This window comes from Gossypium arboreum, chromosome 1, assembly GCF_025698485.1.
Source record: "Gossypium arboreum isolate Shixiya-1 chromosome 1, ASM2569848v2, whole genome shotgun sequence".
Classification (NCBI taxonomy): domain Eukaryota; kingdom Viridiplantae; phylum Streptophyta; class Magnoliopsida; order Malvales; family Malvaceae; genus Gossypium; species Gossypium arboreum.
In genome coordinates, this window is record NC_069070.1 from 7827757 (window position 1) to 7899845 (window position 72089).

General features: G+C 34.2%; 5 protein-coding genes, 3 long non-coding RNA genes and 1 other non-coding gene across 10 annotated transcripts; 4 read left to right on the top strand and 5 right to left on the bottom strand.

Annotated features, from left to right (window-relative positions):
- Positions 1–3520: 3520 nt before the first annotated feature.
- On the bottom strand, positions 3521–4558 carry LOC108482009 (osmotin-like protein). Its single transcript, XM_017785115.2, has one exon. It carries the CDS (start codon positions 4517–4519, stop codon positions 3767–3769), a length of 753 nt encoding a protein of 250 aa, XP_017640604.1. The 5' UTR covers positions 4520–4558; the 3' UTR covers positions 3521–3766.
- A 4966-nt stretch (positions 4559–9524) lies between these two features.
- On the top strand, positions 9525–10361 carry LOC108482524 (CLAVATA3/ESR (CLE)-related protein 46-like). 2 transcript variants are annotated; one of them, XM_053027042.1, is made up of 3 exons: positions 9525–9726; positions 9858–9937; positions 10025–10361. In XM_053027042.1, exons 1-3 carry the CDS (start codon positions 9597–9599, stop codon positions 10106–10108), a joined length of 294 nt encoding a protein of 97 aa, XP_052883002.1. In that variant the 5' UTR covers positions 9525–9596; the 3' UTR covers positions 10109–10361. The 2 variants fall into 2 exon arrangements, with proteins under 2 accessions (XP_052883002.1, XP_052883019.1); XM_053027059.1 differs by having other exon boundaries at positions 9540–9726; positions 10031–10361.
- A 449-nt stretch (positions 10362–10810) lies between these two features.
- Positions 10811–12705, bottom strand: LOC108482523 (uncharacterized). Its single transcript, XR_001870892.2, has 3 exons — positions 12443–12705; positions 12272–12349; positions 10811–11065 (listed from the first exon to the last, which is right to left on the bottom strand). It is a non-coding gene; the product is annotated as an uncharacterized LOC108482523 (long non-coding RNA).
- Positions 12706–14532: 1827 nt separating this feature from the next.
- Positions 14533–14635, bottom strand: LOC128281743 (small nucleolar RNA Z279/snoR105/snoR108). The gene has a single exon (XR_008272006.1). It is a non-coding gene; the product is annotated as a small nucleolar RNA Z279/snoR105/snoR108 (small nucleolar RNA).
- Positions 14636–17624: 2989 nt separating this feature from the next.
- On the top strand, positions 17625–18545 carry LOC108482842 (chitinase 2-like). Its single transcript, XM_017785926.1, has one exon. The coding sequence runs from the start codon at positions 17625–17627 to the stop codon at positions 18543–18545; it is 921 nt and encodes a 306-aa protein (XP_017641415.1).
- A 19871-nt stretch (positions 18546–38416) lies between these two features.
- Positions 38417–38929, top strand: LOC128290173 (uncharacterized). The gene is made up of 3 exons (XR_008279816.1): positions 38417–38465; positions 38553–38643; positions 38813–38929. It is a non-coding gene; the product is annotated as an uncharacterized LOC128290173 (long non-coding RNA).
- A 6471-nt stretch (positions 38930–45400) lies between these two features.
- Positions 45401–46222, top strand: LOC108483613 (CLAVATA3/ESR (CLE)-related protein 46-like). The gene is made up of 3 exons (XM_053026942.1): positions 45401–45646; positions 45779–45858; positions 45950–46222. The coding sequence occupies exons 1-3, from the start codon at positions 45517–45519 to the stop codon at positions 46025–46027; spliced, it is 288 nt and encodes a 95-aa protein (XP_052882902.1). The 5' UTR covers positions 45401–45516; the 3' UTR covers positions 46028–46222.
- A 523-nt stretch (positions 46223–46745) lies between these two features.
- On the bottom strand, positions 46746–51454 carry LOC108483612 (inner membrane protein PPF-1, chloroplastic). The gene is made up of 11 exons (XM_017787102.2): positions 50950–51454; positions 50736–50846; positions 50561–50635; positions 50395–50455; positions 49857–49930; positions 49641–49745; positions 49000–49107; positions 48803–48906; positions 48005–48154; positions 47792–47918; positions 46746–46978 (listed from the first exon to the last, which is right to left on the bottom strand). Exons 1-11 carry the CDS (start codon positions 51289–51291, stop codon positions 46871–46873), a joined length of 1365 nt encoding a protein of 454 aa, XP_017642591.1. The 5' UTR covers positions 51292–51454; the 3' UTR covers positions 46746–46870.
- Positions 51455–65527: 14073 nt separating this feature from the next.
- On the bottom strand, positions 65528–67050 carry LOC128291774 (uncharacterized). The gene is made up of 3 exons (XR_008281650.1): positions 66970–67050; positions 66430–66511; positions 65528–65743 (listed from the first exon to the last, which is right to left on the bottom strand). It is a non-coding gene; the product is annotated as an uncharacterized LOC128291774 (long non-coding RNA).
- Between the last annotated feature and the right edge of the window lie 5039 nt (positions 67051–72089).

Below are 72089 nucleotides of genomic sequence, written 5' to 3' on the forward strand. Positions count from 1 at the left end.
GGGCGGCAATAGCTAAGAAAAATAAGGAAAAGGGTGAAATGAGGGCAAAATTAGAAAATTGCCAAAATAAGCTAAATAAAAATGGGACCAAATTGGAATATCTAGAATTCTCTTCATTTTTCTTTATTTTAATCAGCTGAAAAACAGCCATGGAAGAGGGTTCAGGCTGGTGTTCATTCTCTAGCTACATGTAAGTTTAATTCTTGCTTTCTCCTTGAAATTTCTATGTTTTTGGACTTTTACAATTGGGTCCAACTTACTATTTCATTAGTTTTTGATTTCATGGCTAGTTTTTAAAGTTATTATGGATGATTTCTGGAATAATATGATGAATAAACATAGAATTTAAGCTTTAATTTTGATATATGATAATTTTATCAAGTAAAATTGATGGAAATTGATTTTAGGACCTAATTGTGAAAATGTTTGGAATTAAAGTCTAGTGCTGAAATTATGATTCCAAAAAGTTGTAAAGTAGTTTAAAGTGATAGAATAAAGTGTTAATTGAGAAAAATCAGCTCAATTGAGAGGCTAATTGAGTAGGGACAAAATTGTTATTTATCAAAAGCTTAGGGAAAAATGGTAATAAACAGCTTGCACTAAAATAATATTGGACAGCAGCAGTAGACTAAATTTGAAAAATCACCATAAATTTTAGAAATCGAATTAGAAGATTAGAAAAATATGAAATTAAAGCTTATTAAGTCTAGTTTTTCATAGAAGGAACAATGTAAGCAATGGATTTGTAAATCATGAGATATAATGAATTTTGTGAGACAAGGTCAGAATGAATAAAGGTTCCCCTGTTCTGAATTTGGAAAATCATCAAAAATTGGAGAAAAATAATTAGGGAATTAAACTTATATGATTAGAATTTTGAATGAGTCTATTTTCAAGAGAAATAAACAAGAACATTATTTGAATTCTGTACAAGGAGATAATTAATTCTTGGTAAAGAAGGGTTGGAACTATCAGACAACAGAATAAGGGTGACTTTAATGAATAAACTATACTAATTGGCTAAACCAAAAATTTTGAAATTTTATGGTAAAAATATGAGTCTAGTTTCAGGTAAAATTAACAGATCTTAATTTCGAGTTCTGTATCTCAAGATATAAATAATTTAGTGACTATGACTCAAATGGACAGCTTTGAATATATATATAAGTAAATAGTGAAATTATTGATAATGTTACTTATAAGCATATTATATAAATTCAAGGATGTGGAATGGAGAGGAGGATGAGGAAAATATGTATGAATATTCATCTAGCATGGCTAATTTGCATGTTTTAAACTCAGGGACTAAATTGAATAAAAGTAAAACTTTATGGACAATTTTATAAAAATGTCAAAAATGACAAATTGCATGAAATTAATTATTTTATTATTTAAATTAAGAAATTGAATAAAATTATTAATTTAGTTCAAGATCAGGGAAAAACATGTTTTAGGGATTAAATTGAAAAGTGTTGAAATTATGGAAAATTCTGATATTTTATAGAATTCATGGGCTGTTATCGATATGTATGAGAATAATAGATGGAAATAAGGATTAAATTGCAAGAATTTTATTTTCCTGACCCTAAGGATGCAATCGTCATTAAATAAAAGTTTAGGGGCAAAATGGTAATTTTGCCTAGAGCATTAATTAAATGCATTAGAATATGAAATGAATGAAAATGATGATCAAATTTATTTATAAAGATCCGGACGACTTAAATGAGAGACTTGATCGTGGAAAAGAAAAGATATCGGATTAATGAAATTATAAACACAAACAAGCAATGAGATAAGTTTGTGTAACTTGAATTGTATTTTTAAATACTTGAAATATGTGGTTATATGATGAAAATATGATTTGAATGTTGAATTCATGATAATTGATGAAATATTGATAATACTCGATATAAATTGAAAATAAATCCTGGTTGAATGGAATGGAATTCGATGGCCCATTGGAAAAGGAATTGATGGTAAAAAGATCAAGCCCCGACGGGTGATCCTAGTTTGATATAGCCCTCCCGAATAATATGTGAAAAATAGATTTAGCCAGGACGGGTAATCCGAATTAGGGTCTGAAATTAGCCTGGACTGGTAATTCAGATCCAAGCTCATTAGAGTAATTGTAGTTGCAGGGGATTTAGCCTGGACTGGTAATCCCGCTATAAGAATGAGGTTCGCAGGAGTGTGCTTTCTGACATAAAATGTGTAAGACCATGGTTGAAAGATACCATGGCAACATGATATGAAATGTGTAAGACCATGGTTGAAAGATACCATGACAACATGATATAAAATGTGTAAGACCATGGTTGAAAGATTCCATGGCAACATGATATAAAATGTGTAAGACCATGGTTGAAAGATACCATGGCAATGTGACATGAAAAGAATAAGACCATGGTTGAAAGATACCAATATGGCAATGTAACATGAAATGAACAAGACCATGGTTGAAAGATACCATGGCAACATGATAGAAAATGAGTAAGACCATAGTTGAAAGACACTATGGCATCATGTCGAAGATAAATAAGACCGTGGATGGGAGATGCTATGACATCAGTTGAACAATTGATATTCAGGTAATATGTATCAGATGATGAATGGTTATATGAAATGGTTCTGTGAAATGTTTACAAGAATTGGTCATATGGAAATATATGTACAAAATAGTTGAATGAAATAATTAAGAAGATAGATAAATGAAATAAGTAAAGGTACATGAAATTTAATTTATGTTAATTTTAATATGAACTATTACCAAAATAAATATACATAAGATATATGGAAATTATGGTGCATGAAATATTGATATAACGAAATGAATGATATATGCTTATGAAGAAACAAGAAGAGAATAATATGTCTCGTGACATGTACATATATGATTATCTTTGATATGTTGATACAAGGAAATTATGTAAGTAAAAACAATTATTAAACTCAAGTGTGACATGTCGAGAAAATAAGTATATCAATGTTGAATTTATATGAAATATGTACTAGTATACTAACAATGTTGTTGTTTGATGCTTATACAAGGCCAAACTGATGATTGAATAGTAATATATTTATTTATATGATGCATTGAATCGGTAAGTATTTAATTGAATTTTTTTTAGGTGATCTACAAATTCTAATAATGCTCAAATCTGCTTTGACGATTTAATACGGGTTAGGGGTGTTACACAATTTTTTGAAGTTAAACCTTAGGGAAAAAAACTTGGAATCAAATGCGATTTAAATTTTATATAATCTAATGTATTCTATGTAATATTTATAGTCAGTATACATATACTTTTTATTGAAATTTATTTTAAATATATGTCATTATATATTTAAATTTATAATGGTTATAAATATATCAAATATATTCAAATTAAATTTTATAAAAAATATTTAAAAATATTTAAATTTTATATATCAAAATATTACTAAAGAGTTACAATAAAATATTTTTATATTTTTACTAAAATTTAAACATTATTTATTTTTTCCTTTATAATATCATATATTCATGCTAATCTTTTGAGCCTGTATTACTTAAAAAGACACAAATACAATGAACCGAAACTAGAAAAGAAGAAACCCAACAAAGCTACATGTATTTCATTTCAAACCTAAGCATACCTTAACTATTACAGTTCAACACCAGTGATTCTTCAAACCAACGTACAAACATACAACACCAGACATTTATATGTGTGTATAACTAGAAATTAACGTAAGTTGGTTCCTTCATCTTTTGTTTGCTTTGTAGTTAATGGCAGAATATAACCTTAAGTTCACGTGGCGAAGAACAGTCGTGCATGAGCGAAGGGCTGTCATGGGCATACGTAAACGTCGCGGGGCAAGCCTGCTTGAAAAACTGGGAATAACCCGAAGGCTTACACGTTTGAGGACTATTGTAATTGTTCCTGCAACAAAGCTCGTCCGTACCAAAGGCTTCGCACCCACTCTTACAACCCACCACCGGACCCTGTCCCGGCTCCGGCCTCAGCTTCAACACCTCCGGACACGTCTCCAGCAGATTGACCCTGCACCCGACCACGGGACAAACGCCTTTGCCCTCGTGCGGTGTCAACGTCATGGGAACGTTGAAACCGTCCACGAGGCTGACCTCGTAGGAAGACAGGTCCTTTTCGCCTCCGTGGTGGAAGCTGAACTGCGCCAGCGTCACTGGGGAGGCGCCGCCAAGCCCGTTGCACTCTAAACGGTGGCCGCAGTCTCCCGTGGCACAAGAGAAACGGCCGTTGTCGTAGGTACAGCCTGTTCGAGCCCAGATGCGGCCGGACCAGTGGGCCGTGGGTGCGGGGAAGGAGCGGTGGGTCAGTGTTGGAAGGGCAAAGCCGCCGCGTTCGAGGACCGGATAGCCGGCGTTGGGTTGGATAGCTGGGTAAATGGTGAAAGGACAGTTGTTAACGATTGTTAAAGTAAGAGCAGGTGGCTGAGCATTAGCAAAGCTGCATAAAAGGAAAAGAGTAGCACAAAAGAACAAAGGAGAAGAAGCCATTGTTTGAGCTCATGAACAAGACATGGAATTTTGAGGTTCTTATATACAAGTAAAAATTCAAAAGGCCTAAAATATTTTATATTAAAAAAATTAATTGAATTATTAATTTATAGAAAAGATAAAAAAAATACAAAATTTTCATTAAATTAGAAGAAGTATAAACTTCAGAAGTTTTCTTTTAATAAGTTATTTTTTATTATATTTAATTTTGTTTAAGGAAATATGAAATGCTTTAAAGAAATTTAAATAATATTTCCCCACCACAGCTTTAAAGCCCACTTATATGACCCAAGTTTAACGTGAAGAAGAAGTGAGTGTATAAATTTGTTGTTAGTGGCATTGGGCGTTTTAACTTATTTAATAAAGATCGCATTGCATGCAGGTGGCGGCTGAGGATTGAGACCTGCAAAAAAATGGGCAGACTCCAGAGAATAAAGCTGATTTCAGACTTTTATGATGCTTAAGGGCTAAGTTAGGCTAAACATTGCTTTTTCATCCTCTTTTTCCCTTTTTTTTCCGACTACTTAAGAATCTTTAACTTCAATCTAATCAGATCTTATCAGCCGGATTTTAACTTTGGCTTTATCCATATACTATATTAAGGTAAGATGAGTTGTTATCATTAATTAATTAATTGGATATTAGCTAAAATACTATTGTGGTTTAAACTTACAAATAGAAAATTAAATATTAAGGCGGATGTTTTTGTTTTTATTTTTAAAATCATTTCTATAACAATAGAAAATTATACCCACCTAATGAAATTTAAACTTAAAACACAATCTTTTTTAACACCTTTATTTTGTTTTTTAGCTTCAATTCCTTTTTTATATTATATTTGTTTTCATTCACAGCAAGTGGCAATAATCTAATTTTCTTTTAAGATGTTTCTTTTAGGAATATAATTGCAAATATTACATTTGAATACTTTACTTTTTCTTTTTTTTTTTTTAAAAACACAACATAAAATGGTTACATCAATTAGCACATACTAAGCTAAATTAGAGTCATTACAATCACTAGACAACAACTGTTATATTGAAATCGGTGGAGCTTCAAATAATTGGAGCAAGGAGTTTTAATTGTATATATATTTAACCATGTAATCCGTCATACTATTTTTTTCTCAAAATATGATGTACTCTTACTTCTCAATTCCTATGTAGCAACTAAATTCTACCAAACTACTTTATAATTATATCTAAAAAACATACAACATAATTGCATTTGTCAAAAGAAAACATATTAACATGATTCCATGTGTGTTAATAATATAATGGAAGATAAAACATAATTCTCCCAACATCAAACAAATAAATGTGAAAAAGGAAAAAATAAAATAAAATAAAGGAGAAGATTACTTGTAGCTCATAATTGATTAATTTTATATGTTATGTGCTTGCTATTTTGAGAGGTAAGTCGATTTTTCATAAGACAATTAAAATAATAATTCAAGAGAAATCGATTTTAAAAGTTTATACTAAAGACCTAATTCCATTAAAACGTCTATAACTTCAATGTAAAATTTCAATGAAAAATTATATATTTTTAATCTAAACTCGATACCATATGAAAAAATTTTAGATTTAAAATTATGCAAATAAAATCCTTAAAATTACATAATCAATTATTTTAAAATCTTTAGAATAATATGATTTTACAATTGCAAGAAATACTTGATGTAAAATTGGAGTTGACCATTAAACTTGATGAAGAACACGAGCACACGATAAATTGATTTCATCTTTTGACTTTTTCCTTTAATTATACAAACCTTAAGTAATGACAACTATAATTTTTATGTGTATTTGTGTGTGTATGTGTGGAACTCTATAGGTAGATAGAAGATCAATTTATAATGATCAATTTTCAATCTGGTATGTCCATCAAATAACCAAATGAACGAATAAGATTCAACTTATATTAAAAGTAAAACTCCTATCCCTTTTAAATTGGGCCACATAATTTTAAACTTAATTAGGTCTACAGTAACGGGCTAAAAAATTTTACAATTATAACTTGCAATAGTAAAACAAGAAGTCCTTGAACTTTTTTCGAAAAAGAAAGAAAGAGTAATTAAGCTATTTTTTTATATTCAATTGGATATTTGAACTATCAAAATATATAAAAAATAAAAATATTTGTTAAAGTTAACAAGTACCCTTTTTGAGGTTAACACAAAGCGGTGAAAATAATAAAAGTTCATTAAAATCAATAAAAATTATGAAAAAATCTAAAGAAAAATTATTAGAAATTATAAAATTATTAAAAATAAATTTTTTAGAACATATTAGAAAATTATAAAAATATATAGAAAATTATAAAAATATAAACACTTATAAAGATATTAAAAATTCTAAAAATATAGAATGAAATCTAATTTTTTATAAAATTATATAGTTTTTTAAATAACAAAATAGAACTTATAAAAAGATATAAAATTATTAAAAATATAAAAACTAATAAAAAATGTATAAAATTAAAATTTAACCAACGACGGCAGTTGCTCTATCATCAAGCTGGTCAGCTTATTCTACTTAAATCACAACCGCATTTTAGCTCCACCTTCAGTTGCTCTATCATCAAGCTGGTCAAGCTGTTGGGATGCCATGGCACCAATAAGAAGTTAAAAAAAGACATAAAATCGTGAATGTTAGAGAAGAAGTTGGAAACAAGCACTATGAGATCTAGGTTAAAGCTTATCAAGTTTGCCTCATCGTTGAATAATCCTATAAAAAATCATCACGGTGGAAGAGAATTATAGGCCGTTTAGACGTCGTCACTGTTTTTGACAATTGAAATGATTAAATCATAATTTTTATGTGTTATAAATTTTATTTTTAAGTATTTTTAATGTTGTTAGTTTTAAAAAATTATATTTTTATATATATTTTTATTTTAAGGATTTTTCTGATTTTTTATAAAATTTTATTTTATAACTTTTCTACTATTTTATAATTTCTATTTTTTATGATTTTTATTGTTGTTATTTTATAATTTTAATAGTTTTCTATAAAATTTGGGGAACCTTTGTTATCTCTCTCAATTTTGATATCGAGAAATTTGCTTAGCTTTTTAAATTCATATATTTTTATTTGTATAATAATAAATTTAGTCTTTAAAGTTCACACATTTCCTTAATTTAGTCTTAATTTAATAAATTTAACCCATAACGTTTACACAAAATATATAAATATTATTATTAGAATTGAAAATAAATACTATGCTTATCCATCAATTTAAAACCAAGGAAATAGCTAAAAGTTCCAGAATTCTTGCATTTAATTTGAAGGGTCATTTGTTTGGTTCATATTTAATCAATTATTTATATACTTCCTGTAGGAATACTCTGTTGTTCCAATAGGGTCGGAAGCGTGTAAATTATTGTACTAAAAAATCACACAAAGTTCAATTCCCAGGGAAGAGAGGTGGATCACAAGGATCTCTTAAATACCAAGTCTTTCCTTAGTCAGAATATTCCTTCTAACGTAATTTAATAGCACAATTAAATACTACTATTATACCCTCAAATATTGAAAGAAAAATAGGACAAAAAGAACACAAGAGTTTTAACGAGGTTCGGTAAATTATACCTACGTCCTCGGGTGCTAACACCAGATGATAACTTTACTATCTTCAAAATATTACAAACAAATAGAATTCCTTAAGAATTCTCAAATGGGAGAAGAGAGAAAACTAAGAGAGAAAGATTGGTTGGGATGGTTGAAATGAGAAATGATTAGGCCTATTTATAGTTGAGGTTCAGGGACTAACTTGCAAATGGCCTAAAAAATTAGGAACCAAAATTGCAATTATCCCATTCAACTTTAAACAACTTGCCTATCACTTTTTTCTTTCGGTGCCAGTTTGCACCTCCCAATTTTGACTTTTCAACACCCATTTTTTTTTCTTTTTTAATTTGACTTTTCAACATACTCCATGTTCGTAATTTATTCATATGTATTCTTCCTAATTTCCCTTATTTTGTTAATAAATAGATATAAATGGAAGCCTTTGAGGAGGCAAAGCTGAATTGAATTAGACAGAAGCATATAATTCTGCAACAACAAATGATTGAGATTCGATTCTATAATACAAAAATTATTATAGAATAATTTTAGTTCTGATTTTAAACAGATTTATTCCCCTATCTCATGACAAATGGAAAACATGCAATACGATTCACCACCTACGTTAGGAATAAAGAATAGACCCCAAAGCCAGACTATGTTAAGGGAAGGCTACAATAAATGGCAATGGCATCTTACATTTGTTGAACCCAACTGGAATCTCACTCATGATTATTTTTGCCCAAAGGATAAAATTAATTTTTTTGAAATACGTAATTAATAATAAAGCTTCTTAAAATGCTTTAGATTGAACATATTTTATTTTAAAATTTATTTAATAAAAATATAGTTAAAGTGATAATAAATTTGTATTATAATATCATATTAAACCCATGTTTAATCTTTATTTCTGTAATTTTAATCATTTTAAACAAAAATATCATCGTAATAATATTAATTATAATTTAAAATAAAGATATTTTTATAATTTTATAATCGAATTAATAATAAAGTGCTTAAATAATAGTATAAAGAATGTTAAAATTACCTTTTGATTCTCCAAGAATTTATAATATAATTCTAATTCCCTTCAAATTTTTTCTCCATTTGCCCCTAATCCTAATCCATATATCAAGTTTTTAAGTCTTAAAATATTTTCAGTGCCATTGCGCGACTAACATAACATACACTACATCAACTCGAGATCTGAAAATTCACTGGCGCGTCCCCACACCCGCGCCGACAGCAAGATTTAAAGCACTCAACAAAAATTAATACCATCTAACTATTTATATCATGGATGCAATGATAGATGAGAAATGATAACTTAGAGGAAAGTCAAATCCACAATAACCATAAACACAGATTTTGTCAAACTTGTTCATAATGCCATATGATTCTCCAGCACCTTTAACAAACATTCTTAAATCTATTTTCAAGTTTGGTTATGATTACAAAAAAAAATGCATCAATAAAATGCTCCTTCATTCTTGTAAGATAATCAAAGCATGCAGCATATGTCACTAACTATACATAAGATGAGAGACCATGTTCTGATCTACCTTCTACTAGCATGGCTCCTGCTTATACATTATCAACTCCAGGGATCCGATATCAGTGTTCAAGCTATTGACTCAGGCAATCTTCATCCCCTATCCCTCCCTGCCCCTTCTTGGTTTTAGCAATCAATGAATCGCATACAACTACATGAAAAAGGCTTTACTTGTAGCTTCTAAATTCTAATGCATTTGTGTTTTTTTTTTCTATAGTGCCAACAGTTCACTTCAAGTTCAGCACACGTAGAAGCCTAATGCCAAGGTCACGTGTTAGAAATGCATTACCTACCTGGGTAACCTCTATGTAATCTCTTTTTATCGTAGCTAGTATAACAAAATCCATTCACTAAACAACTACTTGCTACTATATAATGATGAAGAAACAGGTTGAAATGAAGAAGATTCATAAATCCCCATCCAGCCCCAACCCAGTCAAAAATCTCCGGTCACCATCTAAACACTAAGGTGATACAAAACAGAGTGGAAGTCAGATGTCTCTATGTAGGTTTTTGTGCTTGTACAAAAGTGAATTTTACTTCGAAGGTTCATGTGAGAAAGCAAGTATTGATGTACTCGTATATGCTTCTATTATGTATTAAACGTTCTACACGAGTTTGTTCTGGTTCTCTCACCTAGTAAAGGGTAGTTTTGTTTGTGATGGTATGTTCGGTTTTCTTCAGTCAGAAGGTAATCCTATCTCGATACAATATTCTACAATATAGTGCTTCTAGTCATTGCAGCTACCCAAAATGCATGTTTGACTATCCAATGTTTGCAGAAATAAACACTCATCTTTCACACATGAAAGGAAATGCGGGCTTTCAAACCTTGACTGTGACTGTAAGTAAATATGTCAACAAGTGGCTCCTCAGGTGACTGAAACAATTTTAAACAAAGAACTGCTGACAAATCTTCATGAGTGAGGAAATCAATTATTAGAAGAAAAATCATGCTACAGAGGTTCAGATCAGATAAAAGGAAGCGATGAAGGTGTAACTATTAGCACTACAAGACCAGATCCCTATCACAAAACCTTCTAGGAATGAGGCTTGACATGCTTAACAGCTAGCTCAACATGCCACAAGAGAAAAAATGTCAGGTTAGTAGTTACTCAGCTTAATCAAATTTTCTCAACCAAGCAATTACCATTTGAAAAATATGGGCCTTTCGGAGCAAGGATGTGGAGCATTTCACGATTTTGCAATATATCTTGAATGAGCCAGCATAAGAAATGCCACTATATTAAAAATAATAAAATTCCTTTAAATATACAAGACTCACCATAATCTAAAATAATTCAGTGTAAAATCTTCTTATACAGCATGCTTCCGCTTAGATCTCTTGCTTCGTCTTGGCTGAGAACTATTAGGAACTTGTTTGCTTGCACTTAAAGAATAAGCTTCTCCTCGAGACTCATCACCCTGTTGCAATCTTGAAATTAGTCATTGCTTTTGAAAATTAACAGTGTAAAATTAATAATTTGCACTAATTCACCAGCTGTAGTTGGCACAATTTCAAACGGTAACATACTAGGATCACCAGTCCTGTTTTAAAGTTAACTACAGTCATCTGCAGTAAAACTCAGTTATGCATATAAGAAGAGTCATGTCTGTTAGCTAATGTCCCCTCATGTTACCAATTAAGCCTTCCCCATGTTAATAGCATACCATGTTTGCACTCACGCACCACATGAACTGTTTGATTTCATTACATAGTTCAAACAATATTGGATCTTGCAGCAGTCGAACCCACCTACAGATTACCATAATATCAAAACTTTGTGCATGTAATCATGCTGCCATAACATGCAGAGGCAGATTAATTTCATCTCTGCCTAAAGATGACTAGCTTTCAATGTTATTATTTGCTTCTTTTTCACTGTCCTAAATGACTATTTTAGAAGATCCTTACATGACAGTTAAAAGTAGTACTATCGTCACAAATGACTTCATGGAATTCAACTTGCAAGGGAAACTAAATCCTTGCAAAGGGTACACCTGAGAATTGGTACACCTCAGAAACAACAAACTATACCACTTAATGTAAGCTGAGTTTTTAACAGCAAGTTTGGGTGTAACACTACTTAGACTAAGGGGGAAAAATACCTAGTGCTCAAGTAACCAATTTCATCTAGAAGGCTAGAACAAGCAACATGTTTATACTACATTCAACAGGGAAGACAAAGAACAGAGATTCATGCATATTTTGCAGCATAGTATGAAAACAAATGAAGATAAAAGTTATATGTGGAGATATTAGGGCGGGCGCTCAAAGTAAAGATCCAGAAGGAATCAAATGCTCTGAAGCTGGGTCAATTATTCTCACGTATGCAAGTTCAGTTACGTATTTTATGCTAATATATACAAATTCCAATCGGATATCTACATCCAACCTCAAAGAGCATTATTAACAGCAGAAAATAGCCAAAAATGAAGTTTGGAAGTTCTAGTCCCTCTGGCACATATACATCATAAATTAATGATAGCACAAGTCATGCTTCAGAATTATGACCACTTAAAAACCACTGCATGTAGTATATATTAGTAACACAACCAGAAACTAAACTAAAAACAAAGTGCAATTTGCTAAACCTATAGGTTTCAATAAAATTGCTAAAAGAGACCAACCAGTAAATCGGTAATCCTGACAGAACGGATAATGAAAAGTAACCAATCAAGTGTGTTCTTTTGGGCTGGATCATCTGTCTGTCAAAAGAAAATTTGAAAGATTCAAACTACTTAACAAATTAATATGCAAAATAGGAATGAAATGGAAGTAATGAGACGAGTTCTTCTTACCTGGGGTGGCATCATCAACTCCGCTGAAACATATTGACCGTCAACAAGAAGCACAGGTAAAACAAGGTATGACGCAGTGTCATGCCAACCTAATGGCGGTGGCTATTCTGCACGACCATTGCTCCTCATATTTGATAACAAAACTAGATATATGAATCAAAGACAACATGGTCTCCATGCCTGGTTAACAGAAGCTAGATCTGAAATCTCTAATTTGCTGTTCTTAATTTAATTTCAGCTACATTTTTTCAATCCTTCTCATCAAAGGTGAAGATGCTACAAAGTATGAGGGTAATTATAAAGGTTAAACCAATACTATCAATCTTCAAAAAATAGCAGTCGGGGCTCTCACAACTGCTAATAAATATATCAATGCCAAAGAGGCTAAAATAAGTAAAAACAGAAAGTCTCTTTAACAACTCCGTACAATCTTGAAAAAAGAAGGAAAGTTGTCACAGACAAGTAAAAGATACAAGAAAAAAGCCAGTAATCTTAAAACATTGGGATATACAAAAATAACAAAGAGATTTATTAACCTTATAAGTTTAGGGGGTAAGTTTATTACCACAAATGAATTAAGCCAAGAAATTCCAGACCCGCTCTGTCGAGCAGCAATTGTAGTTGGTCCACCCAAAGAAGGGATCCAAAAGAAACCTTCTGTCAACAGAACCTTTGAGTAAAAATTGCATCAATCAGTGATGAAAGTTATTTAACATGTGAAAGAGTTTCCCAACATCATGCAGAAATCAGAATGCAATGCAAAGCCAACCACTTTATTACTTCATTAGTCACAGTTGAAAGAGCTTGATACAGGCCTATCCAGACTGGAACAGTGGCAAAGTAGGGAAGCAACGTGCAGAGAAGAAGACTTGAGATACTGATGAGCATTGTCCCGTTAAGGTAACAACTATAAGACCTAACGTTTCAGTATAAAAGAAGAGAGGCAAAAGGCCTGAAGTGAAAGAATGGCACAAGAAACCTTTGCGTCATAAGTTCATTATTCATTCTATTTTATAAAATAATTCTAGCGTTTAAGTTCAAGTAAATTGATTTGATCCTGAAAATGACCCAAATATTTTAAAACCCTATTTTACCCGACCAAATAGGTCCAACCCTCCGAATTGACAGGTCTACATAAAATCTATGGAACTTCTCGGAGACTTTAACCCAAGATGCTTGGATGTGCTTCCCAGAAGTTCTGCACAATTTATATTACATTTTTCTGTAATTATTTTAGCTTAACAGAAGAAGCATCATTCTCTAAGATTGGGGTGTTCTCTGTCTGCACAAAAGCCAAATAACTCAGTATAACGTATGCAGTGAGCATTTGGAATAAAGTCCAAATGGTGGAGAAGCAATCTTAACCCGGAAAACGGAAGAACCCAGCCGGAACATGGCTGGCAATGTATTGTAGTTGATACCAAACTCTTTAAGCAACAATTCGTTTTTCTCGCGTGCTTGAGTGCCCTGCAATTGCAGAACAGATGTGGCTGAGATACCAAGGACATGACATTATTCACCATACCCTACAATGATTTTATGTATGACAAACAGCATTGTCACTGTAGGATAACACAAACATAAATATATGAACAGTCTTGCAGCAAACAAAATTCAATAGAGACTGTCAATAAACTGAAGAATAATCTTTAGCAAAATATGACGGAATTTAAATAAGTGGAAAGCTACTATGCAAAATTGTCAAGCAAGTGAGCTAGAACTGAATGACATATTGTGACCACAAAGAGACCTTGAGGTAATTTTGAGCTTCGCTTTTGCTTTTTCCCAACATTATACAGAATTTCAGACAAAAGAATTTGCAATACTATAAGGTTTTGTTTTAAGAGGTATAATGTCTCGAGCTAACAGCTTCCTGTTGTTGATCGATATCTCAAAATGCTATTGAAAAAAAGTCAAATATCAACAATTATTTTTTAATTTACTTATTTATTTTGGTTTAAATATTTTTAACCAAGAAATTAATATCTCATTCTAAGGATTCTAATGATTTCGAAGCTCCTCCAACTCCACACTAGACGCTGACAGCGATCTCATATCTCCCAACAACAATTTAGGATCTATTTTGCATAGGGATCAGATGGTAAAAATGGGAGTGCCCAAGTGTCGTAACCAGGCTTTGGGGCGGACACCCATCTCGCAACGCTTGCGAGTAATGACCACTCATCATATCCCATTTGCTGCCTGAAGGATCATGCTTTTCTCCCCGAGGAGCGCTTCTATTTTATAGTAGATGTCAGCTATTTGCTTTCCGTCTCTAGGCAATGTGGGTTTACATAAACTATAAAGTAAGAGGACTGTCTCATATTTACTACTACAATATTCATTTTTAAAACAAACAATAGAGGATATAACTCAACAATCTTTATCAGCCGATTAGAAATTAGACTCCGAGTTCATATAATACCAATTTAATTAAAATGAAAAATTCCACCTATTATACTATTCAATTTCAATTATCATTTTTTTAACCTTGTAATAGAAAGGAGAGTCGCTTTTAAAAATTTATAAAATAAATGTAACTAATATATATTCCACTTACATTAGTACAAAATTAAAACAAATGCACGCTGCTTTTACCCTAAATAAGTGATATTTTTAAATTGAAGGCATTTTTACCCTTCATTTATTTTTTTATCTAAGGGTCAAGAAAAATGTAAAATCCTTTAATTTTACGCCGTAGATTTATTTTCATATATATAACATTTTTAATTTCTTGATATATATAGTGTCAGCTTAAAACCAAAAATATAAACCATTTAAGTTATTAATACTTGTTGGATTGTGGTATGGAATTCAATGATCGTGAAGTAAAGTCTCGCGTCTGAAATTTGTGAATGAAAAACCATCATTATAAAACCTTTACTGTCACTTGATTTTAATTTTAATGTAAGTATAAAATACCGATATTTCTTTTATAAAAAAAAACCCTTAAAAGTCCAACAAAATGATGCCGGTATTAGGAAAAGCTAATGACAGTTGTGGTAGTATTGAGCTCGAGAAGTGTGATAGGTAAATAAAAGAATAATGTGTTTCAGCACACTCAAATTCACGTCCTCCTGCATTAATAATAATATCCATACCAATCGAATTAAGATTCAATCAACATTCTTACCTTTTCTTTATACACTTCAATTCGCTTTTTTTTTTATGCTTTTCATTTGGTACAAAAGTTAAAACATAAAATATAATCTCGATAAGAAAACAAATATTTGAGGTTAACTGCTTAACTTAAACAAAAAGTTGAAAATTCCAAAATAACATTCTATTTCATATTATATGATATGATTTAATTGTTTCGTTAATTTATTTATTTAAATTGATTTTTTTATTTTTAAACTTCAAATTTACATTCTATTTCATATAGTATGGTATGATATAATAGCTTCATTAATTTATTTATTCAAATTTTTTTTTATATTTTTAAAGAGAAAGGTTATATAAAAGATGGAATTTTGCATATCGTGTACTAACATTTGTTAGATTAAGTAATACGTAACTCGATATTATAAGTAAAATCTCAAATTTAAATATTATGGATGAAAACAAAATATTGAAAAATTAATTTTTATTTAAAGATACAACCCTTAGACTATGAATTTAATTGTATCACATATTAATATAACTTGATTCAACACTGGTAATAATCACTATTAAACCATTGTATAGTTCTTTTATTTCTATATTTTTGTAATCACTAAACCATTTTAAACAGAACTATTAGGATCTAAATCAGAATAGTTTGACTTTGACTTGGGCTAGTTGCATTTATACTATTTTGTGTCTTGAAGCATCATCTGGTTAATCTTTTATCAATGTCTATCAACTACGTTTTAAAGTCATAAAGCTGCAAAGTCATACGTTTTTAATCCAAATTAATCCGATCAGCTTGTAATGTACTTATATACCTTTGAGAGTAAGATTAACATATTTTTGTCCCTTGATTAGTGTTTACAGCCTACGGTTAGAACTAGACAACCAGATGTCCCTATGATATCCAGAAGGAGAAGGTTTATATTGCATATATAAGTTCCTTCATTTATTACTTTTTTTTGTGTTGAAAAAGTTGGTTTTTGAATAAAAATGGCGGCTTGCAGGATTAGTAGCATACCTGCTGTTGGTTTTGGCAGTTAAAAACAAGGATTTTAAGGCCAACGCCAACATTTTTACGCAGAGAAACTAATCAGGTGAGCATCTTTGATGTGCTGTAAAACATTGTTTTACATTTGTTTAGTATATAAATTGCTTCTTATTTTTTTCTTTCTCATAAAACTTAGAAGTATTTTGTTTGTAGCATTTGGTGTTAGTAATATGCTTGATCAAGGCTTAGGCTGACTAATGCTACTGTAAAAAGCCTGCATTTTATATTTGGGTCAAGGTCGAATTTCACTTCACTTTAACTTTTGCAATTGATTATGCTTGTGACAATCATCCATCACCTTCAAATGGAAAGTTCAAAATATTTTCGGGAAACCAAGAGTTTGGGTTAAAAAAACATATTATTCAGATTTCTCTCACATGCCTTGTCAGGCAAATCACTGCCGACTACAAGATAAAATAACAGTTTAATTAATATATATGTGACAATAATCTTTGTCGTTTACATTCAGATGCCTTGCTAATTGGGTTCAAGAAGATATCAGCCTCATTAATATTACTGGTATTTTTTTTTTTTTTGGGAGATCTCCTTGGCCAAATAATAAAAAAGTCGACAAATGAATTGAATACAATAATATCTTCTTATAGTATCTACAGAAAACTTTCTTATGGTATCTAAGAGCAACAAACTGTTGAAATATTACATAAAACATATATTCAAATGTCAAAATTTGCAGATTTCTCTCACATGCCTTGTAAGGCAAGTCACTGTTCTTGTTTTAATTAACTATCATACCCCTGCAGCAAGACAAAATAATATCATTATCATACCCTGCAAGAAGATACCAGCTTCATTTTTATTACTGGTATTTTGTGATACATCCGCAGGACCAAAATAGTAGCCTATTTGTTGTGATTAAATATCCCAGATTCATAAGCAAACAAAGCATTTCTTTATATTTAATCTCCCTATGCCTTCAAACCTTTGTATTCTGCATTCAAACGCCTATATATTAACCTTTTTAAGAGAGTAATCCTTCAACTCCAAGCCTACATCACAGCAGCAATGGACTCTTCTAAGCTTCTCATTGCCCTTTTCGTTTTCCAGGTTTTCTTCCCTTGCCATATGTCAATCCAAGCAGCTCCCGAGAACTCGGACCTTTTCCGAGAATACATAGGAGCTGAATTCAACAACGTTAAATTCACTGATGTTCCCATTGATTCAAACGTTGAATTCCACTTCATTCTTTCATTTGCCATAGACTATGACAGCACCTCAGGTTCTCCTTCTCCAACAAATGGGAAGTTCAATGTCTTTTGGGACTCTGATAACCTCAGTCCTTCCCAAGTTTCTTCCATCAAGAGCACCCATTCAAATGTTAAAGTAGCTTTGAGCTTAGGAGGGGACAGTGTGGGAGATAGCTATGCTTACTTCGACCCTTCCTCTGTAGATTCTTGGGTTTCTAATGCAGTTTCTTCACTCACAGATATCATCCAAGAATACCACTTGGATGGGATTGATATTGACTATGAGCACTTCAATGCTGATCCTGACACTTTCGCTGAGTGCATTGGGAAACTTGTAAAAACCCTCAAGAATAATGGAGTGATCTCTTTCGCTTCCATAGCTCCATTTGACGATGATGATGTTCAAAGTCATTACAAGGCCTTGTGGCAAAGCTATGGTGACCTCATAGACTATGTCAACTTCCAGTTTTATGCCTACGATCAAGGAACAACAGTCTCTCAGTTCATCAATTACTTCAACACCCAAAGCTCTAACTATAATGGTGGTAAGGTTTTAGCCAGCTTTATAAGCGACGGCAGCGGTGGCTTGACACCGGAAAACGGCTTCTTTACTGCCTGCAGTAGGCTGAAGAGTGAGAACAAACTCCATGGGATATTTGTTTGGTCTGCAGATGATTCTAAGAGAAATGGTTTCCGCTATGAGAAGCAATCACAAGCTCTACTCGCAATTTCCCACTAGTATTTCTCTGTTATCTAACGCATTGAATATGAGTTAAACATTCACATTAGGGGGTGTATTATATGTGTAATAGCTTTCTGCTGTATAAATATATATGGGACATTTGTTGTGTGCCCCTTTTTCGCCTTCTATCCTTCTATCGGTAACTCGGACTTAATCCAATTGATCCATGCAGTCACTCTAAAATTAAGAGGCGACATCCAGCGTGTCCTCAGTTCGAATCCCGGTATTTATAACCTCTATCTATATTAGAGCTGCAGCCTTCTTTGTATTAAAAAGGAATGCTGGATGTATATTAATGAAGCTGAATGTGAATGTCAATATTGTGATATACACAATGGTGGAGAAAAAGACTATCAACTACATTTTAAGCCATAAAGCTGTAGAGCTACTTAAGCTTGCATGACCTTATATTATCCCATACCATATATATTGTAGTACATAGTTTATATATTCTAGGCTTGTAATCCCTCGTTTATATTAAAATTCAGCTGTTTGTGGTACATAGTTTGATTTAGTCATTTCTCCACTTCTTCTAGTCATTATAATTATATAATTACATAAGCTACTAATAAGTTTTAATATTATCCCATACCATTTTAGTTTAGAATTTTAGCTGGTTTTCCCGCGATATCCCAATCTTGACAGTTACAACTGGAAAAGAAGCAATCTATCTGCTTTCTTGTTGTTTATATAAAATCCGTGAGCTGAAACCATTCCCATTTCTCCAAACTCACATCCAATAACCCTTTTGCTGCTTTCTTCTCCCTCTGAAATCCGGACGTTATAATAAAACGATGGGTGTTTCTTGGACACGGCTCAAATCATTTCTGAAAGTACTTGTTTCTTGGATTCCAATGGCCACAAACCCCGTCAGATATCGATTGAACACTCGAAATCGTTTCTTCTTATGCCGCACTTGCAGAAACCACCTCCTCACCTTGGACAACGTCATCATTACTGTAATAATTCTCTCTCGTTCTCCCTTATGAATATATAAAGATTTTTCTTTTACTACTGGAACTTCAGTTCTTGGTTTTGTTATTCATAGGATTGCTTGTTCTTGATTCTTGTGTTGTTCAAGCAAAGAATGATTGGGACTTAAAAGCTTTTAATTTATCTTGAAAACCTTATAAAGATTCAAAATGTTCATGTGAGAGTCATTGTATGAGTAGATATATACACCTATACGTACATTATATATATTATCATTATAAGTTGTCATCTTACTTTAAACAAACTTTTCAGATAGAAGGGGTGGTGAATAGATTTCTCTGCCACAATGCGTAAGATACTTGTCTCATTACATTACATTACATTGTGTAATAGAGTAGAATAAATATTATAGAGTAATCGTTGCGGTTGCTTGATATTTGTAGTGTCAATGTGAAGAGCGATCCTATATCGACTCGTAGGTTCCTCTTTAATTTTCCAGCGGTGAATGTCCGTTGCAATGGATGCAACAGGCACATTGGCGAGCAATTTGTAGCTTCTTTTCTATGCCTCTCTTTTTGTTTTTCCGATTATTTTGTTTCTGATTATGCTGTCCTTTAATCAGATTTACTTATTTATTTGTCTTGCTGTTTCCAGTTTACGTTTGATGGTGATAGGCCTCTCCATCGTGTAATGGAAAGAAGTTATGTACTTCATGTGTAAGTATATATATATATTTGCTTTGAAATATTGAATCATATTCCGACATTAGAATGTAAATGGCAGTGGTTGCATGCAGGGACCGGTTACTGTATTGGGACGGAACCCAGGTGATTAATGCACCACTCCTCGGAGAAAGGCGACTGAATTACCGAACTCTAAGTTCACTAAGGTTGCAAACTTTCCTACGGCGTCTGGTTTTATTTTTCATTTCAGGATGTATTGCTGGTTTTGTACTTCATGTGGTTCGCTGAATACTCATCAGAAAATTAGACCGGTATTATAATTGCTGTCGGCTTAGGTAGTTTTCATGGATTTTGTTGCCAAAGCCAACATTTTGTGTAGGAAAACTGATTCAAGTGAGCATCTTTGATGTGCTTTAAAAACATTGTTTTACATTTGTTTAGTATATAAATTGCTCCTTTTTTTTTCTGGTTTATTTTGTCTTTCTTTCTCATAAAACTTGATATCTATGTATGTATTTTATTGTAGCTTTTGGTGTTATAAATATGCATGATGAGGGCCTAGGCTGATTAATGCCACTGCGAAAAAACCCTGCATGCATTTGATGTTGTTAACATTGATCAAGGTCTTTTATTTATAGGTCTAATATTTTGATGTTGTTAACAAAATCATGAAAACTACCTAAGCTGACAACAATTAAAATACGAGTCTGATATTTTGATGAGTATTCAGCTAACCAAATAAAGTACAAAACCAACAATGCATCCTGAAATGAAAAACAAAACTAGATACAGTGGAAAAGTTTGCATCCTTAGAGAACTGAAGGATTGGCTCGACTATTAGTTAAAGAAGTTAGTTGGGAAGAATTTAGTTAAGTTGTTGTCAATGTAAACTGTTTACGTTCTGATAATGCATCAGCTGGAAGTTAGTTAGGATCAAGTTGTTAGACTAAATTCTTGGGTGATGCATTATTCAAACTCCTGTATAAATAAGTGAGCTCGGTCCTATTGGGATTATTAGAGTTCAAATCAATAAAAGAAGTAGATCCTGTTTTTTTTTTTAGTTGAGTTTTCTTTGTGGTATATTTAAACATGGTATCAGTGCCAACTCTTTTTTGGCTGAGTAGAGAGGTTTTCTTTGTTTCTTGGTGGTGATCATCTTTCTTGGTTCAATCTTTCAAAGATCAGTTTTAATGGTTCCAGAAGTAGATTCTGGTCATGGTGGACATTTTTCCTCGAATGCAGGTGATCAACTTCACACTCCTAATTCAGATCCAGTTACAAGTTGTTAAAGGTGGCAACAAACAGTAGTATGTATGTTACCCGGATGAAATACAGCAACTACAAATGTATGTATATTATCCGGATGAAGTACGTTTTTTGTAACAGACGACCTGTATATGATTTGACAGAAATTTTTTTTTTGACTGGATAGAGTTGGTTAAATACTATCCAGTTTTAGACAGGTCCTAGGTTATCATTAGGATGTATTTAATGTTTGTTCACTTCTATAAGTTAAAAATATTGTTGTAGTTTTATATATGTACATCATACATTTAATGAATTAATCTAATGAGAATAACCGATTCTTGTTCTCTTAGTTTTCTCATCCCTTTTGCTTTTGTTTGTTTTGGTTGCTTTCCTTGCAACTCTCATTTCTTTGAATCTCAAACTTATTTCATATTTTATCCAGAATTATTTCTTTGTTGCTCTAGCTTCAACAAGATAAATTAGTTCTGTTTTTCTTCCTGTGTGAAAAACCCAATAAATGGTATCAAGAGCCTAAGTCTTTGATGACCTTGTTTGTGTTTGAGAGAAAAGAAGCAGAAGCTGTTTTTTTTTGTTGGTCTGTTGTTTGCTGCAAAGATGAGTTTCACACCACCACCACCACCTGTGTTTGCTGGAGAAAACTACCACATTTGGGTAGTTAAGATGAAGACATACCTTCAAGCACATGACTTGTGGAGTGTGATCGAGAATGATGCGGAACCACCTCCATTGAGGGCCAATCCAACTATTGCTCAGATGAGGTAACACAGTGAAGAGTGTGCCAAGAAGCATAAAGCAATGGCCTGCTTGCAAAATGGGGTCTTTGATGTGATCTTCACAAGAATAATGGCTTGTGATTCACCAAAGCAAGCATGGGAGAAGCTAAAGGAGGAGTTTATGGGGTCAGACAAAATAAGACAGCAACAGCTGATCAACCTTAGAAGGGATTTTGAGAATCTGAAGATGAGAGAGTCAGAAACCATTAAGCAGTACTCTGACAGAATAATGGCCATAGTCAACAACATTAGGCTCCTTGGTGATAATTTCAGTGAGAGCAGAGTTGTTGAAAAGGTCATTACAACTGTAACACCCTGAATTTGGGCCTAGAAGTTTTGGGCCTTGAGCATGGGAGCGGTTGAAGGCAGCTTTTAATATTTTGTTGTGCATGTAAATTTTGTTAATGAAGGCTTATTTTAGTGGTTAAGTGTACTGAGAAGTGTTGGAGAAGTCTTGGGTTCAAACCTGGACTCTAGTAAAAATTTAAGGTAGATCAAACCCTGGGTGTAGTAGGTAGGCCTTAAGAATATTGTTGGAGAAATTGTGACACAAAAAAGGAGTGTGGTGTAGTGGCAAGGTGACGCCACTTAGGGGACAAGGAAGTGACGCCATAGAGGAAGCAAGGGGTCCAAGGTTCAAGTCTTGGCTCTTGCAATATATTTTGGTTTTTCTTTTCAATAAATCTAGAAGCAAGTAGGTGCGCTTTAAAGTTTAATGTGTTGGATTTATGACACAAATGAGTTGGTGGCCTAGTGGTGATGGCGTGAGTTGGCATATAGGAGGACTTTGGTTCAATCCTTGGCATGCAAAGGTTGATTATTTTGCTATGTTGGGATGGCAAGAGTTGGTGTTGAATTTAAACTCTGATGATGGAGGGATCCCACATCGGTAAGCTAACATAGGAGTGGATGCGAAGCTGGCTTTAAATAGAGAGAACTATGAGGAGAGCAAAGGTACCTTTCTTGGTCGATCCCTTCGCGTTATGGCGAGCTCGTTTGGGTTGGGCATCGGCTAGAAGTGCCTGGAGCGCGGATTAACTCCAGTCTCCTATCAGGTGTGTATTTATCACTACTCTTGTTGTTGGATTGCTACTTGGTGCGATGGGCGAAAGGGCCATATGGGCCCAATGGGCCTCTGAGCCCAATTGGATAAGTTGTTTGATTGTGTAGTAAATATTGGACTAGGCTAGGTGAATCGAATATCTGTGGCTAGGTTTGGGCTAAAAGGGCCACACGAGCATGTGGGCCCATTTGGGCCGAGAATAGGCTTTAGGCCCATTTGGGACGAGAATAGGCTTTAGGCCCATTCGTATTGTTATCCATGTTTAGAATACTTTAGTTTACCAATTACTGAAATGCCCTCGACTTGTAAAATTACCAAAGTACTCCGATTTGAATTCACTGCTTTTACCTCAATTTACGAAATTACCAAAATACCCTTGGTTTATAAAATCACCAAAATACCCCTGGTTTGTAAAATTACTAAAATACCCTTTGTTTATAAAATTACTAAAATACCAATGGTTTGAAAAATTACTAAAATACCCCTGTAGGGTAAAATTACTGAAATACCCTTGTGGGGTAAAATTACCATTTTGCCCTTAGGGTGTTAAATGACTATTTTGCCCTTGTGGGCAAGTGACTGACTTGAACTGTGTGATATAGACAACTTTAGAGGAGCAGCGAGGCTTGGAGTATCGACTTGGATAAGCTTGAATCGTATTATTGGACCTTGTGAAGGTAAGCAACTTATGGTCAATAAGGGTTCTTTGGCCGAATAAGCTAGGGTGGATTTTGAGTTTGTTAAGCATAACTTGTATGCTAAAAATGGTGATGAATAATTGTAGGACATCGTAAGGGATCTCAAGAGGCGCCGTCATGAAAAAAGTGTGTACCAACACCCTTCTTTAGTTCAATTCAAGAAAGTCGAAATGCCGATATTCCGGCATTTCATAGGCTTGTGAGTATGCGAATGCTCTCAAGACATAGAGTAATTATTAGATCTAGCACCGCAAAGTGGTAAGTAAGTTTGTGTGACGATCAACGTATTCGGGAAAAGGGCCTCGATGGGCCAAAATCGGGCCCAATGGGCTTACTACCAATATGGGCAAGAGGTGGGCAAAGTAGCCTGTCAGTTAGATGGGAGAATCAAATTGCATAAAACTGATAAAAATTACTGAATTAGCTTGTGTAGTAGCGTAGATCACGAAATTACCCCTGAATTAGCTTGTGTAGTAGCGTAGATCACTAAATTACCCCTAAAGAGCAAAATTACTAAAATTACTCCTAAAGAGCAAAATTACCGAAATTACCCCTAAATAGCAAAATTACCAATATACCCCTAGGGTTTAAATTGGCTGAACTGCATGATTGATTACTACTGTATTTTGTATGATATGCATTTATTAATATCTATTGCATGGGATTGGGGTATTAATAGAGGAAGTACTGAAAGTGGTTCAACTACGTCTTGGAGGCTTTGCCTCAATCGATGAATTTGAGTGCCGCTGTCGCAATGAAGGTGTGTAGGGTGGGTGGGTTGAGATATTCCCACATGGTGTGTAGGGTTGGTACGGGCGGTGTAGCGGTTGGTGGGTTGAGTAGTCTCCCGGATGGGCTTGCATTCATTATTACCGTTGTTACTCATATTATCGAATGGGCCTATGGGCCACATGTTATGTTAAAAGGGCTAAGGCCTTGCTATCAGATTCGAAAGGGCTTCGACCATCGTGTCTCGTTATCTGAATAGGGCTTAGGCCTAATGGGCTCGAGTGATTTGGGCTTTGGATGGGTTTCAGATACATTGAGTTTTCCCAAACTCACCCCTTCCTCTTTCATCCTTGCAGTGAGCCCTAGAATTGGTGGACTTGGAGTCAAGGGATTCAGAGTGGCCATGAAGATTGATTGACGATTTTAAATAAGTTTAGCCTTTAATTTGGATTATTTTATTTTTATTATGCTTAAAGTTGTAATAAGGCCGTTATTTTTAATTAATTTTATTTTGGGGATTATTAAACTGGCTAGCACTAGGTTCGCTTTATAAAATCTACTTGTTTTTAAAAGATCACGATGACGCAAAGTTTCCATAAAGTAAATGTTTTCCCAAGAAAAATAAATAATTTAAGCAAACGTTTTGCAACCTTAATCATTTTCTTAAGATGGTCATAATCAAACGGTTTTCTCAAAATTATACAAGATGTTAGAGTGTGGCAATAGCGGTGTGCATGTCTAGGATTGGATCCGAAGAGAGCTTGGTACTTAAGCAGTCCGACGGACTCACCTCCTCTTTTTCCTGATTTCCTACCTGGTGCACAGCTTCCATTCACTTTAACCTTCTTTAAAAGTATCTTTACAACACCAACTCAGCTTTTCCAAACTAAGTGTTTTGAACGCACCAATGTGGCGATCGATCCGGTCATAACATCTAGGCCGGGTTTAGGTGTTACATTTAGTGGTATCGAGCACAGTTACAACAACTCTACTGTGGATCGGTCCAAAATCTTTAAAAAAAAGTTTTTCCTATAGGTTTTCAAAAATGTTCAAAGTTTTTCTATTGAACGAGGTTAAATCAATAGTTTTAAAAAAAAGTGTTTTCAAATGAAATCTTTTTATTTTCGGAAACAAAAACATGGGTTTTATGGATCGATAAAGAAGTGGTACACTGAATCCCGGCACCAAGTCTGTAAGTATTTCATTCCTCATATTACATTTGTATTAAGATATTATTGTAGATAGAACTGAGACCATATCATGACATTATAACTAGGGCAACCCTAAAACTCTAGAATCTGAGATCGTAGCTAGGCTATGATTCCGTGAAAATAGAAACTTGAAAATACTATCTCTGCATAAGACATGTGAATAAATAGTAAAATTTTGAGATCTTTGTAGTTAATTGATATGTGTACTGGTAATGTAGAGTATTGATATGGATTTTGAGGGTAAGAAAAGTCCGCCAACTTCGGTAGCAGTAACTCGAGCTTGGTACCGAGGCAATGGCCGAGTTAGTAAGGAAAGTGGTAGAGGAAGTATTGGAGACCAAGGTTAAGGAAATTAGGAAATGTTTCAAGCGGGTGCTTACAAGTGTAAGAAGAGAAAGGATTCTAGTTCTCGAAGACCAAGCTTCGCTTACGTGAAACATGTTAAGGCACGACCAAACTTTCCAACCCGCAAAGATCAGAACAGGCGTCATCTTGGTGAATGCCTTAGGAAGATGGGAGGATGCTTTAGATGTGGGTCCAAGGAGCATCGAGCTCGGGATTGCCAAGTTTATCCTATTTAAGTGTGTGTTACTGAATTGAATGCGTGCTTGATAAACGTTTCTTTATTTCGGTAATTAGATGTTCTGCGTCGATTAAAATTATTTAGATCGAGTCTTGTTGTATAGCGTAGTGGGGTAGATGTTAAATGACTACCTTGTTAAATGGAAATTTCGAGGACGAAATTTCTTTAAGGGAGGTAGAGTTGTAACACCTCAATTTGGGCCTAGAAGTTTTGGGCCTTGAGCATGGGAGCGGTTGAAGGCGCTATTAATATTTTGTTGTGCATGTAAATTTTGTTAATGAAGGTTTATTTTAGTGGTTAAGTGTATTTGAGAAGTGTTGGAGAAGTCTTGGGTTCAAACCGGACTCTAGTAAAAATTTAAGGTAGATCAAACCACAGGAGTAGTAGGTAGGCCTTAAGAATATTGTTGGAGAAATTGTGACACAAAAAAGGAGTGTGGTGTAGTGGCAAGGTGACGCCACTTAGGGGACAAGGAAGTGACGCCATAGAGGAAGCAAGGGGTCCAAGGTTCAAGTCTTGGCTCTTGCAATATATTTTAGTTTTTCTTTTAAATAAATCTAGAAGCAAGTAGGTGCGCTTTAAAGTTTAATGTGTTGGATTTATGACACAAATGAGTTGGTGGCCTAGTGGTGATGGCGTGAGTTGGCATATAGGAGGACTTTGGTTCGAATCCCTTGGCATGCAAAGGTTGATTATTTTGCTATGTTGGGATGGCAAGAGTTGGTGTTGAATTTAAACTCGATGATGGAGGATCCCACATCGGTAAGCTAACATAGGAGTGGATGCTGTCGGCTTTAAATAGAGAGAACTATGAGGAGAGCAAATGTACCTTTCTTGGTCGATCCTTTCGCGTTATGGCGAGCTCGTTTGGGTTAGGCATCGGCTAGAAGTGCTTGGCGCGGATTAACTTCAGCCTCCTATCGTGTGTATTTATCACTACTCTTGTTGTTGGATTGCTACTTCGGGCTGCGATGGGACGAAAGGGGCCATGTGGGCCCAATGGGCCTACGGGCCCAATTGGATAAGTTGTTTGATTGTGTAGTAAATATTGGACTAGGCTAGGTGAATCGAATATCTGTGGCTAGGTTTGGGCTAAAAGGGCCACACGAGCGTGCAGGGCCCATTTGGGAGAATAGGCTTTAGGCCCATTCGTATTGTTATCCATGTTTAGAATACTTTAGTTTACCAATTCTTGAAATGCCTCGACTTGTAAAATTACCAAAGTACTCCGATTTACGTAATTACTGCTTTTACCCTCAATTTACTAATTACCAAAATACCCTGGTTTATAAAATCACCAAAATACCCCGGTTTGTAAAATTACTAAAATACCCTTTGTTTATAAAATTACCAAAATACCAATGGTTTGAAAATTACTAAAATACCCCAGTAGGGTAAAATTATCGAAATACCCTTGTGGGGTAAAATTACCATTTTGCCCCTAGGGTGTTAATGACTATTTTGCCCTTGTGGGCAAGTGACCGACTTGGACTGTGTGACATAGACAACTTTGGAGGAGCAGTGAGGCTTGGAGTATCGACTTGGATAAGCTTGAATCGTATTATTGGACCCTGTGAAGGTAAGCAACTTATGGTCAATAAGGGTTCTTTGGCCGAATAAGGTAGAGTGGATTTTGAGTTTGTTAAGCATAACTTGTATGCTAAAAATGGTGATGAATAATTGTAGGACATCGTAAGGGATCTCAGTAGCAGTCATCGCGAAACAGGTGTGTACCGAACATCCTTCGTTAGTTCAATTCAAGAAAGTTTAAATGCCAAATTCCAGGCATTTCATAGGCTTGTGAGTATGCGAATGCTCTCAAGACATAGAGTAATTATTAGATCTAGCACCGCAAAGTGGTAAGTAAGTTTGTGTGACGTATCAACGTACTCCAGGAAAAGGGCCTCGATGGGCCAAAACTGGGCCCAATGGGCTTACGGCCCAATATGGGCAAGAGGTGGGCAAAGTAGCCTGTCAGTTAGATGGGAGAATCAAATTGCATAAAACTGATAAAAATTACTGAATTAGCTTGTGTAGTAGCGTAGATCACGAAATTACCCCTAAAGAGCAAAATTACTGAAATTACCCCTAAAGAGCAAAATTATCGAAATTACCCCTAAATAGCAAAATTACCAATATACCCCTAGGGTTTAAATTGGCTGAACTGCATGATTGATTACTACTGTATTTTGTATGATATGCATTTATTAATATCTGTTGCATGGGATTGGGGTATTAATGGAGGAAGTACTGAAAGTGGTTCAATCACGTCTTGGAGGCTTTGCCTCAATCGACCGAATTTGAGTGCGCTGTCGCAACAAAGGTGTGTAATTTGGGTGGGTTGAGATATTCCCACATGGTGTGTAGGGTTGGTACAGGCGGTGTAGCGGTTGGTGGGTTGAGTAGTCTCCCGGATGGGCTTGCATTCATTATTACCGTTGTTACTCATGTTATCGAATCGGGCCTATGGGCCACACTGTTATGTTAAAAGGGCTAAGGCCTTGCTATCAGATTCTCAAAAGGGCTTGACCATCTGTATCGTTATCTGAATAGGGCTTAGGCCCAATGGGCTCGAGTTGATTTGGGCTTTGGATGGGTTTCTGATACACCGAGTTTTCCCAAACTCACCCCTTCCTCTTCCATCCTTGCAGTGAGCCCTAGAATTGGTGGACTTGGAGTCAAGGATTCAGAGTGGCCATGAAGATTGATTGACGATTTTAAATAAGTTTAGCCTTTAATTTGGATTATTTTATTTTTATTATGCTTAAAGTTGTAATAAGGCCGCTATTTTTAATTAATTTTATTTTAGGGATTATTAAACTGCTAGCACTAGGGTTCGCTTTTATAAAATCTACTTGTTTTTAAAAAGATCACGATGACGCACAAAGTTTCCATAAGTAAATGTTTTCCCAAGAAAATAAATAATTTAAGCAACCTTAATCATTTTCTTAAGATGGTCATAATCAAACGGTTTCTCAAAATTATACAAGATGTTAGAGTGTGGCAATGGCGGTGTGCATGTCTAGGATTGGATCCAAGAGAGCTTGGTACTTAAGCAATCCAACGGACTCATCTCCTCTTTTTCCGGTTTCCTACCCGGTGCATGACTTCCATTCACTTTAACCTTCTTTTAAAAGTATCTTTACAACACCAACTCACTTTTCCAAACTAAGTGTTTTGAACGCACCAATGTGGCGCATCGATCCGGTCATAACATCCAGCCGGGTTTAGGTGTTACATTTAGTGGTATCGAGCACAGTTACAATAACTCTACTGTGGATCGGGTCCAAAATCTTTAAAAAGAAGTTTTTCCTATAGGTTTTTCAAAAATGTTCAAAGTTTTTCTATTGAACAAGGTTAAATCAATAGTTTTAAAAAAAGTGTTTTCAAATGAAATCTTTTATTTTCTAAAAACAAAAACATGGGTTTTATGGATCGATAAAGAAGTGGCACACTGAATCCCCGGCACCAAGTCTGTAAGTATTTCTGTTCCTCATATTACACTGTATTAAGATATTATTGTAGATAGAACTGAGACCATATCATGACATTATAACTAGGGCAACCCTAAAAACTCTAGAATACTGAGACTGTAGCTAGGCTATGATTCTGTGAAAATAGAAACTTGAAAATACTATCTCTGCATAAGACATGTGAATAAATAGTAAAATTTTTGAGATCTTTGTAGTTAATTGATATGTGTACTGGTAATGTAGAGTATTGATATAGATTTTGAGGGTAAGAAAAGTCCGCCAACTTCGGGTAGCGGTAACTCAGAGCTTGGTACTGAGGCAATGGCCGAGTTAGTAAGGAAAGTGGTAGAGGAAGTATTGGAGACTAAGGTTAAGGAAATTAGGGAAATGTTTCAAGCGGGGTACTTACAGTGTAAGAAAAGAAAGGATTCTAGTTCTCAGAAGACCAAGCTTCGTTCTGTGAAACATGTTAAGGCACGACCAAACTTTCCAACCTGCAAAGATCTGAACAAGTCCATATCGGTGAATGCCTTAGGAAGATGGGAGGATGCTTTAGATGTGGGTCCAAGGAGCATCGAGCTCGGGATTGCCATGTTTATCCTATTTAAGTGTGTGTTACGAATTGAATGCGTGCTTGATAAACGTTTCTTTATTTCGGTAATTAGATGTTCTGCGTCGTATTAAAATTATTTAGATCAGAGTGCGCAGCGGTAGCGTAGTGGGGTAGATGTTAAATGACTACCTGTTAAATGGAAATTTCGAGGACGAAATTTCTTTAAGGGAGGTAGAGTTGTAACACCCTGAATTTGGGCCTAGAAGTTTTGGGCCTTGAGCATGGGAGCGGTTGAAGGCAGCTATTAATATTTTGTTGTGCATGTAAATTTTGTTAATGAAGGTTTATTTTAGTGGTTAAGTGTACTGAGAAGTGTTGGAGAAGTCTTGGGTTCAAACCTGGACTCTAGTAAAAATTTAAGGTAGATCAAACCCTGGGAGTAGTAGGTAGGCCTTAAGAATATTGTTGGAGAAATTGTGACACAAAAAAGGAGTGTGGTGTAGTGGCAAGGTGACGCCACTTAGGGGACAAGGAAGTGACGCCATAGAGGAAGCAAGGGGTCCAAGGTTCAAGTCTTGGCTCTTGCAATATATTTTAGTTTTTCTTTTAAATAAATCTAGAAGCAAGTAGGTGCGCTTTAAAGTTTAATGTGTTGGATTTATGACACAAATGAGTTGGTGGCCTAGTGGTGATGGCGTGAGTTGGCATATAGGAGGACTTTGGTTCGAATCCCTTGGCATGCAAAGGTTGATTATTTTGCTATGTTGGGATGGCAAGAGTTGGTGTTGAATTTAAACTCTGATGATGAAGGGATCCCACATCGGTAAGCTAACATAGGAGTGGATGCTGGTCGGCTTTAAATAGAGAACTATGAGGAGAGCAAATGTACCTTTCTTGGTGATCCCTTCGCGTTATGGCGAGCTCGTTTGTGTTGGGCATCGGCTAGAAGTGCTTGGCGCGGATTAACTTCGGCCTCCTATCGGTGTGTATTTATCACTACTCTTGTTGTTGGATTGCTACTTCGGGCTGCGATGGGCCGAAAGGGGCCATGTGAGCCCAATGGGCCTACGGGCCCAATTGGATAAGTTGTTTGATTGTGTAGTAAATATTGGACTAGGCTAGGTGAATCGAATATCTGTGGCTAGGTTTGGGCTAAAAGGGCCACACGAGCGTGTGGGCCCATTTGGGCCGAGAATAGGCTTTAGGCCCATTCGTATTGTTATCCATGTTTAGAATACTTTAGTTTACCAATTACTGAAATGCCCTCGACTTGTAAAATTACCAAAGTACTCCCGATTTACTGAATTACCGCTTTACCCTCAATTTACGTAATTACCAAAATACCTTGGTTTATAAAATCACCAAAATACCCTCGGTTTGTAAAATTATTAAAATACCCTTTGTTTATAAAATTACCAAAATACCAATGGTTTGAAAAATTACTAAAATACGCTGTAGGGTAAAATTATCGAATACCCTTGTGGGGTAAAATTACCATTTTGCCCTAGGGTGTTAAATGACTATTTTGCCCTTGTGGGCAAGTGACCGACTTGGACTGTGTGATATAGACAACTTTGGAGGAGCAGCGAGGCTTGGAGTATCGACTTGGATAAGCTTGAATCGTATTATTGGACCCGTGAAGGTAAGCAACTTATGGTCAATAAGGGTTCTTTGGTAGAATAAGGTAGGGTGGATTTTGAGTTTGTTAAGCATAACTTGTATGCTAAAATGGTGATGAATAATTGTAGGACATCGTAAGGGATCTCAAGAGCGTCATCGCGAAACAGTGTGTCAACATCCTTCTTTAGTTCAATTCGGAGAAGTCAAATGCCAAATTCCGATTTCATAGGCTTGTGAGTATGCTGAATGCTCTCAAGACATAGAGTAATTATTAGATCTAGCACCGCAAAGTGGTAAGTAAGTTTGTGTGACGATCAACGTACTCCAGGAAAAGGGCCTCGATGGGCCAAAATCGGGCCCAATGGGCTTACTACCAATATGGGCAAGAGGTGGGCAAAGTAGCTGTCCGGTTAGATGGGGAATCAAATTGCATAAACCGATAATAATTCTCAATTAGCTTGTGTAGTAGCGTAGATCACGAAATTACCCCTAAAGAGCAAAATTACTGAAATTACCCGTAAAGAGTAAAATTACCGAAATTACCCCTAAATAGCAAAATTACCAATATACCCCTAGGGTTTAAATTGGCTGAACTGCATGATTGATTACTATCGTATTTTGCATGATATGCATTTATTAATATCTGCTGCATGGGATTGGGGTATTAATGGAGGAAGTCTCGAAAGTGGTTCAACCACGACTTGGAGGCTTTGCCTCAACCGACCGAATTTGAGCAGCGTTCTGTATGCAAATGGTGTGTGTAGGGTGGGTGGGTTGAGATATTCCCACATGGTGTGTAGGGTTGGTACGGGCGCAAGTAGCGGTTGGTGGGTTGAGTAGTCTCCCGGATGGGCTTGCATTCATTATTACATTGTTACTCATGTTCTTCGAACGGGCCTATGGGCCACATTGTTATGTTAAAAGGGCTAAGGCCTTGCTATCAGATTCGAAAAGGGCTTGACCTCTGTAATCTTTATCTGAATAGGGCTTAGGCCCAATGGGCTCGAGCTGATTTGGGCTTTGGATGGGTTTCAGATACACCGAAGTTTTCCCAAACTCACCCCTTCCTCTTCCATCCTTACAGTGAGCCTTAGAATTGGTGGAATTGAGTCAAGGGATTCAGAGTGGCCATGAAGATTGATTGACGATTTTAAATAAGTTTAACCTTTAATTTGGATTATTTTATTTTTATTATGCTTAAAGTTGTAATAAGGCCGCTATTTTTAATTAATTTTATTTTAGGGATTATTAAAATGGCTAGCACTAGGGTTCGTTTTATAAAATCTACTTGTTTTTAAAAAGATCACGATGACGCGCAAAGTTTCTGCAAAGTAAATGTTTTCCCAAGAAAAATAAATAATTTAAGCAAACGTTTTGCAACCTTAATCATTTTCTTAAGATGGTCATAATCAAACGGTTTTCTCAAAATTATACAAGATGTTAGAGTGTGGCAATGGCGGTGTGCATGTCTAGGATTGGATCCAAGAGAGCTTGGTACTTAGGCAACCGACGGACTCACCTCCTCTTTTTCCCGGTTTCCTACCGGTGCACGACTTCCATTCACTTTAACCTTCTTTTAAAAGTATCTTTACAACACCAACTCAGCTTTTCCAAACTAAGTGTTTTGAACGCACCAATGTGGCGCATCAGATCCGGTCATAACATCCAGGCCGGGTTTGGGGAGTTACAACAACTCTTCCAGAGAAGTTTGAGTTAAAGATTTCTTCATTGGAGGACTCGAGGGATTTATCAACCATCTCATTGTCTGAGTTGGTAAATTCCCTATATGCACTTGAGCAAAGGAGGGCCAACAGGCAGGAAGAGCATCCTGAAGGAGCTTTCCAAGCAAAGGCCAAGGAAGGCTCAGGTTCTAGTCAAAAGGGGAAGAAACTTTGGGTCGATAGAAGGGAGAAATCAAGGAGAGATGCAGGGAAGAATAGATTTCCACCATGCATTCACTGCAAGAAGACTTCACATTTGGAGAAGAACTACTGGCACAGACCAAATGTTCAGTGCAGGAGCTACAAACAGCTGGGACATGTTGAGAGGGTATGCAAAAACAAAAGGAAGGCACAAGCTCAGCAGCAAATGCAAGCTAAGGCTGCTGAGGATCTTTAAGCTCAGGAGGAGCATGTTTTTACAGCCTCCTGTTTTGTAACCTCGAGCAAAGTCAGTTGTGACTGGCTAGTGGATAGTGGCTGCACACACCACATGGCAACTGATGAAAGGCTGTTCAAGGAGCTCGACAGAAGTTTTGCCTCAAAGATCAGGATTGGTAATGGAAACCTGATTGAAGCCAAAGGCAGGGGCAATGTGGTGATCAACACAAAGTCAAGTAACAAAGTGATTTTTGATGTACTTTTTGTGCCTGACATAGATCAGAATCTTCTTAGTGTTGGTCAGCTAGTAGAAAAAGGTTACTCACTTGCTTTTAAGAATGGCTCATGCATTGTTGAAGACTTTATGGTCAGGAGTTGGTCACAATAGCAATGACAGACAGGTGTTTTATGCTTGATGTCAATTGACTTGAGAAGAAGGCTTACACCAGTCTTGTTGATGATGCTGGTCTATGGCACAGGAGATTAGGACATGTTAATTACAAGTCACTTGATCAGTAGCACAAGTTGAACTTAGTTGAAGACATGTCGAAAGTTGAAGCCAAAAATACTGTCTGTGAGGTTTGCCAGCTTGGTAAGCAAACTAGGTTACCTTTTCCTGCTAATGTGGCATGGAGGGCTCGAGAAATACTTGAGTTAGTCCATTCTGATGTCTGTGGACCAATGAGGACCTCTTCTTTAAATAACAGTAAGTACTTTGTGCTGTTTATAGATGATATAACCAGGTTTTGTTGGGTTTAGTTCTTGAAGCAGAAATCTGAAGTATTTGAAGCCTTCAACAAATTTAAGGCATTGGCTGAAAATTAGTCTAGTTGCAAGATTAAGGCCTTGAGAACAGATAATGGCACTGAGTATCTGTTTGAAAGGTTCCAGAAGTTGTGTGAACAAGCTGGGGTTCACCATCAGCTAACAATAGTCTATACTCCTCAGCAAAATGGAGTATGTGAGAGGAAGAATCGAACAGTACTTGATATGGCTATATGTTTGCTGTTTGAGAGCAAGCTGCAAAGTAAATTTTGGGTCGAGGCTGTCAATACCTCAGTGTACCTACTCAACAAGTTGCCAACCGTTACTGTGAAGGAAAAGACTCCTTTTAAAGCCTGGCATGGAATCAAACCTTCTGTTTCACATCTAAAAGTGTTTGGCTGTGTTTGCTATGCCCTTATTCTAGCTGAGAGGAGAACCAAGCTCGAAAGAAGGGCTGCTCTAGGAATATTTGTTGGCTACAGCAGCACTAATAAGGGCTACAGGGTGTATGATCCCTCTACAAAGAAGATTTTGGTGAGTAGGGATGTAAAGTTTGATGAAGGTAGAGTATGGAGCTGGAATGATGCTGATGCAAGGTTGACTGATGAAGATCAGCTAGACAGCAGTTTGGAGCTAGCTGAAGAAGGACTAGTAGATGATATTTTTGATGAAGCACCTGTGAGAGGGATAAGGATTATTGCAGACATCTATCAAAAATGTAATGTTGCAATAGTTGAACCTTCAAATTTTGAAGAGGCTATTAAAGAAGAATGCTGGAAGAAGGCCATGGAAGCTGAAATGAAGATGATCCATAAAAATGACACATGGGAGCTGGTTGATAGGCCAGTAGACAGAAAGATCATAGGTGTCAAATGGGTGTTTAGGACCAAGAACAATGCAGATGGATTTCTGAACAAGCATAAGGCCAGATTAGTTGTAAAGGGGTACAGTCAGCAGCAAGGTGTTGATTATTTTGAAACCTTTGCACCTGTTGCAAGATTAGACACCATAAGGCTATTGTTTGCCCTAGCTGCTTAAAAACAGTGGAAAGTGCATCAATAGGAAGAAATCTTCATAGAACAGCCTGAGGGTTTCAAGGTCCCTGGTGAGGAAGACAAGGTTTACAAGCTAAAAAAGGCATTGCATGGCCTAAAACAGGCTCCAAGGGCCTGGTATGACAGGACTGATGCATACCTGTCGAAGCTTGGATTTGAGAAGAGCATAAGTGAGCCTACACTCTATGTGAAGAAGGCTAAGAAAGAAACCTTGTTGATAGTCTCACTTTATGTGGATGACTTATTAGTGACTGGTTGGAAGGGTGAGCTGATTGAAGACTTCAAGAAACAAATGCTAGATGTATTCGAGATGACTGATTTAGGTTTGATGACCTACTTCCTTGGCATGGAAGTGAATCAGAATGTTAATGGCATTTTCATAAGTCAGCAAGCATTTGCACAGAAAGTTCTAAGTAAATTCAGCATGTCAAAGTGCAAGCCTGTGAGCACTCCTGTTGCACTAGGAGAAAAACTCTCAAGCACCAGTGAACATGATCGAATAGATGAAAAGGAGTATAGGAGTTTGGTTGGTTGCCTACTCTACTTGACAACAACAAGGTAGACATCTTGTATGCTGTTAGTCTTCTATCGAGATTCATGCACTGCTGCAATGTTGCACATTTTAAAGATGCTAAAAGAGTCCTAAGGTATGTTAAAAGCACCTTAGGCTATGGTGTGAAGTTTGAAAGAGCTGAGGAACTGAAGCTAGTTGGTTATTCAGACAGTGATTGGGCTGGCTCGGTTGATAATATGAAGAGTACATCGGGATACTTCTTCATTCTAGGATCAGGAGTTTTTAGCTGGAGCTTAAAGAAGCAACAAACTGTTGCTCAATCAACAGCTGAAGCAGAGTATATTGCAGCTACTGGGCCTGTTAATCAAGCAATTTGGCTTAGAAAGCTGTTGGAGGACTTGAATGCTGGTCAACCTGAAGCAACAGAGATCAAAATTAACAATCAGTCAGCTGTTGCAATTGCCAAGAACCCTGCGTTTCATGGTAAAACTAAGCATTTCAAGATCAAATACCATTTTGTAAGGGAGGCAGAGTTGTCAAAGGAGATCAACTTGGTCCATTGCTGCTCAGAAGTCCAATTGGCAGATATTTTGACCAAGCCGTTAGCTGCCACCAAGTTCGAGTATTTGAAGAAGCAAATTAGAGTCTGCTGTTTTGTAGCCAAGGAGGAGTGTTAAAGGTGGCAACAAACAACAGTATGTATGTTACCCGGATGAAATACAACAACTATAAATGTACGTATATTATCCGGATGAAGTATGTTTTTTGTAACAGACGACCTGTATATGATTTAATATTTGTTCACTTCTACAAGTTAAAAATATTATTGTAGTTTTATATATGTACATCATACATTTGATGAATTAATCTAATGAGAATAGCCGATTCTTGTTCTCTTAGTTTTCTCATCCCTTTTGCTTCTGTTTGTTTTGGTTGCTTTGCTTGTAACTCTCATTTCTTTGAATCTCAAACTTATTTCATATTTTATCCAGAATTATTACTTTGTTGCTCTAGCTTCAACAAGAGCATAAATTAGTTCTGTTTTTCTTCTTGTGTGAAAAACCCAACACAAGTTCATGTCGATTGGTCAAAAGAATTCAGCAATTTCCCAAACATGACACGGTTAAGCTCACTGAGAATAATTTTCTCTTGTGGAAACATCAAATTATGCAGCAATTTGTGTTATAATCCTCGTCATATTTCTCAATTTGTGACTGATGCAGATGGGAATCTGGTTGACAATCCAGATATTTTTCCATATAAATAGCAAGATAAGCTTCTGGCCTCCTGGTTACTTTCTACTATATGTGATGAGATTCTACTGTACTTAATAAATGCCAAAACTAGTTATGATGTAGTTATGACCATCGAAAGAACGTTTACAACTCATTCCAGTATTAAACTTTCAAGTCTGAGACACATGCTGTATTCTCAAAAGAAGGGGCAGCTGTCTATCAAAGAATATTTGTTCAAGATAAAACACGTGTGATGTTCTGGCTGCAGCTGGAACTGGCATTTCTGATCAAGAACAGGTTAGTATTGTTTTTGTTGGACTTCTAATTGAATATGAATCTGTTGGAGTTGTACCCTCTGCAACTAATGTCTCTCTTGAGTTACTTATTGAGATGTCGAGTGATTGTGAGTCCAGAAAAAATGAATTTGTTAGTAATCTTCCTATGAAAGCTAATGTAGCTCAGTAGCAAAAGAGTCCAAGAGTTCAGAGAAAATGAATTTGCAAAGCCATACGTTTTTAATCCAAATTAATCCGACCAGCTTGTAATGTACTTATATACCTTTGAATAATATTAACATATTTTTGCCTATTGTTTGGTATTTTCAGCCAATGGTTAGAGCTGAACGGCCCGATCTCCCTATGAAGTCGAGAAGAAGAAGAAGGTTTATATTGCATATATAAGTTCCTTCATTTTATTACTTTTTTTGGGTTGAAAAAGTTGGTTTTTGAATAAAAATGGCGGCTTGCAGGATATAGTAGCATACCTGCTGATGGCTTTGGCAGTTAAAGAGAAGGATTTTAAGGCCAACGCCAACATTTTTATGCAGGGAAACTAATCAGGTGATCATCTTTGATGTGCTGTAAAACATTGTTTTTATTATCATTTAACATTAAAATAAATTTATTTTATCTATTATTAATAAATATAAATATGGTTTTAATATATTTTTTAAAATTTTTATTATATATAATGTGTTTGATAGTCAATTTCTATTTTCATGTGTGCAAGGGACACTAATGAGAAAGAGATGGCGAGAGAGAGGAAAGAAGATGCAGAGTTGATGACACGAGGCCTGCTATCATATATGCAACATTTGTTAGAATTAAGTGACCCAAATTCTTATTTAAATAAAATACGATGGAAAATAAAATAAAAGTAAAATCCATATAGAACTAGACTTCTTTTATTTTATTTTAGAATAAGGTTTTTAAACCTTATTAAACTCCATCTATTTTATATTGATTAGGATAAGGTGTTTCAATCCTACTAGAATATGGCTTTGCAAGCCTATAAATAGACATAGTCTATTCCTCTTGTATTTGAGTAAAAATTTTTCGACATAGTGAATTTTCTTCTCCTGCCTGCGTGGTTTTTTTCCGAAAGGGTTTTCACGTAAAATTTGTGTGTTCTTTATTTTATTTATTTTATTCTATTTTTTTCACAAATTGGTATCGAGCTTCCGGGTTATTCATCTCGATCACGGTAATGGCGTCTTTGAAGTATGAAATTCATTGTTGGATCGCAACACCGATTTGCGTTGTGGCAAATTAAGATGCAATCGCTTCTTGCACGATGGATCTCAAGGATACCTGCTAGGATAGATAAGATGCCTTCGACATTAATGAGATGAAGAGAAGAAGCGTAAGGATCGAAAGGCATTAACACAATTACATCTCGCATTTGTCCAACGAAATTTTGCGGGATGTGATGAAAGAGAAAACTGCCATTGCATTATGGAAGAGGCTAGAACAAATATGTATGTCGAAAACTCTAACAAGCAAGTTGCATATGAAGCGGCGTCTTTATGCTCATCGTTTGGAGGAAGGTGCGTCGTACACGAACACTTAATGTTGTTTAAAGAAATTCTCTCAAACTTGGAGGCCATGGAGGTTCAAGATGATAAGGAAGATCTAGGGTTGATTCTACTTTGTTCGTTGCCCGCCTTATTCAACCTTTAGAGACACGATTTTATATAGCCATGAGTCTCTCACAGTTGATGAGGTTTATGATTCTTTAACCTCGTATGATAAGATGAAGCATCTTGTGGTTAAACCCAACTCTCGGGAGAGGGTCTCATTGTTCGTGGGAGACAAGACCGGAATGTTGATGATGATCGTGGTAGAACACAGAACGGAATCCTCGTGGTAAATCTAAGGGTAGATCGAAATCTTCAAACAGAGGTAAAACTTGCAACTTCGCAAGAAGAAAGGGCACATTAAATCTGAGTGCTATAAGCTACAAAATAAGATTAAAAGGAGGTGCGAATCAAAAGGGAAAACAACGAAAATTCCGTGAAGGCGATGTTGTAGAAGACTACGATGGTGAACTTCTAGTTGCTTCATCAATGATTCTAAAGTGGCGAGTGGATACTTGATTCAGCTGCACCTTCCACATGAGTCCCAATCGGGATTGGTTTACAACTTATGAAACAAGATTCAAGGTGTTGTTTTGATAGGAAATAATGCTTCATGTAAAATCGCAGTGTTGGAACAATTAAAGTTAAGATGTTTGATGGAGTTGTCGAACACTTAGTGACGTGCGGCATGTTCCGAATTGAAAAGAAATTTAATTTCGTTGAGTACTCTTGATTCAAAAGGGCATGATACACAAATGAAAGTGGGGTTTTAAAGATTTCAAAGGGTCCCTTGTTGTGATGAAAGGGCAAAGAAAGATTGCCAAGTTATATGTTTCTGAGGTTCTATCATTCTCGGTGATGCAATTGCCGCTTCTCTTCCTTGTCGATGATGATATTACTAAACTTTGGCATATGCGCCTAGGGCATATGAGTGAGAATGGCATGGCGAATTAAGCAAAGAGGACTTCTTAATGGGCAAGGAATTTGCAAACCTAATTTTGTGTGAGCACTGTGTTTTGGGAAGCAAAGAGAGTTCGATTCACTAGAGGAATCCATAACACGAAGGAAACGTTGGAGTATATCCATTCGATCGTGGGGCCGTCCAGAGTGCCTTCGAGAGGTGGAGCTAATTATATGCTAACCTTTATTGATGATTTTTCCGAAAAGTTTGGGCGTTCTTCCCGGCGAAAAGCGATGTGTTTTCCACATTTAAATCTTGGAAAATTATGATTGAAAAATGACGGAAAATGATAAAATACCTCCGCATGCATAATGGCTTAGAGTTCGCTCGATGAGTTTAATAGATTGTGCAAGTCGAAGGGATCATGAGACACTTGACGATTCGTCATACTCCACAAAGAAAACGGCGTTGCGAACGAATGAACAGAACGATCATGGAGAAGGTTCGATGTATGTTGTCAAATGCCAACTTACCAAGTCATTTTGGGCGTAAGCACCTCATCGCATGTTTTTGATCAACCGATCTCCATCCGCTGCCATTGAGAAAAAGACTCCACAAGAGGTATGGTCCGTAATCCCGCTAATTATTCGATTTAAAGATTTTTGGGTGTCCTGCGATGCTCATGTTGATAATGGAAAATTGGAACCGAGATCCATTAAATGCGTTTTCTTGGTTATAAAGTGGTGTAAAAGGCTATAAGTTATGGTGTCCTGAAAATAGAAAAGTTGTGATTAGCGAGAGATGTTGTTTTTGATGAAACCGCTATGCTACCTAACTTATCTCTTAAAGACTCTTCCAATAAAGAAAACCAAAAGCGGTGGAGCATCGATTAATACGAAATCAACTCCTCAAGCCAAGACAAAAATTGAGAATAGAGTTGCTTCTTCACCGCAATACTCTATCGCCAAAAACAGACAAGAAGAGAAATTAAACCTCCAAAGAAGTATGCCGAGGTTGATCTAGTTGCTTATGCTTTAAATGTGGTGAAGATATAGATGCGAATCAAGAGCCATTTAATTATTCGAGGCGATTAGTGTGAAGACTCGTAAAAGTGGATGTTTGCTATGCAAGAGGAGATGGAATCACTCCACAAAAAGCGAACATGGGATCTTGTAAAACTTTCTAAAGGTAAAAAGGCATTCGTTGTAAATGGGTGTTTAAAAGAAAGAAGGGACTCAGTGAGTTGAAGAACCCGGATATAAAGCAAGGCTTGTTGCAAAGGGTTACAATCAAATTCCGAGTGGACTTCACAGATGTGTTCTCTCCAGGTTGTTAAGCATAGTTCGATTCGAGCTTTGCTTGGTATTGTGGCCATGCATGATTTGGAGCTTGAGCGCTTAGATGTAAAACCGCATTTTGCATGGAGAACTTGAGGAAGATATTTACATGCAACAACCGAGAGGGTTTTATAGTCTCGTAAAAAGAGGACTATGTTTGCTTGTCAAAAAGTCCCTTTACGGTTTGAAACAATCACCAAGACAAGGGTACAAGAGGTTTGATTCCTTTATGACTTCTCATGATTTCAAAAGAAGTAGTTTTGACAGTTGTGTCTACTTTAAGAAAAACAGTGATGGTTCTTTTGTGTATCTACTTCTTTATGTTGATGACATGTTGATAGCGACAAAAGATAAAAGAGAGATAAGAAAGGTTAAAGCCCAACTAAGTGAAGAATTTGAGATGAAAGATTTAGGACCAACAAAGAAGATACTTGGTATGGAGATTCTCGAGATAGAAAAGCAAGTAAATTGTACCTAAGTCGGAAGGGTACATTGAGAAAGTTCTTTGCAGAGTTCAATATGCAGAGTGCTAAGCTCGTTAGTACTCTTTTAGCGACCATTTCGACTTTCATCGGCCTTATCTCCTCAATCGATAATGAGATTGAGTACATGTCACATGTTCCATACTCTAGTGCAAGAGGATCTCTCATGTATGCTATGGTTTGTTCACGCCCGATTTATCATATGCACGATCGGTCAGCTTAGCGATACATGGCGAATCCTCGTAAAGAACACCGGAAAGCGCTTCGATGGATTTTAAGATACTTACGAGGCACTACTAATGTTTGCTTACAGTTTGGAAGAACTAAAGATGGAGTTATAGGGTATGTTGATGCTGATTTTGCTGGAGACCTTGATAGAAGAAGATCTCTCACGAGTTACGTCTTTACAATCGGAGGTTGTGCAATTAGTTGGAAAGCCACTTTGCAAACTACGATCGCTTTGTCTACCACCAAAGTCGAGTACATGGCGATTATCGAGGCTTGTAAAGAAGCTATTTGGTTGAAGGGACTATTTAGTGAACTCAATGAAGACCTTCAAATCAAGACAAGATTTTGTGACAGTCAGAGTGCCATCTTTCTTACAAAAGATCAAATGTTTCATGAGAGAACAAAACACATTGATATTCGGTATCATTTTGTTCGTGATATTATTGCTCGTGGTGATATTGTTGTGAGCAAAATTAGCACTCATGAAAATCCTGCAGATATGATGACTAAGTCACTTCCTATAACCAAGTTTGAGCATTGCTTAGACTTGGTTGGTGTTCATTGTTGAAGTTAAACCCTTAAGGGGTTTTTGGAAGAGGTGAAGAACTTGTTTATTGAAAGTTCGCGATGAAGAACTTGTTCATTGAGAATTTGTGTCAAGGTGGAGATTGTTAGAATTAAGTGACCCAAATTCTTATTTAAATAAAATACGATGGAAAATAAAATAAAAGTAAAATCCATATAGAACTAGACTTCTTTTATTTTATTTTAGAATAAGGTTTTTAAACCTTATTAAACTCCATCTATTTTATATTGATTAGGATAAGGTGTTTCAATCCTACTAGAATATGGCTTTGCAAGCCTATAAATAGACATAGTCTATTCCTCTTGTATTTGAGTAAAAATTTTTCGACATAGTGAATTTTCTTCTCCTCTGCCCGTGGTTTTTTTCCCGAAAGGGTTTCCACGTAAAATTTGTGTGTTCTTTATTTTATTTATTTTATTCTATTTTTTTTCACAACATTCTTTGTTTACAGTTACAACAATACTAGATAGATGAAGCAATATTCACGTAAGTGCAGTTATGAAGGAACTCCATGGTGTTTGCTGTAACCATCACAACAGACTTGACATTACAGCTCAAAATGATGGTTTATGCCTATGAATGCCATGCTTCTTCTTGCACTATCAAAATCCTTTTGTAAAATTTTCTTCTCTTATGAACAGCAAATATCAACTAATGAAATGATGTATATTGTACAATGATCCTTACATTGTTTAATGATCTCATATATTCATATTGTGTAATGATCCTCCACATCTTTATAACTGAAAAAGGCTTGGAGCATTTCTACAAGGAAAAGCAAGTGTTGCTGTTTTTTTCTTCTTTTTTCTTTTCATTTTAGCTTCTGCTGTTGGTTTAAGGGCCGAATGGTCATCACAATACTGTAAATGTGAGGTTGGCTCTGTTAGTTTTTGCATGATATCGTGCAGTTAAAACAAGGATTTTACAGCCAGGCAACATTTTGTGCAGGGAAACTGTTCAAGTATCTTTGATGTGCTTTAAAACATATATAGTTTTACATTTGTTTAGTATATAATTGCTCTTTTTTTTGTGTGTTTTATTCTGTCTTTCTTTCTCATAAAACTTAGTATTTACGTATATATGTTACTGTAGCATATGCTGTGAGAAATGTATGATGAGGGCGTTGGCAGATATAAATGTCCCCGTGAAAAGCCCTGCATGCATTTGATGTTGTTAACATTGGAGAAGGTCTCTGATATATATGTCTGTAAACTCAAGTACTGTCGAATTTCACTTGACTCCTGCATGTGTGGAGTTCAAATTCTGGTATTTATAAACTCTTCCCATGCCGGAGCTGCAGCCTCCTTTGTACCAAAAAAGAAAATTTGACGGATATTAATGAAGCTCTATATATGATATAAACAATGGTGGAGAAGAAGTTTACTTATTTGTTTAATTTTTCCTACGTTCTGGGAACTAAATACTTCTATTTAAGAAAACACACCATTTTTAAATAAAATAAAAATCCACAAGTACCAAAACTTGAATCGAAATTTTAATTACATAAATTCCAATTATTACAATACAATTAAATACTTTAAAATCTTAATATAATCATATCACGAACATGGGCCATTCCCCATAATATATTTTGTCCACAAGGCCTAATGCTCAAACTCTGCACAATTAAATTTCGAGAGTGGGAAATTTGCAAGACGTGGTTATCCCTTAAACAAGATTTAAAAACATAAAGTGATAACATATGGGTGTATCAAGTGAGTTCTTGAAGAGGCGATGAATTCGATGGAATAGAAACACCTCATCAGGTGCTTGAAGAGGCGTAGACACACGGCTATTTACCAAGAAAATATCAACATTTACACTTGGTAGAATTTGAACCTGTAACCTACGGCATATAGGACACCCCTCAACAATAATGAAATTTGAAGACAGTGATACCTTTTTATCGCAACAAAATTAGCGACACGAATCAAAAACAAAATCTGTTAGCGTATCTGCTTAAGTCTTAAAAAAATTTCAGTGCCTCTGCAACTGTCATACATACAGCAACTCGAGATCTAAATATTCATTGGTGGGTCCCGACACCCACGCCGACAGCAAGATTCAAAGCACTGAACAAAAAGTTAATATCATCTAATTATTTATATCATGGATGGATGCAATGATAGATGAGAAATGATAACTAAGAGGAAAGTCAAATCCACAATAACAAGAAACACAGATTTTGTCAAACTTGTTTATAATGCCATATGATTCTCCAGCACCTTTAACAAACATTCTTAAATATATTTTCAAGTTTGGTTATGATTAAAGAAAAATGCATCAATAAAATGCTCCTTCATTCTTGTAAGATAATCAAGGCATGCAGCATATGTCACCACCTATGCATAAGATGAGAGACCAAGTTCTGATCTACCTTCTACTAGCATGGCTCCTGCTTATACATTATCAACTCCAGGGATCCGATATCAGATATCAAGCTATTGACTCAGGCAATATTCACCCCCTACCCCCCCCCCCCCCTCTTTTCTCAGTTTTCGCATTCAATGCGTTGCATACAACTACATGAAAAAGGCTTTACATATAGCTTCTAAATTCTAATGCATTTATGTTCTTTTCTATAGTGCGAACAGTTCACTTCAGGTTCAGCAGACCTAGAAGCCTAATGCTGAGGTCACGTGTTAGTAATGCATTGCCTACCTGGGTAAGCACTATGTAGTCTCTTCCTATAGTAGCTGGTATAACAAATCCATTCACTAAACAACTACTTGCTACTGTAAAATGGTTAAAAACAGGTTAAAATGAAGAAGATTCATAAATCCCAATCTGGACCCAACCCAGTCGAAAATCGCTGGTCACCATCTAAACACTAAGGTGACACAAAGCAGAATGGAAGTAAGATGTCTCAATGTAGGTTTTTGTGCTTCTACAAAAATGAATTTTACTTTGTAAGCTTCATGTGAGAAAGCAAGTATCGATGTACTACTATATGCTTCTATCATGTATTAAAAGTTCTACATGAGTTAGTCCTGGCTCTCTCACCTAGTAAAGAGTAGTTCTGTGTGCAATGGTATGCTCAGTTTTATTCAGTCAGAAGGTAATCCTACCTCAATACAATATTCTACAATATAATGCTACTATCCATTGCAGCTACCACAAATGCATGCTAGACTATCCCATTTCTGAAGAAAGAAACGCTCATCTTTCATATGTGAAAGGAAATGTAGGCTTGATTCGAACCTTGAATGTGACTGCAAGTAAATATGTCAACAAATGGCTCCTCAGGTGGCTGAAACAATTTTTAAACAAAGAACTGCTGACAAATCTTTATGAGTGAGGAAATCAATTATTAAAAAAAACCATGCAACAGAGGTACAGATCAGATAAGAGGAAGCAATGACAGTGTAACTATTAGCATGACAACATCCCTATCACAAAAGTTTCCAGGGATGACGCTTGAAATGTTTAACAGCTAGCTCAAAATGCCACAAGATAAAAATGTCAGGTTAGTACTTAGTTTAATCAAAATTTCTCAGACCAATCAACGATCATACGAAAAATAGGGGCCCTTTGGAGCATGGATGTGGAGTATTTCATGATTTTGCAACGTATCTTGAATGAGCCAGCATCAAAATTGCCACTATATTAAAAATAATACAATTCCTTTAAATATATGAGACTCACCGTAAACTAAAATAATTCAGTGTACAATCATCTTATACAGCACGCTTCCGCTTAGATCTCTTGCTTCGTCTTGGCTGAGAAATATTAGGAACTTGATTGCTTGCAGTTGAAGAATATGCTTCTTCGAGAGCCTCATCACCCTGTTGCAGACTTGAAATTAGTCATTATCTTTTGAAAATAAATGGGGTAAAATTCATATTTGTATTAATCCACCAGCTGGCACAATTTCGAATGGTAAAATATTAGGAAAGCATCCAACCAACACATCAAAATACCAGCCTTCCACCTAAACGCCTAAAAAGAGGTTTTATGATTATTGACATAGAAAGGCCAAACCTACCATACCTGTATAGATTGTTACAACAGAAATATGTAATGCAATTTAACATATATTCTTCAAGTACAGAAAAAGAGAATCACCAGTGCTGTTTTAGAGTTAACTACAGTTATCTGCAATAAAACTCATTATGCATATAAGACAAGTCAAGTCTGGTTATAGCTAATGTCCCCTCATGTTACCAATTAATCCTCCCCACGTTAATAGCATACCATGCTTGCACTCACGCACAAAAGGAACTGTTTGATTTTATTACATAGTTCAGTCAATATTGGATCTTGCAGCAGTGGAACCCACCTACAGATACCACAAAATCGAAACTTTGGGTATGTAATCATGCTGCCATAACATGCAGAGGCAGATTAATTTCATCTCTGCCTAAAACTGACTAGCTTTCAATGTCATTATTTGCTTCTTGTTCACTGTCCTAAATGACTATTTTAGAAGATCCAGACATGACAGTTAAAAGTAGTATTATCATCACAAATGACTTCATAGAATTCAACTTGCAAGGGAAGCTAAAACCTTCCAAATGGTCCCACAATTATTCTGTCAGACAACTGTCAATCTAAACATGTCATCATTTTTTTCTGGAAAGTGAAAGTTATAATATTACCTTGCCCTTTGTCTCTTCATCTGATTCCCCATCAGAATCAGATGCTGAGTCTAGACTCTGAAACTCTTCTGCTGGCAGAGCCTTGCTTACTTTCTTCTTCTTCTCTTCTTCTTTTAACTGCCTGAACCTGTCAATTTCCATTTATTTTTCAGCATGCTAAATTTGAAGAAAAACACAGAACCGTGTACATAATTTAAAAAGCCAGGCACTAACCTATCCCCAGCCCGTGCTGGCTGAGCAGCTGACCGTTTTGCACGTCCTGCAGTAATAATTCCACTTGCACTCTCATCAACAACAGGTTTTGCACCACCTAATTTGCGAAGCCACACTTGTTGTGCAGTGCTAAGGACGTTATTCGTGAACCTAAAAATGGGTTCACCTCAAAAATGACAATCTATACAGCTTAATAGGAAGCTGAATTTTTAACATTAAGTTTGGGTGTACCACTACTTAGAATAAGGAACAATGCACAGTGCTCAAGCAACCAATTTCATTTAGAAGGCTAGAATGAGCAACATGTTTATACTACATTCAACAGGAAATGACAAACAAGAACAGAGATTCACACATATTATGCGCATAGTATGAAAACAAATGAATATAAAAGTTATATGTGGAGATACTGGGGTGGGTGCTCAAATTAAATCCAGAGGGAATGAAATGCTCTGAAGCTGGGACAATTATTCTCATGTATGCAAGTTCAGTTACATATTTTATGCTAATATATAAAAATTCCAATTGGATATTTACATCCAACCTCAAAGAGCATTATTAACAACAGAAAATAAAAGAAAATGAAGTCTGCAAGTACTAGTCCCGCTGGCACATAATACATCATAAGTTAATGATAGCACAAGAATATGAAGTGCTCCGTTCATGCTTTTGAATCATGGCCACATAAAAACCACTGCATGCAGTATATATTGGTAACACAATTAGAAAACAAACTAGAAGCAAAGTGCATATTACTAAGGCTATTGGTTTCAATAAAATTGCAAAAAAGAGACCAACCAGTAAATAGATAATCCTGACGGAACGGATAATGAAAAGTAACCAATCATAAGCGGAAGAAACTTGAAAACAAGAAGTGTGTTCTTTTGGGCTGGATCATCCGTCTGTCAAAAGAAAATTTGAAAGATTCAAACTTCTTAACAAATTAATATGCAAAATAAGAATGAAACGGAAGTAGTGAGACAAGTTCTTCTTACCTGGGGTGGCTTCATCAGCTCCATTGAAACATATTGACTGACAACAAGAAGCACAGGTAAAACAAGGTATGCAGCAGTGTCATGCCAACCCAATGGTGGATGGCCATCCTGCACGACCATTGTCCTTCATATGTTAGATAACAGAATTAGATATATAAACCAAAGACAGAACATGGTCTCCATGCCTGGTTAACAGAAGCTACATCTGAAATCTCTAATTTGCTATTTGTAATTTAACTTCAGCTGTAAATTGCGGTTAAGCCATATCTTTACACAAATTTAGCAGCTATTTTAAATTTATAGTTAAATTTTTTTTTGTCCTTGGCAATCAAAGGTGAAGATGCTACAAAGTAATGAAGGTAGTTAAAAAGGTAAAACCAATACAATTAATCTTCAAAAACTAGCGGTCTCCCCTCTCACAACTGCTAATAAATATATCGATGCCAAAGAGGCTCAAATCACTAACAACAGCCAATCTCTTTAACAACTCTGTACAACTAGAAAAAAAGAAAAGAAAAGGAAAGTTGTCACGGACAAGCATAAGATACAACAAAAAAGGCCATGTAATCTAAAATGTTGCAATATGCAAAAATAACAAAGAGAATCATTAACCTTATAATTTTAGAGGGTAAGTTTATTACCACAAATGGAATAAGCCAAGAAATTCCAGACCCACTTTGCCGAGCAGCAATTGTAGTTGGCCCACCCAAAGATGGGATCCAAAAGAAACCTTCTGTCAACAGCCCCTTTGAGTAAAAATTCGCAGCAATCAGTAATGAAACTTATTTAACATGTGAAAGAGTTTTCCAACATCGCTCAGAAATCAGAATGCAATGCTACGTCAAACTCTTTATTACCTCATTTGCCACATTTGAGAGAGCTTGATACAGGCCAATCCAGACTGGAATAGTAGCTAAAGTAGGGAAGCAACCTGCAGAGAAGAAGATTTAAGATACAGATGAGCATTGCCCCACGAAGTTAACAACTACAAGACCTGGCATCTCTGTGAAAAGAAGAGAGGAAAAAAGGCCTGAAGAAAAGAATGGCACGAGAAAGGTTCGCGTCATAGATTCATTATTCATTCTATATTTTAATATAATTCTAATATTTAAGTTCAAGTCCGCTGCCATACAACAATCACAAACTCTGTATCACCAGCTTTTAATATAAGCTAGATACCAACGAAGCAAAAACCCATCACTCAAAAGAACCTAAATTAAATTAAACATGAAAAATAACCATACAATCTAAACTCAAAAGTAATTAATCAAAAGGATACCTGCCATAGGATTAACATCATACCAACGAAGCAAAAACCCATCATTCAAAAGAAGCTAAATTTAATTAAACATGAAAAATAAACATACAATCTGAAGTAATTAATCAAAAGGATACCTGCCAAAGGATTAACCCCAGCCTGCCTATACAAGCGAGATGTTTCAAGTTGTATTCTCTCCTAAAATAGCAGCAAAAGAAAACCAATAAACCAAAACGAACCATTCCAAACAAACCAAAAAAAAAAAAAAAAGAGTAAATACTCAAATTCAGACTTCAGTATTACCTGATTGCCTGCATATCTTTGTTGGATAGCTTTTATTTTCGGCTGAAGATTTTGCATAGCTAGCGTTGATTCCACCTAGAAACCATCGTCAAGAACTAATTGTTAATAATCGAGTAAAAAGTAGTCAAAGTTTTAAGCAATTTCTTTTCCTAGACAAGTTAAACTAAAGGCAAACCTGCTGCTTTGTCAAAGGAAATGTAGCAACTTTAACTAAAACCGTAAGTAATATAATCGCAAATCCATACGCGTAAGGCACGTGTAACGTGGATAATCCATCTTTCAACACCTAAAAAAATATAAATAAACGAAATTTAGTTAGACAATTAATCAGTAACAGTTCTTAATTGATCTCTCGAATATGTGTTTATAAAGAGAGAGAGAAATGTTACCTTAAGAACGAATTCCATTCCTTCAGAGATGAAGCCGAACCAGCCACCGTTTTTCTGCACGGCAGCATCAGTAGACCCGGCGGTGGTGGCGGCTGGATCGGCCGCAACAGCAGCGTCGGCGAGAGTGTATAGGAGGCTTTCGGCTTTCGTAAAAAGTACTTGGAATTCAACGGAGGAGCCAAGTGAAGTAATCGGAGGGATTTCGTTAAAGCTTAGACGGACCCTGGTAGAAACAAGTCTACGGTTAGGGAGCTTGTACAGACCACCATGACGAGAGAATTTTGATGATGATGGCAGCGAAGTGCCAATGAACGGCTGTGATGAAATCAGAGTTCTCGCCATGGATTTTGCTTGATGAAGGAATTTTTGAGAACCAAAAGAAAAAGGGAAGAATTTTCTTCAGAGTGTCATGAGTGGGGGAGAAATGGAGATGAGGTTATGGCAGAGTGTATTTTTTGAATTATCTTTATTTTTATGGTTACGTTTAACTGAAATGAACCACCAAAATATCTATTTTGGATTTCATCCTTCTATTTTGTAAAAAACTAAAAAATTAATCCTTTTCTGCTTTAATTTAATTTATCAAAATTTCTTGAGAAGTTAATTTAATTAACTAATATTCTTAAACCTCACCGCTAAAATGAAAATTCAGTTGTTCAACTGTTTATTAGTAAAAATAATAATTTAATAATTCATTACAAAAAATTAACAAAATCATCCCTTAAAGTTAATATGTTTGCTAATTAACTATATTAACTTTTCAGTTTTGAAGAAAATCAGAATTAGACACAAAAATCCAAGAAACGCATTTCTTACGGTGGATTTTCCAGCCAGTAAGGTTAATCCATGTCATAACGCCCCGTATGATTGAGATTAAAAAAACGCATGCAAATTATTTATTTATTTTTAAAAATAAAACATTAAAACACTTCACTAATTCGCTATACAAATTCAATCAATCACTTAAATAATAGTATAGATATAAATATATAATTGATAGAGGTAATAATATATACTTAATAAATTTAAAACGTATAAAAATTTAATATAAAGTTTTAGTTGGATAGTAAATTTAAAATTTGACCAATAATTTAAAAGATATTTTTGTAATTTTTCTAATGTAATTGATATCCAATTGACTTGTAATAGTAACTCACAATCAATGGCCTAAACTATGTTGCATATGTTATGTGTGAGTTTTAGATTATTATTTTCACCGTATTTGAGTTTGAATATATTCTGAGTTTTTATTATGTTTTTTAGTTGTTTCTAATTTTATTTAATCACGATGTCTTATTTGTGATTTTTAAATCTAATTAATCTTTATCATAATGATTTTAGTATCACTATTGTAGTGAAATTTGAAGGTTAGTTTTTTATTTTAATTTAACTGAATTTTATTTAGTTATTATATTATTATTATTTTGTTAAATTATAAGAGGAGAATAAAACCTTAATAATAACATAACTAGCGTGATTCAAACCCATATCATACCTAGAGCAGTGAATATATTAACCATCAAGCCAACATATAAGATTAAGTATTAAGTGATATGGAATCCCAAACTTAAATGTTAAATTTAATAAATAAAAATTAAAAGCGAGTAAAAAATCGAATCTCTAAATTGGATTCAAATTTTGGAAATTTAGAAATCAAATAATGAAAATAAAAATTAAGGAAAATAACAATTGAAGAATGAAAAAATCAAATAACAAGAAATATTGTGGTAGATGTTAGAAAAATTAGTTTAGAAAATAGTAATTTTAAATACAGTGGTAGTTTAAAATTATTTTCCTTAAGTTTTATGGTATTTATAATAATAAACTCTTAATTGAATTATTATATGTGTGAGTCGATTTAAGTCCTTTCACGGCCTTTTACCAAATGAATTTTTTACTATCTTCGAATATCGAAATGTTTTGAGTATGAACTCAGACAAAATAAATCGAATGCATGAAAACTTTTTTTAACTTTTAGTGAGAAAGTTAATTTTCTCTATAGGAATTAATTTTTTTTTTAACTTTATAATATTTATAATAATAAATTTTTGAATGTGAAATAAAATGATTCAGAATTCGTTTTAAATAAATGAGGTAGATCTTTGATCTAGATAATACTTGAATCCCATTAAAAAATATATCACAAATCAGCTGATGTTCTAGGATTGAAAAATAACAGCTTTGGTGAACTCAACCCAATCATTTATGCATCATATTGATTTCTAGCCAAGATTGAGATTGTTCTTTAATTAGGGTTTGATCGAATGCTTTTCTTCTTAAAACTGGAAATTTTCAATTAATGGTAAATTATTAGTGGTTGCCTAAGCTTAGTTTTTATATGCAAACATTCTAAAAATCCAAAAATTATGAACAAATCATGCAAAATTCGTAATAATTAAAGCCTTCTAATATAAGACCTAATAATTAAAGGATAAATAATCAATATGACATTAATGAAGCACAGCCAGCATATGGTATTGGAATAAGCTTAATTATTAATGGAATTGCATTAATGGCACATGATAATCAATATAGTAGTAGTGTTTATAAATGATGGAATTAAAATTAAAACTAAATCCAAACTGATTTAAGAAATTATCCAAAGCCTTCAACTCGTTATTCTTATATTTAACTTTTGTTCATAATTTTCCTTTCATACATCCTTTAATAAAACAATCATAATTTGAATTTTCAAATTTAAAATGAAATATTTTAAACTAAGTTAAAAGTTAATCGATAAATCTTTGATCTATAAAAAAGATAACTCACTGCTTGTTGATACATAAATTTGCCATAGAAAAAAAAATTAATTCGACATGTTTTCTCGTATCCTTGTATCGGGATTTAAATTGATAATATCATTAGTTATTTTTGTTAAAGTAACTGACATGATTTTTTAAACAATTTTAAGCATTTAGCTAACATGTAAATTTATTATTGGTTGAATATGATTGATTGAAGTTTTATACAGTCTTGACAATATGATCAAATAACAGTAAAAGTAAAATAAATAAAAAAACACATCCCCGCCTTAGTAGTAGCTACTAACAATGTTATTTAAGGGTGAGAGTTTGATCAAATCAAGTAAAAAAAAAATCCAAATTAGTTGAGTTGACGAGTCTTGTTTTATCATCCTAACTTGATTTGAAAAAAAAAAAAGTTGAGTAAAATGAAATTTGAGTTGAGTTGAATCGAACAAATTTGTTTGAGTAAATTTTTTTTTTAAATATGCATGTCATTTTTTTCTGAGCAAAATATGCATGTGAAGTTAAAATCGTGTTGACAATATGATTGAATTCCAAGCTAAAGCATGTAAATTTGAGACCATATATACTTGAAAATTATTTCCAAGCAAAATAAGAGAAATTCAATATAATTTAATATGTTAGATTTAATTTGGTAATTTAGTTGTTTAAGAACTTGAATTTATCATTTGAAAAAAAAATATTTTTTTATAAAATTTTGAATTTTTAAAGATTATTTTAAACTTTTTTATAATTTTTTTAAAAGGGACCAATTTGCTCATCTTAGAATTTGATAGGGATCCAATGGGTATTTACTCCAACTTGTTTTTTGTGTTGTAAAATTTCAACTCGATTCAGACTAAAAAAACAGAATTACATATTTAAGTTGATTTGAAAACCCAAATAACTTGATTTGATTAACTTAAAGTTTAATTTTTTTTAGTTTATTCAAATTGAATCGAGTTTTACTCCTTCCTAATATTATCAAGTTGAGTCCAACAATGACTTTATAAAACTAGAGGGAACAAATTCCATCAAATTAAAATAAATAATTAAATCTCAAAATTTCACACATTGGATAGATAAAAACGAGTAATATGGGGGGTTTGATGGATTTAACCGCTCCATAAAATTTCAAAATTTAACACAATAGATAGATCAAAACGAATATTGATGTTTAACTGGTCCATTAAATGTCAAAATTTAACACAATAGATAAATCAAAATGAGTACTATAGCTTCATTAAATCTCAATATTTAACACAATAGATAGACCAAAACGAGTAATATATGGGTTTGGTGGATTAAATTGCTCCATTAAATCTCAAATTTTAACAAAATAGATAAATCAAACGAGTAATATGAATACATTAAATATTAGTATTTAACACAATAAATATATCAAAATGAGTAATATGAGAATTTGATAGATTTAATCGCTCCATTAAAATTTGATTTTTTGAATTATTATTTGAAATGTGTAATTTTCAATTTTGAAGGTATTTTTTATTAATTTTGTCAAATAATTTGATTCAATTAAAATTTACACAATTTTATTACTCAAGATTCAATGCAATATAATTTTTACTTTTAAAAATGTATAATATGAAATAGAAAATAATTTAAAATGGAAAAAAATAAAAAATTCACTATCTAGAAGTTAAATATTTTTAAAAATTGGTTGCATAAAAATAAAAAAATATTAACTTCTGAAAAAATAAAATGATTAAAAATTATAAAAGAAGAAAATATGTTTTTTATAATTTAAAAATTAATTATTTTAAGTAATTTCATTAAAATTAAATTAAGTTAGAGAATATAATATATATATATATATGTATATATATATAGATGAGTGTATAATAATATTTTTTATATTTAAAATTTAATAATGTAGTATTATTTTATTAGTATCTAAAAACTATGCTTTTAGGATTCTCCTCATATAATTTATTCTTAACTTTTTATTCCTAAATTTTTATACTACACGTGTAACTCAATTAGTGGTTAATATTTTTTAGACGTTTGTGACCATGTTTTACTTAATAAACCATTACCTTTAAAAATATCTATTATTTTTGACATGCTATAACTATACCAATGTTAATAATTTTTGTTTGTTAAATGTTATTTATATTGTTTAATTCAAATTAATAAAAATTCTATTATATAAAAATATTATTGATAAAATGTTATTTATAATAATAAATTTTAATTTTATTTGGTATATAATTGCAACACTAATAAAATGATAATTAGTTTAGAATAGTATATTGTTAATAATTAATATATTTAGTTGTGTAGTTCAAATTATTAAAACTCTATTATACAAAAAAAATTATTGATATGATTTTATCTATTATTTTTATAGGATATTTTATCTATTATTCTCTATTATTTAAAAATATTTATTTAATATCAATTGAGTAATTAAATGAACAATAAAAGATATTTTTGTTGATTCAAAAGTTGTTCCAAACTCTTCCTTTTATATTTTAACTAGCGACAAATGTGTTGTATGTGGTTTTACATGTTTAATATTTAATTTTTTTAAAATATTATATTTTTATTTACAGTAGTTAACGTAAAATAATATTTTTATTTGAATTATTAAATATAATTAAATATATTAACTTCTTATTTCAAATATTAAAATAAAAATTTTCAAATAATAGCTAAAGCCTTTTAACATATTCAACATACAATATAGTTTTACTTTATCTAATTAATACAAAATAATATTATTCAAAATAATAACTAATTAATATAGTTATCTCTAATAGTAATTAAGTAATAATTAAGATACTTGGAATTCATAACTCTATTTTACATTAATAAAGTTAGCACAATTTTTTACTAATAATTATAGTCTAAATTCTAATTATTTTAAATATGCAATTATTAAAACTTCTTTTAAATTATAATTATTTTTTGTACAAAATTATAATTATTTTTAAATGTATAATTATCAATATTCTATTTTATTTCAACTTTGTTGACTAAGAATTCTAAATTAAATATTATAAATTATTTTAAAATGTAAATTTAGTAACATGATAAATTTAGTAACATGATGAAAAATAAAGGGCATTTATATATAAAAATTAAGGTAAAGTACAAAGATAGTTACTTTTGTTTGCCTTGAATTACATTTTAGTCACTTATGTTTGAAATGTTACGTTTTAGTCACTTATGTTATCATTTTGTTACGAAGTGGTCACTCTACCATTAAGCTCCGTTACCCTATGTGACAGTCCAAATGAGTTTTAAATGCCAATTTAGATGTCCTACGTGACAGCCTAAATTAAATTTATTTAATTAAAAATCTATTTTCATTCTAGCAATTGGACATCCAAGTTGGTATTTAAAACCCATTTGGACTGCCACGTGGGACTGTCGTTAGGGAGGTAACGAAGCTTAACGGTAGAATGACTATTTCGTAACAAAACGATAACGTAAGTGACTAAAACATAACATTTCAAACATAAGTAACTAAAATGTAATCTGAGCAAACAAAAGTGACTATTTTTGTAGTTTACCTTAAAAATTATATTTATTTAATTAAGAAACTTGGATTTTTCTTATTATTAATTTATTCAATTATTTTCAATGATTTTATAAATTTAAAATTTATTAATTAATAATATATTATGTTATTTTTAAGTAAAATTTTAAAAAATATGACCAAATTAATTTTTTTGAAAAAATAACATGGTGGTTGCCATTAATAAGAGAAAATGAATCAAATGTGCATAAATGCCATGTGTCTTAAGCTATGCCTCACCATTAATCGGTGGGTGGCCTAAGAAAAGAAAAACTGAATTAAAGAGTGTAACGCCCCCTTTACTCGATACCATCACCGGAGTCGAGCACGAGGCATTACTAAACTTATTTGAGCACTTAAACAAATTCAAACAATTTATATCACACTTTCCGCATAAGCTGTCCAACTGCGTTACAGATGTAAAAAAATCATATCTCGAGTTACAAAACTCAAATCCAAATCCGTAAATTTTCCCCAAATCTAGGCTCATATATCTACTTACTAATTTTTTCTAGAATTTTGATTGGGCCAATTAGTACAGTTTATTAGTTGAAGTCTCCCCTATTTCAGGGTTCGGCTGCTCTGACCCCTGTTCACTATGAACCAAATTTCTCCATGTACAGAATTCAAATAACCAATACGTTTATTTCTATTAAAAATAGACTCAATAAGGAATCCATACATATATAGTATGACTCCTAATTAATTTTTTACAATTTTTAATGATTTTTACAAATCAGAATAGGGGAGTTCAAAATCACTCTGACCTTGTCTCACAAAAATTCAAATATCTCCTGATATGAAAGCCTTTTGCTTACACCGTTTCTTCTATGTGAAACTAGATTCAATAAGATTTAATTTCATATTTTACTTAACCTCTAATTAGATTTTCATGATTTATGGTAAATTTTCAAACTCAAACTACTGCTACTAACCAAAAACTGCTTTAGTACAAAATGTTGTTAACTAGTTTATAACATCTTTACTTCATTTCATTTAAACTCTATACATGCCATATAAATCTTCAAACATAAAACAAAAGCTACCGAATTGATCTGGATAGTGTGCTTTGTTGTGTTGATCCGATCTACCCACTTCACTTCAAGTCAATCTACATAAAAATATTAAACACACACAAGTAAGCTTATTGAAGCTTAGTAAGTTCATAGGTTAAAAGTAATGCTTACCAAACATAATATTTCCAAACAATACCAAAACATTTACTAAAGTTTCCTGCGATTCACAACCATTGTTATAATAATTCACATAGTTGAGCTCAACAAGAATAACTACTCAATCTCTTTCATTTGGATCACTTCTCTTTATTTCTTATAATCAAATTAGGAAACGGCTTACGAAATTGAGTACGTCGTTGCTCAATGCCACGATTCACAACTCAGTATGGTTTTCCTCATTGAAATACCATACCTACATTTTTCAACTCGGTATGGGAAATGCCATACCTACATTTCTTAACTCAAGATGGATTTGATAATACCATACCTACATTTCACACTCAAGATGGATAATACCATACCTACATTTCACATTTCAAGATGGATAATACCATACCTACATTTCACACTTTTCCATGGAACAACCATGGTCTTATCCGTCAATTCATCACACGTCACGATACTGAACGTACTCAATCTGCGCTTTTTCCTAATTTGCATTTCCACATTTATTCTTTCATTAACAAAATCTACACAATCCCACAACAAATTCGTATATAATAACACATTATAAACTTCAATCATTCACAAATAAACATCTAAATTCAACCATATGAACTTACCCGGCTAATTTGTAGAAGATATTGAAATTTAGGGACTATTCCGCAACTTTTTCTTTTCCTCTTTCTTCTTTGGATTCTTGATCTATAATATAAAATATTTCTACTCATTAGCATTTATTTGATTTCTATTTCACTTCACAATTTATGCTGTTCAAATTTCGAAATTGCACTTTTACCCCAAAATTTACAGTTTTCACAAATTAGTCCCTGCTCAATTCACCCATCAATTGAACTAATTTTTCTCAATTAACACTTTATTTTATCATTATAAACTATTTCAAAACCTTTTATATTCTTAATTTCAACAGCAACCTTCAATTCACAACTTTTTCACAATTAGGTCCTAAATATCATTTCCTATCAAAATCACTTAATAAAACCACCTTAATATGAAATTAGAACTTAAATTTCATAATAATTCATCATAAAATTCCCTTATCCATCCAGGGTAACTTCCAATTTCACCCATAAAATCAAAAACTAATGAATTCTACAAGTGGACCTAATTGTAAAAGTCATAAAAGCATAAAAATTATCAAGAAAAAGCAAGAATTAAACTCACATGATGTAAAAATATGAAAACCAGCTTTCTCCAGACCTTCTATGGCGTTTTGGCTGAGAAAATATGAAGAAATGTCTAGATTTTTCAATTACATCATTATTTAACTATTAACTTTTATCTATTTCCAATTTTGCCCTTGTTCACATTGTTTTCTTGCTTATTTCATACCCAAACCGTCCAGCCATTAACCTTTGGGTCTAATTGCTCTTTAAATCCATCTTTTAAATACTTAAGCTATTTACTCACAATTTAACAAATTTTGTGCTATTTTCAATTTAGTCCTTTTAATTAATTAGCCATCCAAACGTTAAAATTTTCTAACTAAACTTTAATACTAACTCAATGACACTCCATAAATATTTATAAAAATATTTATAGCTCGATTTTCAACTTTGAGGTCTCGATACCTCATTTTTGACCCGCTTGACCTAATAAATTCTTTTAATTCACTAATTTCACCATTTCACAAATTCTTCTAAATTCTTACTTGACTCATAAATATTAAATTACTATCTTGTTCAATCTTATTTGTCGAATTTAGTGATCTCAAATCACCATTTCCGACACCACTTGAAAATTAGGTAGTTATAACTCTCCCCTTTAAAAATTTCGTCCTCGAAATTTGTTACTGAAAATAGATTTGGATACTGTGATCTCATTAACTCCTCTGTTTCCCAAGTTGCCTCCTCCATACCATGTCGATGCCATAATACTTTAACCAATGGTACTCTTTTGTTCCGCAATTCCTTAACTTCACGAGCCAAAATCTTCACCGGTTCTTCCGAATAAGTCATATCCGGTTGAAGCTCAATTTCAGATGGGAATTACGTGTGAAGGATCTGACCTATACCGCCTTAGCATAGACACATGAAACACATTATGAATCTTCTCAAGTTCCGGAGGTAAAGCCAAACGATAAGCCACAGAACCAACCCTTTCCACAATTTCATATGGCCCTATGAATCTCGGACTTAATTTTCCTTTTACCAAATCGTAACACCCTTTTCCATGGTGAAACTTTTAAAATACTCGATCACCCAATCGCATATTCTATGTCTCTTCGTTTTAAATCCGCATATGACTTCGACGATCCAAGCGACTTTTAGACTATCTCGAATAATCCGGACTTTCTCTTCGGTTTCGAATCAAATCAACCCCAACTATTTTTGATTCACTCAATTCGCACCAACACAATGGAGTCTTGCATTTTCTACCATAAAGAGCCTCAAATGGTGTCATTTTTATACTAGACCGATAGCTATTGTTGTAAGCAAACTCAACCAATGGTAAATACCTTTCCCAACTGTCACCAAACTCGAGTATACAACATCTTAACATATCTTCTAAAATTTGAATCACTCGCTCGATTGTCCATCTGTTTGAGGATGAAATGTCAGACTAAAATTCAATCTGGTGCCTAAGGCTTCTTGCAATTTATTCCAAAATCTTGAAGTAAACCTCGGATCCCGGCCTGAAATGATAGATATTGGAACTCCATGTAGTCTCACAATCTCGACACATACAATTCGCTAACTTATTAAGTGAAAAATCTGCTCGACCGAATAAAGTGTCTTGACTTTGTCAATCTATCAACAATCACCCATATCGAATCTTTCTTTCTTGGAGTCACAGCAATCCGACACAAAATCCATTGAAATATGCTCCCACTTCCATTCGGGAATCATAATGGGTTGTAATAAACCCGTTGGCACTTGATGCTCGCTTTAACTTGTTGGTAAATCAAACATTTTGCAATAAATTTGAAATTTCTCTTTTCATACCGTGCCACCAATATGTCTTTTTCGATCACCATACATTTTTGTACTACCCGGATGAATAGAATACATACTATTCGTGTGCTTCAAAGAATATCATTCTTTAAATCGAATTATTTGGAACACAAATCCTATTATGATAACGCAATATACCTTCATCATCAATATTGAACTCGAATCTAAATTATCCCGAACCATTTGCCGTTTCAAGACCAATTTTGGATCTTCATTCTGCAGCTTCAATTTGTTGAAGAAACATTGGTTTTACCTTCAATTCTACTAATACAACACCTTCTTCATTAAGAGCCAAATGAGCATTCATTGCCTCAAGTGCAAACAAGGATGACTTTCGACTCAAGGCATCAAGAACTACATTAGCTTTCCTCGGATGATAGTCAATAACCAAATCATAGTCTTTCAAAGAACTCTAACCACCGCCTCTCGTCTTAAGTTCGGTTCCTTCGAGTCATTAAGTATTTCAAACTTTTGTGATCCGTATACATATAACACTTCTCACCATATAAATAGTGTCTCCAAATTTTTAAGGCAAAAACAATTGCAGCTAACTTAAGATCATGTGTAGGGTAATTCTTTTCATGTGGTTTTAATTGCCGTAAAGCATAAGCCACCACCTTTCCCGATCGCATTAACACACAACCCAAACCACTTAAAGATGCATCATCAGACACAACATACGGTATATACGATTCGGTTGAGTTAAGACCGAGCTTCATTAACATTTTCTTTAATCGATCAAAGCTCACGACATTCATCGACCACATAAACTCAACATTCTTCCGTAATAAACGAGTCATTGGTGAAGCAATCATGGAAAAATTCTTTATAAAACGGCGATAGTATCCTCGCTAATCCCGAAAACTTCGCACTTCGCTTACATTCTTCTGTTTTCCAATTCACCACCGCCAAAACTTTACTTGGATCCACACGAATTCCTTCACTGATATAATATGACCCGTAAATCCAACCTCATGAAGCCAAAACTCACATTTACTAAATTTCAGATATAACTGCTTTTCTCTCAAAGTCGTAGTACAATTCTCAAGTCTTTGTGCATGTTCGGATTTTGTCTTTGAATAGACCAATATGTCATCAATAAATACCACCACAAATCTATCCAAATAAGACTGAAAAATTCGATTCATTAAATCCATAAATGCAACAGGGCATTCGTTAAACCAAAAGGCATTACCAAAAATTCGTAGTGACCATACCGAGTTCGAAAAGCGCCTTTGGCACATCACACTCTTTAACCTTCAAATGATAATACCCAGATCTAAGGTCTATTTTGAGAACACTGCAAAGACCTTTCAGTTGATCAAACAAATCATCAATACGAGGTAATGGATATTTATTTTAATTGTTACCTTATTCAACCGCTCGTAATCAATACACAATCGCAACGAACCATCTTTCTTTTTCACAAATAAGACAAAGCGCCCCAAGGTGATGTACTCGGTCCGATGAACCCTTTATCCAATAACTCTTGCAACGTGTCTTCAACTCTTTAACTCACCGGTGCCATTCTATACGGTGTTATTGATATTGAGTCTGCATTTAATTACATCAATTGTGAATTCAACCTCACGATCCGGGGTAAACCGTAATTCCTCTGAAACACATCAAGAAACTCATTAACAATCGACAATTGTTCCATCTTCAATTCGAACCCCGAGTATCAAGAATATAAGCTAAAATGCTTCATTACCTTTTCAATCAATTTTCGAAATCAGAAGGTGAAATAATTCGACATCATTCTTTTATCCCCAAACTCAATGAAACTATTTCCTTGTCGACATTTTAAATCAATCCGTTTTTCTCTACAATTCACTATGGCATCGTGTTCAATCAACCAATCCATTCCAAGAATAACATCAAATTCTCGTAAAGGTAACAACATTAAATCAACAGAGAATTCACAACCTTGTATTTTCAAGGACAATTCCGACATATTAAATTAACCAACACACTTTGCCCTAGTGGATTAGTGACTTGCAATTCAAGGTCGATGGACTCAATAAATCATTTTCTTTTCTCGACACTAATGCAAAGGCAAATATATGAATGTGTAGATCCGGGATCAATTAAAGCATACATAGAATCATCAAAAGATAGAAATTACCACTATCACATCCGGAGCGAAGCTTCTTCCCTTGCCGGATAGCATATGTACGCAGTACTCTTGTCTCGATCGAGTCAGCAGATTCTCGTTCCGAATGAACAGTCCCAAGAGCACTACTTTGACCCGAACGCTTTACCTTTCGAGGAGTATTTGCTTGCTTCTCCCTTGTTCTCTATCTTCTTTAATAATTGAGGATAATCCCGAATAAAATGATCAGTTCCACCACATTTATAGCAAGCTCGGCTCTTCCCCAACACTCACCAATATGAAATTTACCACAATTTTTACATCTAAGTCTCGAAATATTTTGCACACTACTAGCACTAGTCTTTGGTTTCTTAGTTACTCCGACATCTTGTTGAGTCGTTTTACTTTTATTCGATCGTTCGGATTATAACAGTCGACTGAATCATCTCTCGAACTTTTTGGCGGAAAAGTCGAAGTTGATCTAGAGAAACTTCTTTTGTATACCTCTTTACCTCTTCTTTCTCTTTGCATCTTTCTCGTTATACACTTCTTCCATCTTTTGAGCTCGATCGATGTAATCACAAATTCTCAATCTCTGTACCTCCAATCATCATTCGATTTCATCATTAAGCCCTTCTTCAAATCTAATGCACATTTCTTCCTCTCGTCGGCACAACATCCCGAGCATATCTCTTGAGATACACAAATTCTCTTTCATATTCAGCCACTGTTTTATTCCCTTGTCGAAGATCAAGAAATTCTCTTCTTCTTATCTAAATATCTCTTTCCCACATACTTCTTCTTAAATTCGTTTTGGAAGAATTCCTAGGTAAGTTTATCTACAGGTACCACTGCCTCAATGGTTTCCCACCAATTACACGCTTCTTCTTTCAATAGCAAAACTACACATCCCAAATAGTCTTCCTGAGAACACATCATCTGCTTAAAACTCTCTCCAAACTCTTTAACCAATACTCGCTTTAACCGGATCATCGTCCGATCTCCTCGAAATTCTTCACTCCAAACTTTCGTGTTTTTCAATTGGTGTTCTTTTGCTAGATTCATCTATTAAAGAAGGAGCAACCGGGTTGTAACGGTGGTACAAGAGGGGAGGAGGAGGTTGTTGTGCCCGACTTCTTCCTTGTATTGTTTCATGATACCACCGATTCATTAATCCGTAAATCATATTTTTAAGTTCTTCCTCTCTCATCAAAGAAATCGGACATTACCACTTGTTCCCCGCTCGTAAGTCTCAGATTCTACTATTAACTTCCTCTTCCTAACTAGCACCATCGGTCTATCGACATCTTTACAATCTATAACAAAATTAGTAATTAGATCGGATCATTCACATCACACTATCACAGATTTATATGGCATGTATTTTAAACACTTTACACATCAAATTCGCTCCGAGAATCTACTAAACCAAAGCTCGATACCAATAAATGTAACGCCCCTTTACTCGATACCACACCGAGTCGAGCACGAGGCATTACTAAACTTATTTGAGCACTTAAACAAATTCAAACAATTTATATCACACTTTCCGCATAAGCTGTCCAACTGCGTACAGATGCAAAAAAATCATATCTCGAGTTACAAAACTCAAATCCAAATCCGTAAATTTTCCCCAAATCTAGGCTCATATATCTACTTACTAATTTTTTCTAGAATTTTGATTGGGCCAATTAGTACAGTTTATTAGTTGAAGTCTCCCTATTTCGTGGTTCGGTGCTCGACCCCTGTTCACTACGAACCAAATTTCTCCATGTACAGAATTAAAATAACCAATACGTTTATTTCTATTAAAATAGACTCAATAAGGAATCCATACATATATAGTATGACTCCTAATTAATTGTTTACAATTTTAATGATTTTTACAAATCAGAACAGGGAGTTCAAAATCACTCGACCTTGTCTCACAAAAATTCAAATATCTCCGATATGAAAGCCTTTTGCTTACACCGCTTTCTTCTATGTGAAACTAGATTTAATAAGATTTAATTTCATATTTTACTTAACCTCTAATTAGATTTTCATGATTTATGGTAAATTTTCAAACTCAAACTACTGCTACTAACCAAAAACTGCTTTAGTACAAAATGTTGTTAACTAGTTTATAACATCTTTACTTCATTTCATTTAAACTCTATACATGCCATATAAATCTTCAAACATAAAACAAAAGCTACCGGAATTGATCTGGATAGTGTGCTTTGTTGTGTTGATCCGATCTACCCACTTCACTTCAAGTCAATCTACATAAAATATTAAACACACACAAGTAAGCTTATTGAAGCTTAGTAAGTTCATAGGTTAAAAGTAATGCTTACCAAACATAATATTTCCAAACAATACCAAAACATTTACTAAAGTTTCCTGCGATTCACAACCATTGTTATAATAATTCACATAGTTGAGCTCAACAAGAATAACTACTCAATCTATTTCATTTGGATCACTTCTCTTTATTTCTTATAATCAAATTAGGAAACGGCTTATTTAAATTGAGTACGTCGTTGCTCAATGCCACGATTCACAACTCAGTATGGTTTTCCTCATTGAAATACCATACCTACATTTTCAACTCGGTATGGGAAATGCCATACCTACATTTCTTAACTCAAGATGGATTTGATAATACCATACCTACATTTCACATTTCAAGATGGATAATACCATACCTACATTTCACATTTCAAGATGGATAATACCATACCTACATTTCACACTTTGCCATGGAACAACCATGGTCTTATCCGTCAATTCATCACACGTCACGATACGAACGTACTCAATCCTACGTTTTTCCTAATTTGCAATTCCACATTTATTCTTTCATTAACAAAATCTACACAATCCCACAACAAATTCGTATATAATAACACATTATAAACTTCAATCATTCACAAATAAACATCTGAATTCAACCATATGAACTTACCCGGCTAATTTGTAGAAGATATTGAAATTTAGGGACTATTCTGCAACTTTTTCTTTTCCTCGTTCTTCTTTGGATTCTTGATCTATAATATAAAATATTTCTACTCATTAGCATTTATTTGATTTCTATTTCACTTCACAATTTATGCTGTTCAAATTTCAAAATTGCACTTTTACCCCAAAATTTACAGTTTTCACAATTTAGTCCCTGCTCAATTCACCCATCAATTGAACTAATTTTTCTCAATTAACACTTTATTTTATCATTATAAACTATTTCAAAACCTTTTATATTCTTAATTTCAACAGCAACCTTCAATTCACAACTTTTTCACAATTAGGTCCTAAATATCATTTCCTATCAAAATCACTTAAATTAGAACTTAAATTTCATAATAATTCATCATAAAATTCCCTTATCCATCCAGGGTAACTTCCAATTTCACCCATAAAATCAAAAACTAATGAATTCTACAAGTGGACCTAATTGTAAAAGTCATAAAAGCATAAAATTATCAAGAAAAGCAAGAATTAAACTCACATGATGTAAAAATATGAAAACCAGCTTTCTCCAGACCTTCTATGGCGTTTTGGCTGAGAAAATATGAAGAAATGTCTAGATTTTTCAATTACATCATTATTTAACTATTAACTTTTATCTATTTCCAATTTTGCCCCTTGTTCACGTTGTTTTCTTGCTTATTTCATACCCAAACCGTCCAGCCATTAACCTTTGGGTCTAATTGCTCTTTAAATCCATCTTTTAAATACTTAAGCTATTTACTCACAATTTAACAAATTTTGTGCTATTTTCAATTTAGTCCTTTTAATTAATTAGCCATCCAAACGTTAAAATTTTCTAACTAAACTTTAATACTAACTCAATGACACTCCATAAATATTTATAAAAATATTTATAGCTCGATTTTCAACTTTGAGGTCTCGATACCTCATTTTTGACCCGCTTGACCTAATAAATTCTTTTAATTCACTAATTTCACCATTTCACAAATTCTTCTAAATTCTTACTTGACTCATAAATATTAAATTACTATCTTGTTCAATCTTATTTGTCGAATTTAGTGATCTCAAATCACCATTTCCGACACCACTGAAAATTAGGCCGTTACAAAGAGACTACCTAAAGGCCTTCAAACATCTAGAAAACATTTCCTAATGAAAACCCTAAGAATATTCATGTACTTGATAGAAAACTATCATGGAGTAATCTCATGGCCTCTTCCCCAGTGACATTTCAACAGCCAAGCAACTCATCTATCCATCCACTTCTATTATTGTCCATCATGTTTTAAGCCTATACTAGTTAGGCCTTCAATGGAACATTCTGTGAAAAGGAAACTGTCAAAAGTTATGATATTTAATCTTCCACCATATTTCCTCTATCGATTAAACGTCTTCTATCTTCATTAGCTGCTATTGTGGCTTTTGGAGGGGCTTCCTCGATCCAAACCCTTAGCTCCATCCACTATTTCCCTTCTTCAACTAGAGCATGTGTTGAGTGGTTCGCCTTCCTTCTGACAAAATAGTAAGTAAATCATTCAAATCTTTATGCCCTTCTTTTTTTATTTCTTCTACGATTGTTGCAATGCTGGACTTATCCTCAGATTTTGACTTGATTTTTTTTATGATGGTAAGGGAGTTCCCCTCTATTGCCATATCATGAAATCTTAAGGTAAGAAAGTCCCCCTCTATTGCCATATCACGAAATCCTAACTCTTCGACATTGACACTATTTGCAGGCATGTAATCGCCTCTGCTAATGTTGCACCAGCTATAAAATGATTCTGGTAAGTGCATGTTGCAAGAATAAATCCCTCATAATCATGAAAAATAATCCTTGTTACGGAGTCTTTCAATGTTTTATTATACGCTGCATCAAAGTTTCCTTTTACTTCGGTTGATCATGGTGGTAGCCATGTTGCATTTTGTTGGTTCAAATTCCTAGAAGTGCTTGAATATAATAGAATGTTTTCTGTTTGGTATGCTTTGATAAAAGAGGTTAGTTTTGTAATGTTTTGTCGTTTCTCTTGATGATAAGTTTTGTTCATTTGGTTCCATATTGCCTATAGAGTAATTGCGAGTCTTGCACATTTCTCTTCATTCATGCAATTAAATAAATTAGCTAACCAATTTTTCCATTATTATACTTAGAGACTGATTGAACCATCAATACCAAGCCTTTGCAAAGTATCTCTGGTTGTTGTGCATTCCCAAAAGATGTGGCTAATCGATTCTTTCTTAGATTTGCAAAATGTGCAAAGTCCACCATTAGCAGCTTTCTAGATTGGAGATTTCTTAGAGTAGGAATATAGTTGTGTATTATTCGCCAAATTGTAATTTTTATTTTGGTTGCCACCTTCAGGTTCTATAATCTGTTGTAAGATTTCATTTGATTTATCATTTGTGTTGAGTCCTCCCTTTGATCTGTGGGGTCTGAAAGTAACCATTTGTAATCGCTTTTAGCGAAATAAACACTTGTATTGTCTCCTCTCAATAATCTAATGTCCTCAAGACCAACACTGTAACACCCTTAACCCATATCCGTTGCCGGAATAGGGTTACGAGACATTACTGAACAATACGCATCATTCATATACATAACACATACATTTATGCATTCATAATCAAAATCCATTCAAAACATTCACATTGTCCCTTATATGGCCCTACGAGACCTTAAAACATGTTTAAAAAAGGTTTGAGACGAAACCGATAATATTTAAAGACTTCAGGAAACTTATAAAATTTTCATGCATACAGGGTACACACGCCCGTGTAAATAGGCCGTGTGCCTTACACTGCCACCAGACACGCCTGTGTCACAGGTCGTGTGGAAACAGGGCATACATACTGACTTGTATCACATGGTTGAAAACACGCTCGTGTGTCATGGTTGTGTGAAATCTGGAGGGTATACTGACTTGGGTCACATGGCCGACCACACGCCCATGTGCCAGCTCGTGTGCCACAAGCGGCCAATAGACACGCCCGTGTGTCTAAGCTGTGTAACTCACTGACTTGTTTAAATAAGTTACAGCAGGCACATGGTCGAGACACACGCCCGTGTGCTCGACCGTGTGGGGGAAAATTAGGCTTGGTTTAAGCCACATTTCTCATCCACATCAAGCATACCTAAGCCACAATGTGTCTCGACCGTGTGGAGGGTAATTAGGCTTGGTTTAAGCCACATTTCTCATCCACATCAAGCATACCTAAGCCACAACATTTAATACCATCTTATACATTCAAAGGCAACCAAAGCATGCTATTTCATACATATATGATGCAATTTATAAACCATTCTTTCAACCTCCGATAAACATAACCAAAACTTACCACATCAATATGTCATAACCAACATTTGTCACCTATCTTCTATATGCTTGTTTTCACCATATTATCATCTAATTCATGCCACAAAATATACCAATTCATCATCTCAAAATCAATCCACAACATGCCATCTTCCAAGCAATAATACACCAATTAACATCTAGTTACTTGAGCAACTCATAACCATCACAAGAACCATATCAAATATGCCAAAACACAAGGCAACTATTACCACATATATCACTTATCAAACTCATAAATCAAGCCAACTTAAATGGCTAAATACATACCAACATTACATTATTTCACAAGACAATACACATGGCTAATATCATAACTCAAAACTTATCATCAACTCACTAGCCTATACATGCCATATACCATATTTACAAAACATCCAAAAATACCAACAAGTAGTCGATAGTGTGATAACGGTTCCTGATGATCCCCGATGTCTGAGCTAGCTTTGATAATCCATAAAATAGGGAAGAAAACACACAAAGTAAGCTTTAAAAGTTTAGTAAGCCATATACAAATAAAATTACCACATAAGTAAACATCATTTCCATCAATAGGCAAAATATGAGTAAACACATATAAGCTTACAAACCTTTCCCAATGTATACATATTCAATATCGTAAATGAATTCATCAAATACTTCTCTTTTCAATACTGGTATGAATCTCGTATGTACCTGAGTTACTTAACTCATTCCAACATTCTTTCTCGACTTGACTTTGCCTATTGAACCTATCAGAATCGTTAAGGATACTCGAAAATCACATATAGCTCGTACAATGCCATATCCCAGATATGGTTTTACATGCTATCACACATTGATGCCAATGTCCCAAACATGGTTTTACACGAAATCATATAATGATACCAATGTCCCAGACATGGTCTTACATGTAATCACATCTCTGTAATCCTAATGTCATGACATTTGTATCCTATACTATTCCTAAGGTTCGTACGGGACTTTCGGATATCATAACTTTGTCGATTCTTGCTCGTATTTTCTCATTCAACATTCATAGCAATTCAATGACAAATAAACATTTATAAATCAATTTAAATGTATTTATTTGCTTATGAACTTACCTTGTATTTGGGATAAACAAACTAGATGACTATTCGATAACTTTTGATTTTCCCCAATCTAAATCGATTTATTTCGTTCTTGATCTATATACATTTAAAATTAACTTATTTATTCATCAAATCATTCAATTCAGTCTACAAACACATATTTGGGTATTTTTACACTTTAGCCCCTAAAGTTCCACATTTTTATAATTTAGTCCGTATTTCACAAATACACAAAATTCACACAATTAAACAAGACCCATGCTTGGCCGAATTACTATAGTGCCCTTAGCAACTCATATTTTTTATTTATTCAACATTTAATCACACATTTTCACATTTTCACAAATAAATCCCTATTTGACATTTTTATCAAAAATCACTTTACAAAACTTGTATAACTATCAACAAATATTCATTTTTCATCATCAAACATTCAAAAGCTCAAGCATTTATCAATGGCACTTCACAAAATCATTAACAACTTCAAAATTTTAGGCATGGACTAGCTAGAATACAAAGAACGATCTCAAAAACGTAAAGATAATCAAAAATCGAGCAAATAACATACCTTAATCAAGCTAGGAATTGGCCGAATATCACAAGCCCTAAATGGCTTTCTTCTTTCTCTATTTTCAGTTCAAATAAACAAAGATGAACATGTTTTCATCTTTATTTATTTATTATTCATTTTTTATTTAATTACCAAATTAACCTTAATTAAAAGCCACCAAATTTTATGTTATTAAGCCCATTTTTGTCAAATTCCACTATCAATGGTCTAATTTCATCATAAGGACTTCCATATTTAAATTTCATAACCAATAGACACTTATAGAATACCACTTTTGCATTGGGCTGTTACAAGCACCAACAATCGGGATGGTAAGGATTTGGTTGATCTGTTCATCATCAAAGATTTTTCCCAAAATATCAGCTTTCCAGGTACACTGACCTGTATTAATTAAATCCACTACCATTGTGTATTTAATGTTAATTTCTTGATCCGAAATTCTTCCTTGTCCAGGTTTTGGTAGCCAAGCGTCATTTCATATATTAATTGTACTTTCAACCCTTACTCTTCTTCCCAGCCCTGCTTCAAGAAGCCCTCTCGCACTTCATATGCTTCTCTTCTCTAGATAAAAGAAGGGTGAGGTCCTAATTTTGAGCTCAAAAAATTACAATAACTCGAGCTAACAAACAATCTGGCTGTATAA

Excerpts from the sequence above, each read along its gene's own strand:
- LOC108483613 (XM_053026942.1), top strand. The coding sequence starts at position 45,517 with ATGCAGCATATGTCACCACCTATGCATAAGATGAGAGACCAAGTTCTG. Across the intron at positions 45,647-45,778 it reads ATATCAAGCTATTGACTCAG|TGCGAACAGTTCACTTCAGG; the intron begins GCAATATTCACC and ends TCTTTTCTATAG. Across the intron at positions 45,859-45,949 it reads GTAATGCATTGCCTACCTGG|GTTAAAATGAAGAAGATTCA; the intron begins GTAAGCACTATG and ends GGTTAAAAACAG.
- LOC108483612 (XM_017787102.2), bottom strand. The coding sequence starts at position 51,291 with ATGGCGAGAACTCTGATTTCATCACAGCCGTTCATTGGCACTTCGCTG. Across the intron at positions 50,636-50,735 it reads TTCCTTTGACAAAGCAGCAG|GTGGAATCAACGCTAGCTAT; the intron begins GTTTGCCTTTAG and ends GATGGTTTCTAG. Across the intron at positions 46,979-47,791 it reads ATGAAGAGACAAAGGGCAAG|GGTGATGAGGCTCTCGAAGA; the intron begins GTAATATTATAA and ends AGTCTGCAACAG.
- LOC108482009 (XM_017785115.2), bottom strand. The coding sequence starts at position 4,519 with ATGGCTTCTTCTCCTTTGTTCTTTTGTGCTACTCTTTTCCTTTTATGC.
- LOC108482524 (XM_053027042.1), top strand. The coding sequence starts at position 9,597 with ATGCAGCATATGTCACTAACTATACATAAGATGAGAGACCATGTTCTG. Across the intron at positions 9,727-9,857 it reads TGTTCAAGCTATTGACTCAG|TGCCAACAGTTCACTTCAAG; the intron begins GCAATCTTCATC and ends TTTTTTCTATAG. Across the intron at positions 9,938-10,024 it reads GAAATGCATTACCTACCTGG|AAACAGGTTGAAATGAAGAA; the intron begins GTAACCTCTATG and ends ATAATGATGAAG.
- LOC108482842 (XM_017785926.1), top strand. The coding sequence starts at position 17,625 with ATGGACTCTTCTAAGCTTCTCATTGCCCTTTTCGTTTTCCAGGTTTTC.